This window comes from Danio rerio, chromosome 23 (genome assembly GCF_052040795.2).
Source record: "Danio rerio strain M-AB ecotype USA chromosome 23, GRCz13ab, whole genome shotgun sequence".
NCBI lineage: Eukaryota > Metazoa > Chordata > Actinopteri > Cypriniformes > Danionidae > Danio > Danio rerio.
In genome coordinates this window covers 5,165,001-5,230,000 of record NC_141043.1, presented here as the reverse complement: position 1 = coordinate 5,230,000, position 65,000 = coordinate 5,165,001, and the positions used below count along the sequence as shown (strand labels likewise).

At 35.4% G+C, this 65,000-nt stretch overlaps 1 protein-coding gene and 1 long non-coding RNA gene across 5 annotated transcripts; one reads left to right on the top strand and one right to left on the bottom strand.

The window, feature by feature from the left end:
• The first annotated feature begins 11,312 nt into the window (after positions 1–11,312).
• On the top strand, positions 11,313–12,988 carry LOC147838143 (uncharacterized). The gene is made up of 2 exons (XR_015523114.1): positions 11,313–11,743; positions 11,874–12,988. It is a non-coding gene; the product is annotated as an uncharacterized LOC147838143 (long non-coding RNA).
• A 4,699-nt stretch (positions 12,989–17,687) lies between these two features.
• kcna10a (potassium voltage-gated channel, shaker-related subfamily, member 10a) lies at positions 17,688–50,081 on the bottom strand. Of its 4 annotated transcripts, XM_087306449.1 has the most exons (3): positions 49,826–50,067; positions 23,857–23,978; positions 17,688–20,256 (listed from the first exon to the last, which is right to left on the bottom strand). In XM_087306449.1, exon 3 carries the CDS (start codon positions 20,161–20,163, stop codon positions 18,457–18,459), a length of 1,707 nt encoding a protein of 568 aa, XP_087162575.1. In that variant the 5' UTR covers positions 20,164–20,256; positions 23,857–23,978; positions 49,826–50,067; the 3' UTR covers positions 17,688–18,456. The 4 variants fall into 4 exon arrangements, 3 of the variants coding, with proteins under 3 accessions (XP_087162575.1, XP_087162574.1, XP_087162576.1); XM_087306448.1 differs by lacking the exon at positions 23,857–23,978 and having other exon boundaries at positions 49,826–50,081; XM_087306450.1 differs by lacking the exons at positions 23,857–23,978; positions 49,826–50,067 and adding an exon at positions 31,257–31,327.
• Between the last annotated feature and the right edge of the window lie 14,919 nt (positions 50,082–65,000).

Sequence of the window (65,000 nt, the reverse complement as noted above, 5' to 3'; positions counted from 1 at the left end):
TACACATTGTGTACAAACATTTTGTAAAACGATCATTTGCTGTCTTTATTGAAGTGTGTGATGAGATTAGGGATGCAAAACTAATGACTGACTTCCATAAACATGACAAACAAGGTCATGTTTTATAATAAGCGTGTTCTCTTCAGAAAAGCCCTATCATTTATGATTATGCAATTCACTGTTGATATTTACCTGGCCTAAGGTGTTTTTTTTTTTCAACTTAGATTGCAAGGATTCTCCATCAAACTCATCCAAATCTACAAGAGAACGGATTTAGTCTGTGAACTCTTTTTCAGCAGTTTGTAAATGCCTAAAATGTTCTGCTCTTTGGCTGTGAATGGATGTTCATCTAGGAATAATGCTGGGATAACAAACAATACATTTGTAGACAATCCTTGCCATTATCAGCCATAATGATGCATGTTTGAGGAGATTATTTTACAAAAGGAAAATCCTTACCCCTGCTGACCTTCATGCGTAGACATGTATGTTTCCAGCTGGTTGAAATGGGCCGTGTTAATTCTAGGCATTTTCAAAGATTATAAGGCATTAATATACAAAAATGTAAAAAATAAATAAATCAAAAAAGAGCACATTTTATGTGGAAGAGTTCAGGATTGCAGTGAAAATAAAATGCAAAATGCATGTTGTAATTTTAAATCTTTATACTTTATATGCCAATATAAATCAAACCACTCACACCATCTTTCACACATTTGTCAGCCTTTTTTTAAAGATACAATTATAAAAATAAAATAGTTATTTCAGTAAATAATGTAAATACTTAAAAAATCTATAAATGCTGAAAATTTATATTATAAAATTATATTATATTAAATTATAAATATTATATTATGATATATTATTATATTTATTATATTATATTCATTATATATTGTATTATGTTATATTATATTACATTATATTATATATATTATATATTATATTACATTATATTATATTTATTATATTATATTATGTTATATTATATTAAATTATATTTATTATATTATAATGTTATATTTATATAATATTATATTTATAAAACAGAATATTATATTATATTATTTTATATTATATTACATTACATTACATTACATTACATTACATTACATTACATTACATTACATTACATTATATTATATTATATTATATTATATTATATTATTGGCTGGTACGGTGAGAATGAAGTAACTGCTAAATCTTACAACAACTTTGAAAACTATCTTTTTTTGTGTTGTTAATTTCACGTATTCTCATGCCTGGTTAAGTGCCAGCTGAGATGGTTGGGAGGATTTTTTCCTGACCGGTTAAACTTTGATGAGTTCACTCCATCTTTAACGAGTCTCTTTGATGGAAAGTTCCGTGTATCTGCAGAGTGCATTGAGCTGGTTTGGTTTCCTACAAAGAAACACACTGGTTATTTTTGGCTTACCTATGCCTTACCTTTGAGGAGCACCAGCCAAAACGTTTTTATTTTAATGTAATGTGTGCAGTCAGAATAGTTACATTTATTTAGGTTAATTACCCCTCAAAAGTTTGACATGACTATGATTCAAAGACTGGGTGGATAGATAGATAGATAGATAGATAGATAGATAGATAGATAGATAGATAGATAGATAGATAGATAGATAGATAGATAGATAGATAGATAGATAGATAGATAGATAGATAGATAGATAGATAGATAGATGATATGTAGGTAGACAGACAGACAGACTGACTGACTGACTGACTGACTGACTGACTGACTGATTTTAGTACAGAGTACAGCCAACATATCAATAGATTTTGTAAATAATATTTTAAAATAAATGTTTCCTATTTGAATGTTTCAGAATGGAATTTATTCCTGTGAGCTGAATTTTCAGTATAATCGCTCCAGAGCGCAGAAGTAAACTATTCAGCTAAGCATTATTAAAACACTGGTTAAAGTGTTAAGACAGACTGTTCAGACAGAACAGAAGAGCTAAATTACTTCCAAATGACCTACAGCAAATGTATTCACCATTAATGAATCTTCAACTTTGTCGAAACCTGGATTAAATCACCAAATCTCCCAACGAAATTAAACACATTAATTCCAAGCATTAAGCTCAGACAGAAAGTGTTTCCCTGCTGAGATGAGCACAAGCTGTCATTGGTGCAGGACTACTGGGCACTGCACTAGCTGTGGGACAAAAATAAGGATCGCAGAGAGAGAGAGGGCCTAAAACTAACTGTGCCTAATCGCCACTAGTTTACCCTGCTGGAAATTAAAAAAAAAGAAAAAAGCATGTACGAGCAAACCAGCATCAAAACATACCTTACCAGCATTTGCTGTCTTTTTTTCACCCGGTAGGGGAGACCAGGTATAGCTGAAACACAGGGAAAGTTGTAACACTACCAATTGCACGAATCATAGATAAGATAGAGGTCATGTGACATTTTCAGTTTCCTCAGGTATCCTTAACAATCACACATGGAGATTTTCCAGTCAGTCTAGTAATCTCTCCAGAAACTACAACAAAAAATCAAATTCTGAGGTAAGAAAGTAAAAATAAATAGCAAGGTAATATTTTGTTTAGTACCTCTACCATTGTAGATGATGTTATATCAGGTCAAACTGTAGTTTCTCTAGTAAAGAATGGTGTATCAACCTCATGCTAATTTCAAAGCACCATGCTAATACAGCTAGCTAACCCTGCTGAAAAATCCAGCTTAAACCAGCCTAGGCTGGTTGGCTGGTTTAGCTGGTCGATCAGCCTGGTTTTAGAGGGGTTTTGGCCACTTGGCTGGTCATTTTCCAGCCTGACCAGCTAAGACCAGGCTGGAAATGGTTGGAAACCAGCCTGGAAATGGCCAAAACCCCTCTAAAACCAGGCTGGTCAACCAACTAAAACCAGCCAACCAGCCTAGGCTGGTTTAAGCTGGATTTTTCAGCAGGGAAACAATAGATGACAGTGGCGGGGTAGGTTGAAACATGCGTTTTGAAAGTATACAAACACTTACACGCACACATACATATGAATGTGCACGTGCAGACATGCACACACAAACACACATGTACATGCTCAAACACACAATAAGCGTATACACTGGCAATATTTACATTTATTGTATTGTTGCAGTCATGTATTTACAATTAAACTGTTTTCGTGGCGTATAAATTGTAGTACGCTTAGTGTTTGTGCATTTTGTCTACCTGTTACAACTTACCCCAGTATGTGTTTCAACCTGCCCAGTAGTGGGGTAGCTTGAAACAAATAAACACTTTGTATTTGTCATCATCTCACAAAGTCTGTGATATAGTTTACGAAATTTAAATAGTTTTAGTAGACAAATGTGGATACTTTGACTTAAAGTTTTAGTCATGTAGCTAAAAAAGGGTAGTTTTAGGTGCTAAAGAAAAATGGTGTTACAATCATTCCCGGTCTCCCCTACTTCCAGCACTACTTGTATACCAAAATATCTTAGAAGCATGTTGACAATGTCCTAAGAGATGTTAGCTGTGTGATGACTTATAATAGAACAAGTGGCTGACTAAAATGTTTGTTAAATCATACAAGGAATGTTGTAGCTGATAAAACAACTTAGCATTAGCCTATTATAAAACAACTTAGCATTCGCCTATTATAAAATAACTTAGCATTAGCCTATGCTAAATCACACAAGTAACGAACATCATGCCACTAAAGATAAGTCATGAAGCATTTACAGTACTGCTAAGATGTTCCGTAATAAAGCATGTTAGCAAGTTAGGAAAAAGCTAACAACTTATAAAACATGCAAATACTGTTTTATAGCCAGCAGCAATAATGTATCTCAAGTGTGACAAATCATCTTACAAACATGTTAACAGTAGGATTAAGTATGATACCAATGTGCTAAATCATATTTCTAAATTGATAAATCATGTGTGATAAAAACATGCTCAAGCTAATTTAAAGGTAAACAAAACAACAGTAACAGTACAGCCATGCAGAATTGTATTCTGTAGTTCTGTACACTGCACAGACCTCAATGAGGGCGAGCTTGAGCTCCCACTTCTGCTCCAATAAGCTGTTTTAATACATACACCCACCCCACCCCTAACCTCAACCCCCAGTGACATCACTTGTAGAAGAAGTGCAAGGAAGGAGGAGCTGGAGCTCAAGCTGCCCCTTGCTCAGCTCTGCCCAATTGGCTCTGCAGTGAATACCACTTGGCGCAGACCTATAGCCAGCTTATTGAAAGAGGGTTTTTTTCTTTTCTTTTTGCTGTTATTTGCCTCATTATCTATTCAATTATGAGGTTAAATTACTCATTTTAGTGATATATAAAGCACAATTTTGAGCTTGATGGATAGTGATCATAACCACACTTTTTAATGTACCAAAACCATTTTGCCAAATTTCTTATACTTACCATATTATTTTACGTGTTTATTTACAAATGTGCATTAAATCTGTAAGGTTTATATTACACTTTTATAAATAATGTTGAGATGAGCATTTTTAATTAAAAAAATGAATAAATAAATATGAAAAGATACTTATTTTTAAAATGCAATTTTTTTTTATCATTTAATTTCATTTTCTTGGCTTAGTTTCTTTATTTATCCAGGGTTGCCACAGCGGAATGAACTGCCAACTTATCCAGCACATGTTTTTATGCAGCGGATGCCCCTCTGGCTGCAACCCATCTCTGGGAAACATCCATACACAGTCGTTTACTACAGACAATTTAGCTTACACAACTCACCTGTACCACATGTCTTTGGACTGTTGGGGAAACCAGAGCACCCAGAGGAAACCCACGCGAACGCAGGGAGAACATGCAAACTACACAGAAACACCAACTGACCCAGCCGAGGCTCGAGCGTGCGACCTTCTTGCTGTGAGGCGCCATCGCTACCTACTGCGTCGCTAATTTTATTATCATCTATTATTAAATTATTTTCGGGATCTTTTAAAACCTATTCGGAAATAACAAACTTGCCAGTGCATTCAACTTTCCTCAGAATTTGGCCATTCCCACCCCAATTTAAAATTCAGTCCATGTAAACCAACATAAAATACTTAAAATAGCATAGGGACTTGAAGAAAACTAGCAAACAACTGGCCTGAGATTTACAAAGAGTATACTCCACCATTATGCACGCAGGACATACTGTGTCCTAAATGACTAGAAAGATGGATATAATAAATAATTTCTGGATCTCTGATAAAACATAAATACACGATTGTGTGTACGCTCTTGTCTATTAAAGTGCATTTTTTATATATGCACAAATAAATACACTTGATGTCTAACTAAAAAAATACTTTAACAATTGATAATCAATATGTTTAGTATTATACTACCTGCACAAGCACAAACGTTGAAGCGTTTGTGTGATGCTGTTTCCACGCCACCAGGTGTCAGTAAGAATTAAGACGAACCAAAACGTGTCATTGCAAGATGCTGTACAAAGTGCACCCTTTGTTCTTCAGAAGAATTTCAGTATCAGCATCAGGGCAACATCTGATAATGGTTTACTAGATTTAAATCTCACAAAACTGTACAAACAAACACCAGAAATCAAAAAAGCAATAATTATTTTGAACATTGTAACTATGATTTAACCAATAATGTGAGTTTGACCGAGTTTTGAAAAAAGCTTTTATTTTTTTTTTTAGTGGAATATTTTCTGGCATTATTGGTGCAGAAACTAGAGATTTCACATTTGATAAACAAATTTTTCAGATTCTTAAGATATCCTGTTAGGCAATGCAGTGGCGCAGTAGGTAGTGCTGTCGCCTCACAGCAAGAAAATGAATACAAATGAACTGCAGTCAAAATAAAATATAACATGCTTTACTGGCAATATGCTTTATTTTTGTTTTGAATATCACAAGATTTAAGCAAATATGTGTGACGGAGGCCAGCTAGTAAGTGCTGTGCAGGTAAACCTCACTCCTCTAACCTCTAAAGGTGCTCTAGCAACAGCTGTCAGAAGCTATGGTCTTTAGCCTCCTTTTTAGAGCATCCTACTCCTATGCGGTTGGTCGCTGGTTCGATATCAGCTCAGAGCAGGTTGGGTTGTAGGACCGGTGGTGTTAAATATGCATTTGCAATATTTTGGCACAAACTTCTCTGAGAATCCCAATTGTGACGTGTTTGTTTCTGAAAGTAAACTACAACCGATTTTGTCTGTTAGAAACAGTCCCTTTGTTGATCTTTTTCATATTGAAATGGCAACATTATGCATTAACCCTTGTGTGGTGTTCGTATTTTGGTTACTCAGCCAGTGTTCATGGGTCTGGTTGACCCGCTAGAGTTTTGGCTTTCCAAATTAACACTATCAAACTATTTATGTTAAATTACTCAACAAATGTTTGCTTAATCCCAATTACAAGCCATATGCACAGCAAACATGGTTAATTTTTCCCCTTTACCTTTGTTAGATCATATTGATGAATTAATGTGCTTCTCGTTTTTTTATTAGTATTATTATTATTTTTTTTTTATTAATGTTATGAAAAAATAAAACCCACAGATTTGTTTTTTTCATATTGTTCCCATCATCATCAGAACCCCCTCTCTCTTCCACAATCAATTGCAGAGCCCTCGCAGCAGATAATCTTTTGGCCATCTTGATCAGTTTTGATAAGGAACCACAAGTCTTATTTATGGTACTATGCCCCTAATTCGCAGATGGGACAGGGTATGAGAAAATAAAGCTTGGTTCCCGCAAGATAGAAAGTAAAATGTGAGGGAATGTAAGAGCAGACAGTGAATTTTCAACAATAGCCCCTTTCACACAGTGATACCGGTAAATATCCGGAAAATTTCCGGAACTACTTTACCGGTATATTCAAAAAAACGCTGTTCACACAGGCGAGGACGTTACGGAATTTTTCCGGAAAAGAGCATTCACACATCCATCGCAAAATGCCGGTAAATTCTGACATCATTAACCAGAAATGACCTCTAAACGGCTGCGCTTGCGTTTGTAAACATTTGACTACATTACAAACTCTTCGGATGGATCAGTATTGAGTACAACTCTAATGAAAACATAGGGAAACACTTTCGCATGTCGAGATGTTCATGATATGTGTGTGTGCTGGCGCTATGGGCGCTCACGGGCACACGCAAAGCTTGAAGGTAAACAAACAACGGATTATCATGAACATTTTATCGATAATTATTTACACAGCATTAAGAAGGAACATAGAAACATTATCTGACTAACATCTAGCAGCTAAAGGTGTCTGGAAAAAATATTCAAAGGCTTTTATTCTCATAAACCGCGCGCACGTGAATGCGTCTGACTGTTCTGATTGGCTAAAGCAGGTGTCTCACGTCAGCCCGTTCTAGACGTGCACGCGCTTATTCCGGAAATCTTCCTTCTGCGTTCACACAGCGCAGCATTCCGGCAAATTACCGGTAATGTTACAACTTCTCTTTCCGGAAAATAGCCAGAACGAATTTACCGGTATTTTCAAAAAGGACCTGTTCACACATACAACCTTTCCGGAAAATTGCCGGTAATTTTCCGGAAAGGTCTGTATGTGTGAAAGGGGCTAATGTTGCAACTTTGTGCGGGAACGGGAGGGGAAGAAACAGCAGCACCAGAAAGGAGGAGGACAGAGTGTAGGAACACTTGACTCAAGACTTTTATTAGGCCTGGGTCTAGTGGACCCGAACGCCTTGTATCTAATGTAAATGTGTGGGGGGACGTGAAAATTTGTTCGGATTTATGTTCTTCAAAGAAAATCAGCCTTAATCAATGAATTTCAGGTTGAAAAAAATTATTCATAGTTTATTTTTTCTTTCGAAAAAAAACTGAAAACGGGTCTCACAGACCCGAACACCATATAAGGGTTAAAGAAAGAGTCAAAACACTTTTAAGATTATTATTATCAAAGTTTAGTGCAAATGGTGTCACTCAGTTTGGTCTGTTTACAGTATCGGCTACATAAATACTGCATTGGTCTGCAAATGTTGAACACAGGTGTCGAGTCATTTCCTTAAATGAAGAACACAAACTTCCCACAAACAGTGTGCGCACACACCTAAACCATTGTCACAGTTATCTTTGTAATGCCCGTCTATCATAAGTATACTTATTATAATCCTTCAAGAGCTGCTCTTCATGAATAATAGCAGCAATGCACTGACAGTATGTCTTGTCGCTTCTGTCTCACACCTCTGCGGTTCTCTGACTGAAGCATTATGCCACACTTCATGTGTCCATCAGCACTGCTCTAGTCCTTACTTTGACCAGCTGCCATTGTTGGTTGTCTCTTTAGCACGTGTCAGTGTTTGGGCTAGTGTTACCTATACTTAAGTGATCACTCCTGGGCCCTTTGTCCGATCGCTACCTGAGACAAAGCTATTATGACTGGAGATAAATCAAGTAACAGCGTCACTTTGGAATTATAAGGTTCTATTTGCATTCTGAATGATTTTGAGATATTGAGCTTTAAAGTTTTTGCGTTCCATAGCAGACAGTATGTGTTTAACATTTGTTTTTAAATAAAAAGTTTTAAGATGTAAACAATTTATAAAAAAAAGTTATTTAGTAAGAATATGTCAACAACTTAATTTTGACAAAAATGTCAGGTAGAACCTTATAATTCTAAGTTGACGACTGAGCTGATATTTGTGCAGTTGAGGAGCTGATGCACTGATATTCTTCACAACACTGTTTTCCACTTTAAAAAGTATACCCATGGATTTTGGCCATTAATTTACATCACAATGGCATTTTAGCCAGAAAAATGCAAACTTCTGAACAGGGTAACATTTTAAAAACAAAATATATTTTTTGTCAAATATAGGATTACTTGCAAACATGTCTAGAGCTTAAAATGCTTCTGAAAAAGAATATTCTTTCAATTTCTGCAGAATTTTGTTCACCCTAAAATGGCTTATTTGAAATAGCCAATCTTATAGACGAATTACCAACCTACGTCACACATGACGTCATACGGATCCCCGGTTGCAAAAAGAGACCGGTGGCAATAGCAAACATGTTGTGTTGTGCGGTAGGATGCCAAATTCCAAAAATAGAAAACTTTACTTTTACTGTACACCACACTGCTTTAATGCCAACTGCAGACGTCTTTAGCTGAATGAAGTGACGACCTAATTAGAAATGCTGGCAGTTCTCATATTATATCATAAGTTCACGCTATGCTGAATCATACACATTACTCGTTTTTGATTGCAGCAATGATTTCAGCAAAAACCGTTACAAGTTGTGAATTAAACTGCAAATACTAAATGCTAAGAATGAAATGTGAAAGTGTAAGATATTAGGGTAAAGTTAGTTTTATATTCACACATTCATTCAGTGACAACTTGTGACATGCACACTCCCTTTATTGTTTACCACGACACTTTGAATATTCGGTCTGCAATAATCTGCAACTGTGACTAGAAAACAGCATTAACACTGTTTATTTGACTGTGAACAATGTAATACTTTGATAGTCATAGTCACTATTTATTTTACTTTTATGAAATTATATTATTAAGGAGAAAGTCAGAATGTGCGAATATATAACTAACCCTACCTCTATGTGTAAGTTCACATACCCTGCCGAACAGGTGTAGTTCGCTGTCAATGCAGTTTTTAGCACTACGCAGTGTTGAATCTGGTAATCATGAAACATTCTTTCTTGGTCATGACCACACAGAACAAAATTGTTGGCATGCAAAGACATAGGCGTTTAACTTCTCTCTTGTAAAATCACTTGGAGCTTCAATGAGATTGTATATTTGGGGCTCGATGCTTCCTTTCATCTTATCCAATATCCATTGGGAGGGTGCTATCGCAAATGGACCTGTCAGACGAACGCCGCTCACTTTAACATTAATTTTGCAAATAACTGTGCTTATCACTGAGTGACGAGTTGATATAATACACTGAAAGCATTATGTAAATAATTTATATATATATATATATATATATATATATATATATATATATATATATATATATATATATATATATATATATATATATATATATATATATATATATATATGCAATCAATATATCTTATTTCTAATACAACAACAAACTCTGTAACGCAGGGGTTCCCAAACTTTTCAGGCCGCGACCCCCAAAATGACAATGCCAGTGACTAGTGACCCCCAATATCCCCTGAGGTGGTTATAAATACAGAAACCTTGCATGCAATGGCACACACACACCAATGGACCCAAGTCTATTCTTCTTTTAATTTTTTTTTTTTTATGTATGAGAGCTGTAAATGGGCCACAAAGTTTAACCAGGTGTTTTGAAATCTGCTGCATCTGACGCTATTGCTGTGTCTTTAATACAATGCAATTACCCCAGGGGTTGCAATCCAATAGAAGTAGTAACTATAAGCTACTATAGTATATATAGTATAGTATATATAGTATATATATATGGTATAAACGACTATTTTTTTCTCTTCAGAGGTTATGGATAAAATATGGTAATTCTTATGGTTTAATAAAAATAAATAGATTTTTGGAAACCACCAGGCGACACCCCTTCATTGTCCCGCGACCCCTCGGGGGGTCCCGACCCCCACTTTGAGAACCATTGCTGTAACGCATCGGATGTCATTCACTCACTGTAAATGTTAGCGCTCCCAGTTTTATTCTGCCACCTCCCTGCGTGCGCATCCTGAATGTTAACAAACATCGTAATTCGTCTGTATTTTGCATTGTTTTGAGTAACACACATTTGTAGTGGTGTACAAAATTAATTGTGAAAACTGACCACATAGTTTCTATGTACAAGCAGCATTTCATGTCCTATAGTTATGTTTCAAAGTTAAGCTCTAGCTATCTGCAAAAGGAAATTAACAATGTTTTTTATTAATAGTAAAATTATAGTAACCATAAATAATAATAATTATATATATATATATATATATATATATATATATATATATATATATATATATATATATATATATATATATATATATATATATATATATATATATAAAAAACAGTCTGTGGTTATAAAAATTGAGGTCAAGGCAGCAAAAATAATATATATATATATATATATATATATATATATATATATATATATATATATATATATATATATATATATATATATATATATATATATATATATATATATATATATATATATATATATATATATATTTTGCTGCCTTGACCTCAATTTTTATAACCACAGATTTAATCAAATACCATAGTGAAAGTTTGATTAGATTTGCAAAACCATAGCTAAAAGAAAATAATGTGAATTCACTTGTTCACTGAAAAAAAAAATTATTCAAAGATGATTTCTTGGATTTACTAAAAAAAATTTTTTTTTTTTCCGTTAGGTGGTTGTGAACAATTTATTTGAGCTGAATTTAAACAAACTAATTAAGTTAAACATTATTAAATTTAATTTGTTTGTTTAAATTCAACACAAATACACTGTTTGCAACAGTTCTGCATGCAACACTTTTTTCAGTGTTGGTGTATATGCTTAGCAATACATTTCTCTAATTTATTTATTAATTCCCTTGCTAACAAGCTAGGTCTGAATGCTCAATGCATTTCCTGAGCTAAATGTTACATCACAGTTTATATAGTTTAAATGACATTGCTCATATTTCAGGAAAGAGACAATTTTCAGTCATATGCACTCATTAAAAAATAACTGCTGTTTATTCAAACTAATGGTTTAAAATGAGCTGAAACTACCCAATTTTCTGATTTCTTAGGCCAGTTTATTTGATTTATGTTCCGTCCACTTAAATTTGTAAACCATTGAGTTAACTTAAGGACATGAAGGAACTGTGTTGGTCCAACTACCTGGTTAGGGGTTTCCAGCATGCTTTGCGTGGGATTTAAATAGGAAAAAAAAATGTTGACAATAAAAGCAATCTTAGGTGTTTAAAATTAATAGAAAGACTTGTTTGAGTTTAATCTTCACTTTAGTTTGAAGAATTAGAAGATTTTTATGTAATGTTTTAAGAATACCACCTATGTTTAAGTTGTTGGCAGCTTAATTAGCAAAAATGCAGTTTGTTGCTTTGCTCAGTGAGCAATAACTGTCCTAAAATTAGTTCTGAGATCAGTCACTATGAAATATGCTTAAAATGGCTCATTTAGATCATTTACAGTAGTATTTATAAAAAAAAAAATAATAATACTTTTGTGTTTTTGTTTTTATTTTTTATGTGGGAGGATGTAGTAGGTGATTTCAGATGCAGCCAATGCAACAATTTGATGAAAGCATGATCTGTCTCTATTGAAAAAGAAAAAGAGAAGCTGCTCAGGTTACAGTGAAAGCCAACCCTGTTATTACCGGTAATGAGGGCATCTTATATAACACAATGTAAGTGAATAAAGCATAGGGGTTTGCAGAGAGGTGGGAGACCTCACAGACCTGACCGCCGGATAACTTTCTGGCACGCTTTATGATGAGACTATCCAGGCGATATGTGAGCATAGGTTACAGAGGAAAAGGCTCTTATAAAAATAGAAAAAAAAAGTTATTTATTGAACATAAAATAAACTGCTGTTTGAATTTATATTTAGCAATTATGACTTTTTACCTGAGAAATGAGATGTTACAAATCATAATTGATGTAAATTCACAATTGGGATTAAAAAAATAGATGTTGTTTTTAATTTTTTGCTTAAAATTGTGTACTTTTTAATTAAAATCCTTACTAATTTGTCACGTTGGCTGTTTCTCAATTCTAAGAATGCAGCTGTGGCTGGACTATCATAGTTTGATGCATCATTTGGGAAAAGAACGAAGTAGTGACGAGTGTTTCCCAGAACCACTAGTTTCTCTATCGCAGATCCATCGCTTGAACCACGTTAGATATAGCGTAAAACACCCATAATGACACTCTAAACTGGGTGGAGTAACTACTTCTATAGAGAAAAACCCCATCGTTTCTTTGTGCAAATTATATTGTTTTACACAGACATGCATTTAAAATAAAATCCAATATTAGATTTGGTAAAAACATGGACTCACTTTCCATGTTAATTTAGTAAGATTTTATTACATTTATTTATTACACATTTATTAAGTAAGATATTGTTTATTTATTAGTAATTTTTTTTTTTAAGTCTACTTTTACAATTTGACACATGCAAACCACAGCAAAAAGTTGTAACCAACAGGCCCATGTCATAAGCATACTTAATAAATAATCTATAAGTTAAAAGAAAATAACGTATGCTTTGTTTTTTTGTTTTCACAATTTCGCTTTTAAATAATAGCTCACCTATAACTTTCGTCATGAGGCTGTGTTCAAAATGATATTAATGTTTTGCAAAAAATTATGAAAAAATGGCAGAAAAGTTGTGATGAAGAAAAAAATGGAAGGCATTTATATAGTATTAAACAGAAGGTTGGGGTAGGGAGGGCTATTGAAAGAAATCGAAAAGAAGAAATTATCATAACTGGGATGAGGATTGGACATTGTAGATTAAACAAGTACTTGCATGTAGGTTAACACATATCTGGAAGATTCGAATATTGTAATATTATTGAATCTGTGGAACATGTGGTGCTTGAGTGTAAAAAGTATGACAATGAAAAAATAAAGTTAAAAGAAAAATTAAGAAAATAAGGTTTCAAGGATACACCCATGATATACTAGGAAAAATATCAAGAGGCATTAAGTTACAGTTATTATATTTCTTAAAGGTCACGGGTTTAGCAGATTGGATATAGAATGTAATTTGTATAGTTATGGTATGAAAAAATAAAAAAATAAATGGGTGGTGAGGGGAATGCAAAATAATAGGGTACAGCAGTCTGATCTCATGAGGAAACGTAAGTATTTTACGTTTTGTCAGTTTAGTGGCGAATTCGTACAACTGAACTGGTACGAATTCGCCACTAAACCAAAGAGCTTAGAATGAGCAAGAGGCGACACTCTAGTGTAATTTGGGAAACAGCCACTAGAGGGCGCGGCGGCCATTTTGGAATGAAATCTCATATTAAATATCAAATTAAAAGTCTGTTAAATAAACTATTAAAAGTGCTAATGATTGTGATAGTAAGTGTTGTATTGTTGTCTTTCAGGTTGTATCTCAGCTTTAATGCACTTTTTAAATAAATAAATAAAAAACAAAGCAGCTGCTTGCCATTGCGACAGCAATAAGATCCAATGGGCGGCCGATCGCTTTCACTCCAATATGGCGGAATCCGGGGCTGTTGCTGGGCGGTGCTGTTGCAATGGAACGTTCTATTGAGTGTCGCTTCTTGGTCATTCTAAGCTCTTTGACTAAACTGACAAAATGTATGATTTTAAAAAGGAGGCGTGGCACCTAACCTAACCCCACCCCTAACCCCAACCATCATTGGGGCATGAGCAAATCATACTAAATTGTACGAATTAGGTCGTACAAATTCATACGAATTAGAAACTAAATCAAAAAGTTACGAATTGCCGTAAGATTGCATTGGGTACAGTAATTACCTCTGTCTAAATCCAGTCCAATCTAGTTCCTTGTCTGGCCTGAACGTCATTACTGAAAGACCCTGTACTCCTATGTGGGTGTGTTCCAGTGCTTGTAGTAAGTGTTAGTGTAAATAAATGCGTGTTTTGATAATTCCTGCGATCTGTGCCTTTGTGAGAGAGCATGTCGTAACAACACAAGTGTAAAGTTAGGGGTTTTATTGATGGTCCATTTGAGTATTAGTAGACTGTCTGCTTAATATCTGTTGATACTGCTACTTCAACAGACATTTAACTGACTATAAGAAACTATGTGCATGTACATGTCAACTTGCTCTAACCCCAACCCCAGCCTAACGGTCTACTTATAATCAATTAGCAACAGCTCATAACTCATATATTGTTCTGATAAGTAATAATAATTAACTTCAATTGTAATTCTAACTAACTTTAAATTATATATATATATATATATATATATATATATATATATATATATATATATATATATATATATATATATATATATATATATATATATATAAATCACTTGCAAAAATAAATATTACCAAATATTATGAACTTTCAGATGTGAGAAGCAAAGACAAAATTTATAATTGTGTATCTTACAGTTTTCTGATTTCATAAATTTACAAACTGTCAAATGCCTCACAATTTTCAATAAGACAAACTTTCAGTTCTGAGAGGGGAAAAAATGTCAGAAAAGTGGCTAATTTGTCAGGAAATGTGCAAGTTTAAAAAAGAGGTGCGCTCCTAAAAAGAACCATCATTTGAGAAGGAGCAAATCATACTAAAGTTTCATGTCAAGCACTCAGCAAGTACATCATGTATCATTTTAATTCATACAGTACACCGTAATTACCACATTGAATGGCTTTATGTAGTCACTTATTTACAGTCATGAATGAACAACCATCTATGATCAGTTGTCAGGCTAAGCACGTGATATTCAAGTTCCCGGAGTTTCATTTCATTTCATTCAAGTTCTAAAGTTTTTTCAAACGTACAGTTCATTCTCTAGCACAAATATCACAACGATCAGGAAATCTGAAAAGAATAGAGGCAGAATGTGCAAATAAATGTCAGATTAATGACAGTTTCCTGCTTCGTTTTCTTCCTGCACCCATTAATACAACAATAGCACACTACTTCATAACACTTATTCAAACTAAAATAACTCTAAGTATAAAATAGCAGCAGTTATTAACACCATACAGTAAACACAAAGAAAATGTATGTATTTTCTCCAGTAGGTCTTGGGGAACAGCTCACCAAGATGCTCATATATGAAAAAAAAATTATATATATATATATATATATATATATATATATATATATATATATATATATATATATATATGATTTAATGAGACCTTGGCTCATAAGTCCTTGATTCCCCCCTCAAAATATTTTATATATTTTCACTTATTTACTAAGTAATATATAGTCCTTTGGTGAATGTTATTTCTTTTTTTATCCCCAAAGAACACAGTATGACAACTGTTCAATCTGAGAAAATAAGTCTTGATACAGTAGGTATGTTGCTTTCAACTCAAGACAACATTAACAGGAGGAAATTAATCCCACTCAACATAAAACCTGTATGACAGCCTCACATTTGAGTGGAAGGCACTGATATGCTCGTGGAAATGGACTGTGAGTGGAAAACTCTAAACACATTTTGTCTCATCATTGGCTGAGCTTCCTCTAAAGTGCCACAAGAAACTATATACTTCCTTTCAGAATGATGTAAAATGATGTACTTATAAAATACACAATCTCATTTGGAATTACATTACAACATACACACATAGAGGCAATAATATGACAATGATTTAGAAGAAAAATATTAAAGGCACCTTTTTGGAGGTTACCCAAAATGGTAATTTGCTGGTAGAAGCATTAAGCCACCAAAATGCACTTACTCATTTCATTTCAGAGTGATCCGGTAATTTATAATTAAAACAGTGGATTAGATATAGTTTTAAGAGATTATGCAATGGTTTAGGTTGAATTATAATTTAATAATAGGATTATGCAACACAGATGAAAATCCATCTAGTTTCTGTACCGTACATATTCAGAGAAACTGTTATATCTTTTAAATCATTGAAATTGAGTAACATTAGCATAAATTTTCTAAGATTAAAAAAAAACCTAGCGAACACTGAAACATAAATAATAAGCAATTACTGAATAAATCTCATAAAAACCTGCCTGGGTCATATTTCACAACAAAATCAATATAGAAATTAGTTGCCTTATTTTAATAAGAAATTGTTGCAAGGCAGAAACACTCATTGCTAATATATAGACTTCTGTCATAATGCTGCTCTGGGGTGCGTTTCCGAAAACCATCATTAGCCAACTAAGGTTGCAAGTTCCATGGTTACGAACATAGTTCATCGATTTGATGTTTCCCAAGTCCATCATTCCAACAAATATTCGCATACCTGCCAACACTCCCATTTTTCCCGGGTGTCTCCCCTATTTCAGACCCATGTCCCGCCCATCTCTTGTATTGTTCTGTCTCCCGGAAAACTCCCGGAAAACACCCCCGCCCCCTCTCAGCTTTTTGGTCCAGTCCCCATGCACATGAACCCAACGCGCAACCATCTTCATACCCACTCTTCACATCGTACGCACCGGAACTCCAGGAATACCCCGCCTCCCCCCTCAGCTTTTTGGTCCAGTCCCCATGCACATAAACCCAACGCGCAACCATCTTCATACCCAAATTCGTACGCACCCATAACCCCCACCCCCGCACTCTTCACTTTGCACGCACTCCACACCACCTACCTCCACCCCCCCAGCTCTGCACTTCGCGCACCCCCCCCTCCCCTCCCCCTTTTTTTTTTACTTCACAAGCACCCCTGGATACAATCTCCCAGATTTTATGATCGGAATGTTGGCAGGTATGTATTCGTAAACTGTGTTGGAAACTTGTACGTTTCCAACTGCACTTCTAGAGCTGTAGTTAGAAGTATATGTTCAATCCCCAGTTATCCCCCCGATGTCCTATTCAGTTAGAATGTTCCAACATTTAAACTTGGATGACTGAATGTTAAAAAAACATTAAAGTAATTTCTCTTAATTCTAATTTGCTTTCAAACTATTTTTACAGTTCAGTTTCAGGTAATAATAATAATAACAATCATAATAAATTGATAGAAATATTAATTATTGTCATTATTACTATTATTATTATTATTATTATCGAGTAGGATTTTTATTGTCTTAATAAATAGCCTCCTGTAAATTACAACTATTAGCTTAACAATTTATATGATTTATATATTAGATTAGAGTTTTAGCTAAGTGGATTTTATGTTTTCTAACTTGGTAAAAACATAGGACCAAATCTTGGTAAAAAAAAAACAGACTCTATATGTGCCATTAAAATTAATATGTAAAACAAGTGCATGTTTATCAAAACTAAAATTGGATTTGGCGTGTGCCTTTAAAACAATATAATTTGCACAAAAAAAGTATGGGGTTTTTCTCTAAAGAAGTTATTACTCCATCCTGTTTAGAGCATCATTATAGACGTTTTATGTTACAACTAATGTGATTCACTTGATAGATCTGCGACAAAGCAACTACGGTTTTGTAAAACACTTATCACTACTTTGCCAAACGATGCATGGTACTATGATAGTTCAGCCACGAGTTATGTGGCTGTTTGGGAAACGCACCCCTGGGCAGTCTAATAAAAAAATAAAACACACAACATAATAAAGCCACTTTGGTATTTCCCTGTTTTGTATAAATACATTAAAAATAAAACAGAAATCGAGAGTGTATGACATAATTAACATGGTCACAGAGCACATACACTCACTAGATAATAATGCTTATTTCTCTAGATCTCGTTTGGGATAATACAAATGCATAAGTCAGCAAAATATATAACACTGAACTAGTGGTTTTAGGGTGAAATATCATGATTTTTGATTGAAATATGACCTAGACCAGTTTGATGAGAATTGCCCTCAAGAAACATGTATGCTAAATGTGAGTTTTAACACTTTTTTTCAGTCTGCCAGTTCCCGTTTACCTTGTTCAAAGAGGAACTACTTCCATGTTTTGTATTGTTCCCTGACTTTAAAGCTTTTTCAGTTGACTCAGCTATGGGCTGCTTCTCCTCCTGCTCGGTCTCTCTATGGTAAAAATAGTTAAAATTGGAGACTATCACAGGCACTGGTAGGGCAATGGTCAAAACACCTGCAATGGCACAAAGAGTGCCCACAATCTTACCACCTAATGTAATAGGACACATGTCTCCATAACCCACAGTGGTCATGGTCACTACAGCCCACCAGAATCCATCAGGAATACTAACAAACTGAGTGTTGGGATCGTCCACCTCTGCGAAATAGATGGCGCTGGAAAAGAGGATGACACCAATGAAGAGAAAGAAGATGAGCAGCCCCAGTTCCCTCATGCTGGCCTTGAGTGTCTGGCCAAGAATCTGTAGCCCCTTGGAGTGTCTGGAAAGCTTAAAGATCCTAAAGACTCGCACCAGCCTGATGATTCGCAGGATGGCCAGGGACATGTTCTGCCCCGTGTTGGACTTGTTGGTGGTGGTCACAATCTCGGTTATTAAAGTGACGAAATAGGGAACGATGGAGACAATGTCAATCATGTTCATGATGTTGTTGAAAAACTCCCGCTTGCTGGGACAAACCAGGAAACGCACTGAGAGCTCAAAGAAGAACCAGATGATGCAGGCCGTCTCAATGATAAAGAAGGGGTCGGAGAAGGTGCTGCTGATGGTTTTTGGAGTGGAGCTTGGGAGAGGAGATCCAGAGTGATAAGTCTCATTGAAGGACAAAACTGCTGTAGGAAAAATCTCCAGGTCTTCTCGAAATTCCGGGAGAGTCTCCATGCAGAAGATGATGATGGAGATGACAATGACAAATATGGAAACTAGAGCAACTCCTCGGGCTGCATTTGAGCTCTCGGGATATTCGAACAGCAGCCAGAACTGCCTGTGGAACTCATTGGACGGCAAAGGGATCTCTACATCTTTGATGAAGCCTTCCTCTTCTCGAAACTGGTCCATTGCATCTTGTCCCAACTCGTAGAAAATGATCTCATCTGCAAAAACATCTAAAGGTACATTCGCAGGCCTTCGGATCTTACCCCCAGATTGATAGTAGTAAAGGATCCCATCGAAGCTTGGGCGATTGCGGTCAAAGAAGTACTCATTTCTCATAGGGTCAAAATAGCCCATTCTTTTCATAGGGTCACCCAGGAGAGTGTCCGGGAACTGGTCAAGGGTCCTCAGCCGGGTTTCAAAGCGAAGACCAGCAATGTTAATGATGACCTTCTGATCACCATCATCAAGAGCTCGCTTGTCAACAAACAAGTCCTCGTAGCAATCTTTGGTCAGTCTACTGAAGATCGATTCACTTTGGGTTCCTTCACTGTTCACAAGTAACTTCCAGTTGGAAATAAGACTCGCACAGCTGGCACGTCCTCCCCTTGCGTGAGAGGTGAGGACGGGTGATTGTGGTATATCCAAATTTTGTGGTGTCTTAAACGGCGACACTTTTGCAGAGTTGCAGTATGTGGTGCCAGGCCCAAAATCTGGCATTTCTACAGTTAAAGTTGTCATTTCGTTGGGATAGTCCGGGTCATTGAAGTTGTCCACACCAATGTCTGTACCCTCCATAGTCTCAAAGTCAACTAGCGCCACCTCTATCCTTCCAGCCTGGACCGTCATGTGGCCCCAGATGTCACACAACCTCCAAATTCAGCCTTCACCAGCACAAAATCACTGGTCAACACGCTGGGGAATAATCCAAGGTGGTGGAACCTGCAACCCAGAGAAGAACAGTTAGAGGATGTTATTGCCTAATGAAACCAGACTAGAGCAGTGAATGCCGTTTTGAGTGGCACATCGTTTTTTTTTTTTTTTTTTTGGTTGCTGTGTCTGAGTGTAACATTGAGGAGAGCAGCTGGTGAAGGTGACATATTTTGGGAGGTGTCAACATCACAACACTTCCAAAAATGTCAACCATCACTGTGTTATTTTTACTTTCCCTGTGATTTTTTTTTTACTGTGCAAATGTGAGAGTGAGGGCACATTTAGCATTCCATGGAGGAAGCAAAAAGCATTAAACATTTTTCAGACTATCATGTTTTACTTCTTTACACTAAATAAATAGTATCAATATTATGTTTTTTTTTTTCAGTATTATTAATGTATAATTGTATAATAGGTCCTTGATCTCCGCTGTGGCAACTTTAGATGTAAAAATCATATGAGGACATTTAAGTACTTTGAATTAAAATATTATATAAGAAATGATATAGGAAAAAAAACTATCACAAATTAGAAAAATCACTTGTAGTTCAATACCCAGGTTTGTTCAGTAATTTACATTACAATACAGAAAATACACTTTAATACTGACATTTCTTGTGGTAGATTGCAATGTGGGTAGATTTTAGCTGTGGCGGGTTAGACAGCCACCTCCACTAGCCACTTTGGCTGGTTGAAAATTATTTTGAAATTGTAGTTTTCTTAAAAGCGGGGTAAGCAGCATGACTGACAAATATAACTTTGTTGGTGTGGGCAAAAGAAAGCCAGTTGAATACTGAATTAGAGGATATTCACTCACACCAACAGCTGAGGGGATGCTCGCGACTGATTAAAACACTTGCGTTCTCCTGTTTCCTTGCTTGAAACAACCGTAAGGAAACACAACTGATGTAATCGGTTCTCTTTCAAATATACTTGACCAGGGTTTTTTAAAGTCTAAGACAGTGGGCCTCCCTTTTGACACAACTTATTCATTGGCTCCCCCCTCCTCCCAAACACGCACACACACACACACACACACACACACACACACACACACACACACACACATATATATATATATATATATATATATATATATATATATATATATATATACACACAGTATATATAAAGACACAGACAGATGTCAGACTGTTAACTCACTTTTATCATCATTTGCATGAAAGTGCAATTATTTACAGAGTAATAAGTATTTTAATATAACGTTTTTAAAACTAGGATGATGGTTCAATATGAATAGAACAGATCCAAGAACTGTCCATCCCAGTCAAAACAGTCGAAGTTTAGCGGGTCTCATGCTGTCATTAGCCAAAATATCTTGACAAACCACATATAAAGGTCGTGGTTCATCAGCTGGTCCTGTCCACGTAAATCCTAAACTCAAATACTGATCATCATATCGTCGTCTTTTGGGTTTAGGCCCTGAACTTGAAGGCTTTGAATCGGGGGGTCTCAGAAACCGATCCATTGTATTAGCAGGTATATACCAGTATTGGCGGGCTTGCCAAACAGAAGTGAATTCACAGCTATGGCCTTCTGGGTAAAAAAGGTTTTCTTATTTTTTTACGTATTATTTTTTTTAGCCTTGTTTAATTAAAACGTTTAAATATAATAAAAAATACAAATAATAATTTAACTTAATAATTATATTTGTATTATATAATATTTTTTCCCGCACCTCCCCTGACATGCTCTGGCGCCCCCCAGGGGAGACGCGCCTCACACTTTGAAAACCCCTGGACTAGACAAAGTTATGTTCATTCACCCACAGTCTTGCTGCTTTCAGGAGCTCCACATTGGTCTTTTTGTAAGCAGCACCGGTTGCTTTCGCTTTAACCCTTATTTAAACAGGATTTAGGATATTAACTTCCCATGTATTTGTAGTTAACTGGTGTCAACTGTTTTTTTAAAGAAATGTTTAGGTAAATTAAAAGTATAGTATACAGCTATATTTTGGCTTTTTTTGACACATTTTTGGCTAAGAATTTTTTTTATTTTTTTTAGTGTGGTTATAGAGATAAATTTGGTAAATCATTTGAGCTCTGAAAAGTCATGTGAAATAATAACTAATCGTAATACAACACTATGAAACCATGACCCATGTGCTCATGCTCACTGAGCAAGCTCTTACACAACATACACAAACAGTCAAATAAATGAGGAGGCATGTGGACATTCCACAAAATCTAAATCAAGTCATTTTAGCATGTCAAAGTCATATTTATGCATATAAAATGTATTTTCCCAATAACAAAATTGTGGCTAGTATTGTTATATCTCCATTAAATGGAAATTGGGAAAAAAAAAATAACCAGGAGGGCTAATAATTGACTTAAACTGTGTGTGTGTGTGTGTGTGTGTGTGTGTGTGTGTGTGTGTGTGTGTGTGTGTGTGTATGTATATGTGTATATATATATATATATATATATATATATATATATATATATATATATATGTGTATATGTATATATATATATATATATATATATATATATATATATATATATATATATATATATATGTATATATGTATATATGTGTATGTGTATATATGTATATGTATATATATATATATATATATATATATATATATATATATGTATATATGTATATATGTGTATGTATATATGTATATATGTGTATGTATATATATATATATATATATATATATATATATATATATATATATATATATATATATATATATATATATATAGTCTTTTTATGCACAGTATTTGAATAACAATTAATTATGCTCTATTTTATGGTGTGTCTGTCACAATGTACAATGCAATGTATATTTAAACACCAATGAATTTTAATGAACAACGTGTACATTCCATAGGGCTAGGGTTAGGTTTGGTTTAGGTTTAGTTGCATGTAAGTATACATAATTCACTTTCATCTCTACAGTAAGTACATGTAACAATGTAAGTACCTGTGACAAATCTTTACGTATCTAAGGTAAAATAAAAATAGACAAATATGTACAAAAACACAATAGCTGAGGCATGTTACATTAATGACGATTTGACATAAAATGTGCATGAAAATGAACCACTGCAGAGAATCTCTATGTCCTAAAAAAATGGCTGTAGCATCTTAAGTAAGATGTAAGTCACATTATTATATGGATTTCTGGAATGCTTACGTGTCTGATGTTGCTACCTGTTAGAAAGTCCTAGTCTGAGCGTGCAGCTGGCGCTTCACCCAACCCAACAGCAAGTGGCACTGTCTGAGATAATGATAAGTCTGGCAGGTCTGAGCGTGCAGGTCTGAGCCTGCAGCTGGGTCTCCGGGCCTGCAGCTTCACCTTACTCATTTGTTTTTTTTTTGCAGTTTTTTTTTTTGCAGTTTTTGTGAATCCACCAAAGGTCGCTGTGTGCACTTTTTCAGATCTCAAATTTCGGCATTCACGTCTGCTGTTCTTGCGTAAATTCACCAGAGGCCACTGTCGACTCACTGACTAACCGATTACCCCCACCACCCTCCCTAAACTCTATGGTGTTTTCAAAAGCAACAATTGCCACATTCTCACCCTAGTATTTACTTGTTTATTTAATTTTTTGCCTTTTGTTTTTGATTTACCTGCTTTCTGGAACCGTTCTTTGCCAAACTCGAACCCCGTCGTCGTCCACTGACATACATGGCGAGCTACTGAGCAAACTGGCAACAGTAGAAAAGCTGTCCACACAGAGGTAAGCGGTCAGCTGGTAGCGTGAAAGGAAACAGAAACCATTGTAGCATTTGTTTTAAAGACGAAATTCAGCCATACATAGCTCTGGCTACATCATTTGCACTCTCCAGAAATGTATACATTTTCACAATGAGCCTGTGTTGAATTTATACCTTACTTAAAAACATTCTTAATTTTAATGATTGCAAAGCTACTCTGTATTCCCCGTTCCTCCTGCTGTTCCAAACTCAAGAATGTTGCATCTGAGCAGATGTTTGGACCGCTTCCCTGCACTTCTTAATGTGACACAGACGATTCTGTTTCTTTGCTGACACACCTCTGACATGACAGTCGGCCGGACATCACCTCAGCTAAAGCGCAACCCCTGTCAAACACTTGACACCAGAGTCCTGGCCTGCACGAACAGGAGAGCCGCTGAAAGAGAAGTCGAGAGATAGTAGCAGAGAGAATGAAGCAGAGAGAGAAAGAGAAACTGCAGGCCCGGTAAAGGCCAAGACTGTGGGGAAAACAATCGCCCCTCATCTAATTCACTTACTATTCCACTGACCTGCATTGAGTTCAGAGGAAATGCTGCAGTGCTTCAGCCAAACTGCTCTACAAGTCATTAGTAAAAGAGCCAGCATTTGCCTCTGCTTTTAAACCTGATAACCTCAACTTAAATTTTGGTAACGCATTACAATAACTTCAAGAGTTGATGCGTAGAGTTCAGAAACGTTTGTTTTTAGTGACATCAGTGGTCATTCTATGAACTACAACCAGGAACTTACGTGTTCACTCTCATGCTGTGTTCACACCAGACGCGGAACGAGTAGATAAATCGCGCTATTCGCACGTAAATAGCCGTGTGAACATTTGAGTTTACTCGCTTCATTCGCGCGTCAAACCCCGCTTCATTCGCGTGTCAAATTCACTTCAGAACAGACGCCAATTCGCGTGATGGGCAGGGCTTCTGTCTGCCCGAAGACTCTAGCTTCATAGCTAAAGGGCAAACATGGATTTTATGAAGAAAATAACCATGTTTATGTGCTTTATGAAGACTGAAAAACAGCGTCGATACGTTTAGGGTCGTGTCTGAGTCCACTACATCCTTTCAGAGGTGCATCCAGCTCTGTGAGCTCATAAACTCCTCCAGAAACTTAACCTGGATGACGGAGGCTTTCAGCGGTGCTTCTGACTGAGCCAAGCTGAGTTTGATGAACTGTTGTCAACAGGTTCTACATCACAATCACGCCTTCACAAGAGGCAGCTTCTGATTAGTTAACGCGGCGCAAATGTACGCTGAAGTTCAGATTTTCGAATTCGAGAGATTTTGCGCGAAACGCTCGTTAAGCACGTCAAACGCGCAAAACGCTCAATTCTTAATTCAAGCAATTTGCTTCATTCGCGCGTATCGCGTCGCAGGATGTCTATTCGCGCATTTGCATTGACTTAACATGTAAATCACTCGCGCTTGACGCGCGTTCCGCGTCTGGTGTGAACGCAGCATCAGGCACACACAATATAAAGAAGACTGAGATTCAGTTACCTGATATAATGGCTGAAAATACCGTTGAATCAATATATACCGATTACAAACATCCAGACACCGTCCACTTTACTAGAAGCAACGTTTAGATCGATATGTAAGTGAGTGTTACTCACTTTCAGTAAAAAAATAAGCACAAATGAACAGAGATGTATAAAGTACTAGAGACCCAAGCTGCATCCTAAATGGCACATGTACTTATGCAATTACACACTCAACAAGATAGTATGTATATATATATATATATATATATATATATATATATATATATATATATATATATATATATATATATATATATATATATATACACACATAGGCCCGGATTGGCTAATCGGGAGAACCGGGAGAATTCTCGGTGGGCCGGTCCGTTTTTTTGGCCGCGAGGGCCGGTGCTCCTAGCTGCTTGCACTCTCAGCAGTTGCACTTTTTTTATTTATTTGTTTATTTGACCATAACCTTGCTCTTTTTAATCGTTATTTTGCCGCAGCTCCGCTCTTTTTATTTATTTTATCGCAACCGCGTGAGCTAAATGCAGCCCGCAGGATATTGATGATAATCATTAACCTACGGGCTGCACCCCATTCCACCCCAAACAGCGGCACCTTAGTGAATATTAATTAAAATTAATGAATATTACACCTGCTCAATGAAAATCAGATGATTTACTACATTAATAAATCTTAACTTTTAATGTTAACATAACTTGATCAGAAATCTAAAATGGGGAGAAAAAAAAAGAGTAGGGTAAAAAAAGAGTAGACATCAATAGGAGCAGATAACATTGCAATGCTTAACAGTGCCATCGTGGTCTAGTGATTAGCACGTTACGCATAGACGCAGCCGACCCGAGTTCCAACCTCACCATGGTAAAATATGTGTTTTTTCAGTGTTAAGACATAAAATACTGTTTGGGTTACTTATGTAGGAATACATTTTGTGTGTGTGTGTGTGTGTGTGTGTGTGTGTGTGTGACGTATGTTACAAAGGACTGGATATCTATAAAGATTTAATGTTCTCAAATTTATGAAAAACATTTGAAGTTCTAAAGCAGCTGTGTCCTTGAAAAAGACGTGTTAGTGTCATTTGAAACTGAATTGGAAATGACGTTATTTTAATATTGTCAGTCTTCGACTGACGTGGGCCGGTCTAAAGCTTGAAACCCCAGAGCTAAAAAAAAGAGTCCCACTCCGGCCCTGTATATATATATATGTAGTGTCGTCCCAAATGGCACACTAATGTATTTTTACTAAGCGGAAATTCAAACCGTTTCCCTGATGATGTTTGACGGTCGCCAAATCAGTGAAATAAACGACCAAATAATCAAATAAAACCTGCCGTGAGTAGATCCGCATTCAACATCGGGAGGCGCTGTGATCATTTTCGTAGGAGAATTTTGCTTTCTGAATCCAAAATAAATAAAGTTATCCAACATGTGCGACCAATAGCTCCGCCCCTTCTGCTACGTGAGCAAACCTGCGGTCGTTGAGTGCATGAAGGGTCCATCATTACCATCATCATTATTATCATTTTAATAATAAATTATATTTAAATTTGTCCTAAAGCCTTCTTCTATCGGTTATTTTCTTAATTTATGATGGCATACTGCCAAAAATGGGACAAATGAGCTCATATATGAGCCAAATTCTGGACTTTGTCTGTAGGGGAGTGGGTCTTTCGAACCACCAAAACAACCCCTGTATATGGGCCTGATATTCAATATGTCACTTGCATTCCTTTTGTAACTGTGAAAATTGTTCTTCTACTTATAGTGTTGTTCTGGGTGGTTCATTCTGCTGTGGCGACCCCTAATAAATTACCCAGCAGGCACACAAGATCGTTAATATTATGCTAGATTTAGTTCATCATGTCAGGTGATTAAAATTCACTGTAGCCAGCGTCTACGGACAAAGATACTTTGATGTCCAAAAGCAATATTTGGTTGATTTTAGGGTGTGTTGGAAAGTGACCAAAACCCAACATCTGATAGATGTCATAGTGGTAACGTCCACACAACTTCAAGGTGTAACATGATTAGACATTGATATTTGGTTGATTTTATGTTGTACATTGGACCAAACAAAATCCAACGTCCCCATGACGTTGTGGTATGTTGAAGTACGTTGGGGGACAATGTCAATATGACGTCATGTTGATGTCCTGTGCCTGAAGGGTAGGGCCTAAGCCGAAGGAGAATGGATGAATGAATGAATGAATGAATGAATGAACGAATGAATGAATGGACGAACGAATGAACGAACGAATGAATGAATTGTGTCTTTCAAAATGTGTCTTTTTTGCCTGATGGACAATAAAATGGGAATAAAACAGGTGCCAACTTCTTCAGTTTCAGTCTTCAGTTTAGTCTAAAAGCCAGAATTCAGAGATCTTTTATCCAATTTTTCATCCAATATTGCATCACTGTTTACCTATTTTCACTTGGAAATTCACTTTAAACTTTCATTTATTTAAACCCAGTTCAAAGATTAGTTAGCAGAGAGCTTTACTACAACTACTACTACTACTACTTCTAGTACTACTACTGCTACTTCTAATAAAAGATTCAAGAATATTCATTTGTACACTAATAAAATAAATGTATTTTATGCATGCACATGTGTCAGTGATTTCGATCTGTGGTATATTATTAAGCTAAATGTCAAGCGGGAGTGTGATTTAGAGGCACAGACAGATGTTTAATTAAAGACGCCAAAAATGAGTCATCCTGCTCAACTGCCACTGACCAGAAAACAGAGAACATGTGCGTCACGGAGACATTAAGAGAGAAAGAGAGAGAGAGAGAGAGAGAGAGAGAGAGACTGTCATTATGCAAGGAAACAAATTACAACATGTGTGAATGTGGGAAAAAACAGCAACGTACAGGAACAAACAAAGCACACAAATTAAATAAAGATGAATAAAAATAAAAACAAAGACGTAAAAAGAGGAAATGCTAGTGAGATAAGTGACTACTGTTTCATTTAATGTGAACGTTATGAAATAAATTAAAGATGTTATATTCTGTAATTTGAATATTAGTCTATATACACTTTAGTCATATATATGAGTCATTTTTTTATATTTCCCAAACAATGTTTTAAAGAGCAAGGAAATTTTCACAGTATGTGTGATAATATTTTTTTCTGCTGGATAAAGTCTTATTTGTCTTATTTCAGCTAGAATAAAATCTGTTTTTAATTAAAAAACAAAAATTTAAAATTTAAGGTCAAAATTATTAGCCCCCTTAAGCTATTTTTTCAACCCACATTAATAAAGAGACTAAGCCGAAAAGAAAATTATAGTTATATACTGTTGAAGTTAATTATTGAATTAAGTGAATTATTAGCCGCCCTGAATTTTTAGCCCCGTTAATTTTTTTCCCAATTTCTGTTTAACGAAGAGATAAAATTTTTTCAACACATTTCTAAACATAATAGTTTTAATAACTCACTTTTTATCTTTGCCATGATGACAGTAAATAATATTGTAGTAGATATTTTTCAAGACACTTCTATACAGCTTAAAGTGACATTTAAAGGCTTAACTAGGTTAATTAGGTTAACTAGGCAGGTTAGGGTAATTAGGAAAGTTATTCTATAACGATGGTTTGTTCTGTAGACTATTGAAAACAAATATGGCTTAAAGGGGCTAATAATTTTGACCTTAAAATGGTGTTTAAAAAATTAAAAACTGCTTTTATTCTAGCCGAAATAAAACAAATAAGACTTTCTCCAGAAGAAAAAAATATTATCAGACATGCTGTGAAAAATTCCGTGCTCTGTTGAACATTATTTGAGAAATACATATAAAAAAAAATAATAATAATTCAAAGGGGGGCTAATAATTCTGACTTCAACTGTATACTATAAAACCCAACAGTCAATTTTATCAAATGTATAAAGTTATATATAGTTAAAATGTAGTTAGCTCAAAATTTACTGAAAGTTAATTCTACTCATTTAAAAAGATTTAAAAAGCAAAAATACGTAAAAAGCATTAAATACCTCATCACCAACTTAAATGGAGTAAGTTCACAGTACTCAACTGGATTAGTTTAACTCAAATGGTTTGTAGCAATGGGTTTCCTCAAAGGGTTTGAGTTGCCTTAACTTATTGAGCTTTACAGTACTTAGTTGATTTCTCTCAGAGAGAGTTCTCTTCATGTGTTGGGTTTTACTGTGCTCAAATTGCTTCAACTCAAATAGATTAAATTCACAGTACTCATTAGGATTAGGATTTGAACTTAAATAGTTTGTTGCAATCGGTTTCCCCAAATGCTTTGAGTTACCTTAACTTTTTGGAGTTTGCAGTGTACATATTGAGCAACAGGTATTTATTATATGTAAATTGTACACAGATATACATAAAAAAAGTCACAAAGTACTTTGCATTTTCTTTTTTATATAAATGATAGATAAATCAATATGAAATAATTAATACGTTTAATAGAGTTTTATATCTATTGTGATTAGTTGACAATTAAGAAATTTTGGGGAGCAAAAATGTAGTTTTATTTTAAACAGGAACTGTTTTACAAATTCCACAAATCGTAAGAAACTGCAAGTAACACATTGGATTAAACTTTAAACTTTAAACTGGAAATAACTACACAATATTGGTTTTAATGTACAACTTAAGAAATTTATAAGGACTAAAAACACAATTTTTAAAGCAGCAGAACATGATGATTTTTTGTTTTCTACAGAAATGTACAATAAAAAAATTAATAAATATAAAAATAATATAAAAATATTTTTATGCAAATGCTCATTTCAAACCTATAATAATAATAATTATTATTTTTATTATTATTATTATTATTATTATTATTATTATTATAAAACTAATAATAATAATAATAATAATAATAATAATAATAATAATAATAATGAACAGTTTTGGTTCTGTTTTATTTTATATTCTAAAATGAAGTAACAAACAAGTATTTTATTTTGTTTATAACCATGTAAAGGTACAATTCACAATACTCAAAATCAAAATGTTTATGATTATTTACTCTCCTTCATCTAGTTTTCTTGTTACTGAACACAAAAAATATTTTTTGAAAAATGCTGGTTGCTCGCACCAAATGACTTTGAATAAAACACTATGGAAGTCAGTATGTGCCAACAAGCAGCATTATTGAAACTAATTGGTAACACTTTATTTTGATGGTCCCTATTGTACATTTTGTTGACTAAAAGTTGCAGTGCAACTACATGCCAATTACTTCTCATTAGAGTATTAGTAGACTGTCTGCTTAATATCTGTTGATACTGCTCCATCACCAGACATTTAACTGACTATAAGAAACTTTGCAAGTACATGTCAACTTACACCCACCCCAACCTGTCTAATGAGAATTAGTTGGCATGTAGATGCAATGTAACGTAAATTCAACAAAATGTGTAAAAATAAATTGATACCAATATGTTATTTTGTGTTCAACAGAAGTTTTCAAGGTTTAGAACAAGTGAAGGGAGATTAAATGAAGACAGAATTTTCTTTTTGTTGGTGAAATATAATAATAATTATATTAAAAAAATGCATTCAAGCCACTAAATAAATCTAAAAATTAACTGTCAATCTACAATTCAAAACTTACAACAGCACTTATTTCACTCACAAACTGAAATTATTCCAAGCAGACCTCTCCTAATGAGCATTCACGACATTCCTGCCAGAAAACACGCAGCAGGATGCCTGAGCAGATGTTGCCTAATACTCATCAGCCCCACACACGCATCCACACATACACAGGCCTACCTCTCATGAGAGAGGGTCTCCTACCAGCTGCTGTTTCTGCCTGTTGCTTGTTCTACATTTGGGTTCAGAGTGGCTTAATCTCTTAAAGTCAGCATTGGGTAACCTTATGCTGGAGAGAAACTAGAGATGACACTACGCAAACAGCTACGCACACACATGCAGACACACAAACACAAACTCACAGAGGCATTCGTTTGCACATAAATAAACACACACACTTGCGCAAAGAAACACACCCATACTGTACACACGATCACAAATGCAAGACACGGACGCATTTGTCATCACAAACCACACAATCAGATTTTTAGGATGAAGAGATCCACAAAGCAGTGCTGTAACCAATCTCTTCTCAACGTCTCACCTTTTCACCTTAAGCATGAAGAGACGTCTGAGCGCCATGTAAAACAGCTGTTAACTGTCATACGATAGATTTTATGCTCATCACTACTTGTTAGACACGCCTGACCGGTTACATATTGGCTCTGACCAGTCAACTGGTGCTTTACCTCATGCAGCATCAATATCCAGGAGAGCGCTCCATTACATACCACATCAATCTACAGTCTGCTTATTTACAGATCAGTCTAGCTCGATGGCTAGACATCCGTCCTCCACACTCACAGATCAACTCCATCATCTGCAGACAGCTGATGGTCAGTGACAGAGAAAAACTGTCTGACCATTTTTTATTATCGGGTCATAAGAGTTTATAGCCTGCAATACCTTACAGCAATTTTTATTCGGTTGTGCAGATGATGAATGTGTTATTGGCTTAATTGATGATATAAGGTAAACGGCTAAATTATTAGCCCACTTGTGAAGTTTACATTTGTGCACATGCCTAGCGAGATAGCATACTAATGTGGGCCACTTTAGGCAGTTATGCGGCACTGGTGGTATTCCTTTAGCCCAGACAAAATGAATGTGAGCCTGAAGTGGCCCACCTGTACAATGGCAAAGGGGGGCCAAAGATTCAACTTCATATTTGGGCCATTTAAGGTAAAGATTTGGCACTTATGGCAAAATGTAATCTGCATGTGAGCCTAATAAAGAGAAAGAACCAAATCTCCTACCACAGCTATGCTGATGACACTCAGATCTACCTAGCCTTACTGCCTAACGACTACAGCCCCATTGACACCCTCTGCCAATGCATTGATGAAATTAACAATTGGATGTGCCAAAATTTTCTTCAGTTAAACAAAGAGAAAACTGAAGTCATTGCGTTTGGGAACAGAGATGAGGTTCTCAAGGTAAATGCGTACATTGGCACTAAAAGTCAAACAACAGAAAATAAGGTCAAGAATATTGGTGTGACTCTGGAGTCAGATCTGAGTTTTAATAGTCATCTCAAAGCAGTTAGTAAATCAGCATACTATCATCTCAAAAACATAGCAAGAATCAGATGCTTTGTTTCCAGTGAAGACATAGAGAAACTTGTTCATGCTTTTATCAGCAGCAGGGTGGATTACTGTAACGGACTCCTCACTGGCCTTCCCAAAAAGGCAGTCAGACAGTTGCAGCTCATCCAGAACGCTGCAGCCAGAATTCTGACCAGAACCAGGAAATCACAACACATCACACCTATTTTGCACTGTTATTGATCTGCTGTTATAATCAACTTATGTTGACAGAGAAGTTAGTAATAAACATTTGTACAGAAGTATTTATGTGTACAAAGCATCGTACAGCTTTACTGTAGACATTTTCTTAAGCGAAAAGGCTGTCGACTGAAACTTTCTGTCATACACGCCCACCAAAAGGGTACCTTTGGTAGTGGAAACGCAAGCCTGATAAAGGTGACCCGTACCGACCCGAAACATACCGTACTGTACCAGTCAGTGGAAATGAGCCAGGGCCGGAGTGGGACTCCTTTTTAGCCCTGGAGTTTCAAGCATTAGACCGGCCCACCTCAGTTCACAACCGACTATATTAAAATAAGGTCATTTCCAATTCAGTTTCTAATTACACTATCACGTCTTTTTCAAGAAAACAGCTGCTTCAGAACTTCAAATGTTCAACAACCTTAAAGTTTTATATGTCTTAACAATAAAAATTAAAAAGAATGAAAAAAAAAAGGATCGAACACGTCGAAACGTAGTGTGCTGACCACTGGACCATAAAGGGGCTGTTACGCTTGTGTGGCCGGAATGATACTTGCATCATCATTACCCTGCAGGCTGCATTTTGCTCATGGGGCTGCGAGACAATATATACGAAGAGCGGAGCTGCAGCAAAATAATGAATAAAAAGAGTGAGGATATGGTCAAATAAATAAATAAATGAAAAAACGTGCAACTGCTAAGAGTGCAACAGCTAGAAACACCGGTCCTGGCGGCCAAAAAACGGACCAGCCAACCGGGAACTCCCCCAATCCTCCCGATTAGCCAATCCGGGCCTGAAACGAGCCAATACATTGAATGAATTCATTAGCATTTAAAGCCACAGGCTACAAAACAGCTACTCAAACACCAACATTGGTATATTCTGGAGGTTATAATAAATTGTCTGCTGGCTATTTTGAGCTGAAACTTTACAGACATATTCTGGAGATGCCAAAGTCCTATCTTACATTTTGTAAAAGAAGTAAAATATGTGCCTTTTAAAAATTGGGTAAAAAAACAAGGTAAATGAAACCCAGATAGTGTTGAAAAATGTAGAACATGCATGAACTTTGTATGTTTAACAATGATTTCCACACTTGAGTTGCCAGGGTGAGAAACAAATCTAAACATTTTAATGTCTGGCTTACAAAATGATAAAAAAAGGAGGCGTTTCCATTTTTCTGACAAGATATTCAGCTTTTAAAACATGAATTTAATGTCTTGGGGAACGCGACTATATTTTGCAGACATTACTAAACCTAAGTAGGGCAAACAAAATATGCTTGGTGCTTACCCACCTCAGTTCACGACTGACTATATTAAAATAAGGTCATTTCCAATTCAGTTTCTAATTACACTATCAAGTCTTTTTCAAGAAAACAGCTGCTTCAGAACTTCAAATGTTCAACAATCTAAAGTTTTATATGTCTTAACAATAAAAATTAAAAAGAATGAAAAAAAAAATTACTCAGGTGAGGATCGAACACGTCAAAACGTAGTGTGCTGACCACTGGACCACAAAGGCGCTGTTACGCTTGTGTGGCCGGAATGATACTTGCATCATCATTACCCTGCAGGCTGCATTTTGCTCATGGGGCTGCGAGACAATAAATAAGAAGAGCGGAGCTGCAGCAAAATAATGAATAAAAAGAGTGAGGCTATGGTCAAATAAATAAATAAATGAAAAAAAGTGTGACTGCTGAGAGTGCAACAGCTAGAAACCCCGGTCCTCGCAGCCAAAAAACGGACCGGCCCACCGGGAACTCTCCCAGTCCTCCCGATTGGCCAATCCGTGCCTGAAACGAGCCAACACATTGAATGAATTCATTAGCATTTAAAGCCACAGGCTGCAAAACAGCTACAACAGCTACTCAAACACCAACATTGGTATATTCTGGAGGTTATAATAAATTGTCTGCTGGCTATTTTGAGCTGAAACTTTACAGACATATTCTGGAGATGCCAAAGTCCTATCTTACAATTTGTAAAAGGAGTAAAATATGTGTCTTTTAAAAATTTGGGTAAAAAACACAAGGTAAATGAAACCCAGATAGTGTTGAAAAATGTAGAACATGCATGAACTTTGTATGTTTAACAATGATTTCCACACTTGAGTTGCCAGGGTGAGAAACGAATCTAAACATTTTAATGTCTGGCTTAGAAAATGCTAAAAAAAAGGAGGCGTTTTCCATTTTTCTGACAAGATATTTAGCTTTTAAAACATGAATTTAATGTCTTGGGGAACGCGACTATATTTTGCAGACATTACTAAACCTAAGTAGGGCAAACAAAATATGCTTGGTGCTTACCCACCAAGCATATTTTGCTTGGCAACCCCTGATCCACAGCAGGTGATTTCGGGCTGGCTCAGGAATTGGGATGTTTCTATTAAGAGGATTACTGTGGCTGCGGCAGATCAGTGATATAAGCTGAGGATCACCTCGCTCAACTGAACATTAGCGCAACACGCCGGCAGGCTCAATTATTATGGGCACAACTCCAAAACATCAATCTATCATTAGGATCCAAATGTTTCCTCAAAATAGATAACCTGTGACTGCCTGAAAAGAACAACTAATAGCAGCATGTTTGTAATGTATGTTTCTGAAGATAAAAGCAGCTATAGGGCACATTTTAATAGGAAGTGTCCCCCATTGACCAGAGAGGACTGAAGGACAAGCCCACGTCAGCACATTATATGTCAGTTTATATGAAAATAATCCTAAAGCACTCTTTAACCCTCTTTTACTGGAACTGAGCAGCGACAAAATGTGATTCCCTCATGCTTCAAATTAGACTGAGAGTCCATGGTCTTTATTAATGTGAAAGCTGAAAGTTGTAAGACTTTGATGATTGTTTATTAATTGATATTAATTACAACAAAAGCAAATGACTGCAAAAATTTTGAATTGCACAGGCCATGGATGAATAGAAGAACTCAATTTATGTAATATATAATACAGATATAGGAAAGATATGCACAAGAAACTGATAGACAGACAACCCAGATAGCAAACGAAGGTGGGCCACATTAGGCAGTTATGCCTCACTGGTGGTATTCCTTTGGCCCAGACTAAATTAATGTGAGCCTGAAGTGGCCCACGTGTACAATGGCAAAAGGGGGCCAAAGATTTAAATTCATATATAGGCCATTTAAGGTAAAGATTTGGCAGTAATCTGAATGTGAGTCCAATGTGGCCCATGTGGAAAATGATAAATTTGGCCCAAATGATGGAGGACAAATGTGGGCCACAGTTGGCAAAATAATGGCATTGTCATTTAAGGGTAATCTGGGTCTAAAACTGAAGTGGCTCACATGTGTAGGTGCAAATGTGGCCCAGTTATCTTAAAACATATGTGGGCCACTTTTGGCAAATATTTGGCACAGGTAGTTCTGGCTATTGTAACTGTGAGCCTAATTTGGCCCAGAGAAAATATGGCATATGTGGCCCAGTTATTTTAAAACATTTGTGGGCCACTTTTGTCAAATATTCGGCACGATAAACTCTGGCTAATGCAGCCATTAGCCTATAGTGGTCCAGAGAAGATATGGAAAATGTGGCCCAGTTATCCTAAAACATATGTGGGCCACTTTTGGCAAATATCCAGCACAGTAGGCTATGGCTAATGTGTATTTGAGCCTATAGTGGGCCAGAAAAGATATGGCAAATGGGGCCCAGTTATCCTAAAACAAATGTGGGCCACTTTTGGGAAATATTTGTCACAGTTAGCTCTGGCTAATGTGGCCGTGCGCCAAAAGCGGCTAAGAGGAGATATGGCAAATGTGTTCCAGTTATCTTAAGGCATATGTGGACCACATAGACTAAAGTCACCATCATGGAGAAAATTGTTTGCTTTAGTTGGGCTCATAGCCCTGAACCTCTTAATATAAATTTAATTTTGGGCTGCTGCCACTTTTAAGAACTTTGCTTAAAAAGTTTGTTCATTACAGCAAACAAAATGAAGTGAGGCACAACCTGTGATAAAATAATATAATTCACTGATGTTTACCAATGTTTAATCCATTATTAGAAGTAATAGGCCAGATCTGGGCCAGAATAAAATCAAACTGTGACCCATAATAGGGTCAGTTCTGGTTCATTTGGTTGAATTCTGAAAAATACAAGGTATTTCTGGCCCAAATCTGACAAACGGGTGAACTGCCCTATAGCCATCGATACATTCAGTGTGTGGTCCAGATGTAAGTGTCTGGTGTGGGCCGGATCTGGGCCTGAATAAAAGCAAACTGTGGCCCAGAATAGGGTCAGTTCTGGTTTATTTAGTTGAATGCTGGCTGATATGTGATACTGCTATGGCTTAATTGTGGCCCAGATCTGGCAAACAGGAGTGGACTGTCCAAGTGCCATCATTCCATGCGGTATATGGGCCACATGTAAGTGTCTGGTGTGAGCCACATTAATTTTGCTAGCTAAACAGATAGATTGATATAGGGTTGAATATCATGAATTTCTCTGCATGTAAATCTCCTTTCAGTATTAGTTTTACATGAGCCTCTCAGACTCGATGCTTGTGTTGTTGTTGTAGTTGCACACTGTAAAAGATTTATATTTCCACCTTTACTTAAATCATAGCCTGAATTTTGTGTTATTGCAAATATGAGTCATAAATATATGAATATCTGATTATCACAAGGAATGCAGCTATTTAGTTTATATAACAGTTTTTCTTTCGTCATTTTAAATTTTCCCTTTTTAGTCCATGGGAATCTACTTCAGCTACTGGGCAAGAACCCATTCTATTTTTACATCCTGAAGAATGCAACTGTCACTGAGACATTTTGTTTACTGAATTTCAGTGTTAATATTAATATCAAACATCAAAACATTAATATTTGTGATTTATCTAAAGTTATATGAAACATTATCCAAAATTTGCATGTACATTTCAAGCATTTCCTTATGTACATTATGCATTATTTACAGTAAACTTAAATATTAATGTAAAATGCTTAAATACAACAGGGAAGATTTGATTCTGTGAATTTTTTACATCTTTCAGCCCTTTGGTTGACTTGGCAAGACTGATAAAAGCTCTAAACCACAAAGTTGGCACATGACAAAGTGTGAACACCACCCAGATTTTGTACTTTTATTTCGTAGTTCAGATTCCAGAAGTTATATATATTTAAACATGTGTATATAAACATTATTATTATATTTAATATTATTTATTAATTAATTTTATTTTCAACTTAGTCCCTTTATTAATCAGGGGTCATCACAGCGTAATGACCCGCCAACTTATCCAGCATATGTTTTACCCCACAGATGCCCTTCAGAGCCGCAATCTAACACCCATACACTCCCGCATTCACACACATACACCACGGACAATTTAGCTTATAATGACCTACAGTGCATGTCTTTATACTGTGGGGGAAACCGGAGCACCCATAAGAAACCCATGCGAACACAAGGACAACATGCAAATGCCACACAGAAATGCCATCTGACCCAGCCAGGCTTGAATCAGTGACCTTCTTGCTGTGAGGTGATCGTACTACCCACTGCGCCATCGTGACGCACCATTATTATATATTAAATATTAATTATTATAAATTATAAATGTATATGTACATTTTTTACTCTTTTCCCATGTGTATACAACCTATAGGTTACTACTAAGAAAATATCAGCACTCGGTACATCAACTTTGCTTAAGAAGACCCGATCTAATCCTGTTTATTTGAAATATGCCTGCTCCCGAGCAGGTTTGAGCTACCAGAACTGTTGCTATGACAACAACTCTTAGATGGGTTTTGAAGATCGAAACGATCCTGAATCGTGTTAAATCGTTGATAACAAAATCCAGCTAACTGAGTAATCCACGTACAAAGAACAGACCCCAAGATCACAAAGATAATCTAATGACTACATTTCTGTATCATTAGATGTTAGCAGAATGGAACATAACCACAATTAACTTAATTATATAAAAGAAAGTTTCCAAATGTAGAGAAATAGTAACAGAAAATGTTATAAATATTAAAATAATAATATTAAGATTCTACAGCTTTATGATGAAAGATTTTGAAAGCAAGTTTAAAACTAAACTATCTGGTTGTCAGTGTTACTTTGGTTCTCCCCACGGGAAACATTTATTAATATTGACTTTAGGATACAAACACATACTATTTTAAGGTACCAACCCAGCTTTACAATTTGTACATGATAATAGCATGATAAAAAATTATTTTTGTTTGTTTGTTTGCTTTTTAAAGGAATAATAATTTATTCAGCCACACGTTTTGACAGCTAATATGACGGTGATTTGATGCATTCTAGAAGTTGCAGACACCTTTACTGATAACAAAATGCTTTTTTGATGCAAAATAATTTTTAATTTGCAGATTAAGAGACTTGAATAGGCCTCGACATCTATAATAAAGAAAATTACTCTGATTTAAAAAGGTACTAAGCTGAAGAAAAATGTATGAATGTTGTCTGGTCATTGAAATATTTTAATTATATGTTGTTCATAAAAATGAACCAAGGCCAATTAGTCTTAGGGCTCTATTTTGACGGTCCATGCGCAAAGTGCAAAGCGCAGGGCGCAAACGCATTCAGGGCGTGTCAGGATCCACTTTAGCTAATATGAGGACGGAAAAATCCGCTTTGCGCCGTGGCGCATGGTCTAAAAGGGTTAAGTTTATTTTCTTAATGAGTTATGGGTGTGTTTTGAGAATAAACCAATCAGAGTTTAATTTCCAATTCCCTTCAGAGTCAGTTGCGTCACACCATGGTGCATTTGCTATTTACATGACGTAAAGTAAGTGTGAGTGGAAAAACTGAGCATTTTACTAGCAAGTAAACAGTTAAACAGAGCATCTACAGCGAGAATGAGAGATAAATTATTAACTTTCACTTTCGCTCTCATGGATAGGGAAACGTCGTACGCACAGACAACAATTATTCTATAAATAATTAATTTAGTTTGTTAGGTGCAAATATTTGTTTCAAAACTATTTCTAAATTCAGTTCTAATTTCCAGCAAACGAATAAATGAACAGTAATAACGAAGTGTGCTCAAAAACCTGAGATATATCCTAATACACATGTTATGCCCCATATGGTTTAAAATCTAAGCTTGTTTTTAATAAAACAAATATAAATTCGCATATAATAAATAATACTGCTAATAATAATAACATTATACAAAAGCAAATTGTCACGAATAAACTGAAAAAGCCACCCAAGATGAAGAAGGCATGAAAGTATGGTTTTTATATTTATGTAGGCTAGAAAATAATATGTTTTGTAATATTTTAATCCTTTATATTTATATCCTATATATATTTTTATTATATCCAATATATATCATCAATACTTAAATTATTTTTCATATGTAAAGATATTTGCGTATTGCTCTTGTGTGTATTAAGCAGTGTGTAAGCAAGACGCACAACTAACGCGCTCTGCACAGGACAATAGACCAGCTTTGTTCTGGTCTATTGAAAAATCTGTTATAGTTTCTCAAAATAGCAACGCGCCAGTTATACACCTCAACACACCTCCCTTTTTAGACCAGAACGCCAATGGGCGCACATATGAGCGCAAATGCATTTGCTATTTAAACAGAGTGGCCCAAAACTTCAAAACGACTCTTGCACCAAGCTGAAACTAGCAAACAACTATTGCGTCACGCCTTGAGCCACACTGCGCCAGGTGTATAATAGGGCCCTTATACTGAAAAACTAATGACTTCATTATTGTCAATTAGTATTAATTATATTTGGATAAAGAACAAAAATGGGTCCCACGAACCTGAACACCACAGGGGTTAGGATTTTATAGATATCAAGACTAGAAACAGAAACTAAGAAAAACCTTTTTTGCAGTTATTCGTTCTGGTTTTCTTGACTTTGTTGTGCTCTGGGCTACAAAAATCAGTCCCTGGTGCCTTGTCATTTGACTCTGTCGCACAGCTGTGATTGACAGAGCTTAGAGCCGCGTGAGCGTCTGGTGTCTGTGAGCCCCGCGAGTGCTGGTGGAATCTCGACGGCAGCTGTTTTGGCCCGATTTAGTCACTGAATCACATCTGCAAACAAGCCCAACAAACCATTAGATAAGAGCTGAGCACACAGATGTCACTTCTCTACCACTTCAAGCTGTGTGAGCAAGGTCCTATGGACAAGGTCAGAAAATTACCAGAGTGTTGTTAAATCTATTGTAATCTACTGTAGTCATTTATTATATATTTTATAACAAATTATGTTCATTTAATTTTCAATTTTTAGTCTTGTTTCCTTGTACATCATAATGAAGGGTTTTACTGAAAAAATAATTATAAGGGAGTGCAAATTGGCACTACCAGCTGGCACAGCTGTAAAAACTAAATGTTTGCATGCCAACATGAGCTCAATCTTTTACCGAAACTGTACAAAATCACAGAGTCATATAACTGAACACTTCTATCAATAAGTTATTACAAACTATATTTTTTTGTTAATTCAGTTCAGTTCATCTTTATTTCTATAGCACATTTTACATTGTAGATCGTGTTAAAGCAACTTAACATAGTCAAAGAAAAAAAAAAGAAAATTATAAGACTAAGTTAATCATGTTTCTAGCCTATTTTTTAAAGTTATGCAATATGTTTAAGTGAGTTTACTGTAAATTTAAATTACTCAAAGATAATTTAATTTTACTTCAGAAAAATAAAGCAGCCATGTGATCTTTTTTTTTTTTTTTTTTTTTACAATGAAGTAAAAGTTAGATCAACTTGCCTTTTTTAATAAAGTATTCTAAATTATATAGTTGTGCCTTTAATGGGTACTTCAAAACTTTTTTTTTTGTTGTTGTTTACTTTTGCTTGCACTTTTTAAAAGCATCCTTTGTTATAATCAACATTTAGCTTTAAAATCTTGTATTAAATGTACATTATTATATACATTTCAATTTAAATCATTGATTTAAAAGTGTTTGTCCTTTTATTATTTATATATTATTTTATTATTATTTGGTGATTAACAGACTAAAGAACATGTAAAGAACTCAATTATAAATTTCGAACTATATATGATTTTTGTAACATTTATTATATTTATAATATTTTTTTTAAAAATACAAGAAAAAAAAACGGTTCTGCAAATTGAGATTACAAATATATTAAAAACGAATGAAAAGTTAAATGTAATGTAGGTAAATTTCACAGCAATAAAAACAAAACAAATATGTTAATTTAAGTGTAAGCAGCATGCAATTAACTGTGTATTCTATCGTTTGTCAAAACCAAAACCTTAAATGAAATCCTTTTGAATACCACACAAATGATATCAAGTTATCTTTAAAAATTTAGGAGCATTTTGTCTAGAAACTATTAACTTAAGCTCCCATATATTTGACTGTTTCCAACTTCTGAATCTGAGCTACATATGTGTGTTACATTTGTGTTACTGTGTGTGTCATTTTTTGTAATTTCAGTAATAAAAAAAAATGTTGTGTCCATCCCTACATTCGGTACAACTCTGTTACTTTTGAGAAGCCATATAAAGGCATACCAGTCTTTAAAGCACGGATAGGAAAAGCATGTGACTTGCTCCTAGTGATGTCTCTCTCTCTGGACTCTGTAAGGCATGACATTCTTCTTCTCTCATTAATTTGTCTAAAATGTTTAGGATAAACCAATAATTGTTTGTCAACTGTTAATGTGTAACTTTTTGAAAACTATAACATGATGAAACAAATTCAAATATATAATGCTTACAGCCTTTTCACTCTTGTGTATTACTCCGCCTACATTAAATGTCACTTCAAGCTGTATAGAAGTGTCTTGAAAAATATCAAATAAAATATTATTTACAGTCATCATGGCAAAAATAAAATAAATTAGTTGTTAGAAATGAGTTATTATAACTATTATGGTTAGAAATGTGTTTAAAAAAAATCTTCTCTTCGTTAAACAGAAATCCAGGAAAAAATAGACGGGGGTAATAATTTAGGGGACTAATAATTCTGACTTCAACTGTATATCAGGAATGTATGCATTTTGTGTTGGCCACTCTTTGTATAACCCTGAGTTACTTTTCCGTAGACGATCTGTTTCTAAAGAGTGTCTTGTTTTCTTTACTGCAGACTAGTTCAGTTAAAAGAAAGAAAGAAGAAATGCCCGCATGTGTTTAGTGTTTTTCCTTATCGCAAACACAACAGTACTGTGCGATTGAGTTGCTTTGGCAATTTCGGGGTTATTTATTGTGATCTCCCGATTGCATCAGAGAAATACTGGTAAATCTCTGTAGACAGATTTCATGCTGCTCAGCCTTATAATCCTAAAATGTCAGTAAAATCACCTGTTTTGTTATCACTTTAGATATTACTCAAGGTAATCATATATGTTAAGGGTTCAAAAACTATTTAAAAACAAAGAACAATATGTACCAGAAGCAAACATTCCTTATTATATTTAAACATTCTTGCATTGTTTTTAGTGTCCACTAAGAACACATTAAAAAGCATAGCAAATTAAATTAAATTTACTAAAGTGATGTAATATACACAGATACAAAGATTAAATGTAATTCCAATTTACAATGGTAAAGACAACAGAAGTTACAACTGCCATTGCAAACTATGTTGGGACGATATAAAATATCACGTTATTTGGATAAAGTGACCTGTGAAGGTCATAAAATCATTAGCTAAGGCGTTTGCAGGGCCATCCTTCCAAAACATCCACTAAAAATATCCTGCCCCTGCTGCGCACCCATCTGTGCTCTGCTTAACAAGGGCATTAGAGTCTCTGCTGGTCACAGCAGCTCGACAACGCCTACGACTGACCCAAACGTAAACTCTTCACTTAGAGCAGGAGCCAACAACATCCTCCCTTTATCATGCCAAACATTACAAATTTGGGCGATAAGTATTGGGCAGCATGGTGGCGCAGTGGGTAGCACAACGCCTCACAGCAAGAAGGTCGCTGAATTCGAGCCTCAGCTGGGGCAATTGGCATTTTTGTGTTCTTCCCGTGTTGGTGTTGGTTTCTTCCGAGGGCTTCAAAGATGAAGTCCAAAGATGTGGAACAGGTGAAGTGGGTAAGCTAAATTGGTCGTAGTGTTTCCCAGTGCTGGGTTGCAGCTGGAAGGGCATCCGCTGTGTAAAATATATGCTGGATAAGTTGGTGGTTGATTCCGCTGTGGCGACCCCTGATTGATAAAGGGACTAAGCAAAAAAGAAAATGAATGCAGTATTTCCTTTAGGATTTTTTCCAGCTGTGGCGGCAGGCCTTTTTTTTTTACACATATCTACATGTGACGTTTTTTCAATGACAAATGTCGTGAACACATTATTAGAAGTCAAGATCGCATTTATGTAATAGCCTACAGCATGCGGATCTTTTTGCTTGCGCGCCGATTTCCTCTGCTCGTGCACAAAACTTCTTGCACACCCCTCAAATATAAACCGCTTCAAGAGCGCGCAGATCTTAGGCGCTCTCGAATAAATGCTGCTGATTTAGTGGGTTTATGTAACGAGTATATCTCCAGCATTTATTAGATTTGCTAGGAATATTTATGAAGGTCTCCCTAATAAACCTACAGAGCCATATTAATGCGTCCTGAAGTAAAGTGAAATGGCTATATGTCGTGTTTGCTGGCCTCACGCACCTGTCAGTCAGCTAGTCGGTCAGCACTTAATCTTAAAGGGTCACGAAACACCAAAACTCATGTTTTGAGCTGTTGACAGTTGTATATGTGTCCTACACTGCTAAAAACACTTTTAGGACACCTATATTTCACTAAAAAGTGTAAATTGGTTGTTTTTGCTTTATTTCAAGTAAATTCGTACTTCCGGTTTGAAACTAATTTTTGAAGCTGCGTCACGACCATGACATAATATCGTGTATTCCAGCGTGCAGACTGGGCGTCTGTACCAGAGTGAGTCTTATTACGTCTTACAGTGTGCTGCATTAATGCATGAGTAAAGCTTGGTTCAAACCAATCAGCGCGCTCTATTGTGCAACTTCATTAATATTTATTACTTTCACCGTGTTTACACGACATAGACGCCACTTTGTGTTGGCAAAACAAGCGTGAAGTGTTGCTTTTATTGTTTGCTGCAGTTAAGTTTTGTTTTCATTTTCTCTCTGTGAGAGCTCAGACTCGTGTGGATTACAGTGTACGCGACGCTCGACAACAATAACTTATGTGTCTAAGGAGGATTATTGTTTACCTGAGAGCTGTTCTCATCTGCAAACGCTGAGATCTGGATTCGCTTGTAGTCTCCTCTAAATAAAGACGCGGCTCTAGTTGCTGTGGATTGTCCTGTCTCTACAGATTTGGTAAGTGAGCATCCAGCGCTCTTTGTTTATTCAGTTTGTTCGTATCGAACTAAGTTAACTATTGCACCGAGTACAAACATGTTAGCACCACAACCAAACTTTAACCTCGTGTAGGATTTTCACCGCATTTATTAAAAATAAGATGTTTTAATGTTTTGAATAACACACTAACTTTTCTGAATAACACACGCGGCTTTCTGACACTACCTGCCGTGTGCATCTAAGTTTCCGGGAAGTGCGGAGGTTTTTTTTCTCTCATTCACCGTGCGGTATCAAACATTGCATGAAAAATACACGCTTAGAGCAGCTCCTCGAATCAAATATCTCGTTTGTCACGAGGGGCATGAATGAATTCCCTAAATGAAAGAGCCAAACTGCAGTTAAAGTCCACCATTTAATAATTTGGCAAATAATTCGACTACAGATGTCCATGTAGGTTAAACACCATCACTTTCTACTGTGTGTGTGTGTGTGTGTGTGTGTATTTTGACTCTGAAACTCGCGCGAGCCCAAATAGACACTCCCACACCCTCCCACTTTAGTTCCTCCGACACTCCCCCCTAAACAGAGCTGGACACGCCCACTTTTCTGACTTTTTCCAAAGTAGAGGTGTGAAAACACCTTGCTGAAACGAGGGGGTTTCATGGCCCTTTAAAGGGTATAACAAATGACGCACAGCACTACTACGGTTACAAAAAAGATTGCACTGTTATAATTCACTTACCCTTTAATACGTTTTGGTGCGATTATTACCCGCTATTAAAAATAAGATGTTTTAATGTTTTGAATGAGAAGCTGTCATGTAGCCGTGGCGGGATGAATTTTGGCGTGGCGCACCCCTATGGAAAAATGAACGTAGCGGAAACCATGGAATGAATGGAAATAAGTATTGAATGTGTCGCTATTTTTCTCAGAAAATAGATTTCTAAATGTGTCATTGACTCGAAATTTTTCACGAATGTTGGTAACAACCAAAGACATCCATAGATGCAAAGAAATCGAATCTAATTAGTTAACAAAATAAGTTATGTGCATACAAGGTAAAAGTATTGAACGCATGAGGAATGGGAGGTGTAGAAAGGCAGTGAAAGCCCAGACAACAGTTATACTGAGAGTTTATGCAGTTTTACATTGGTTATGTACTCATAAATCAAAAGTATTAAAAATCATTTTTTATTAAAAGTTTTCTGTGATGGTTGGTTGTAGAGGTAATGTGACAGAATATACAGTTTGTCATTCATTACTTTATGTAAGTGCTGTTATCAAGCATTTTTGCATAATCGCATATTTATTTTACATATTTGTTTCATATTTCATTCTTTAGTGATTTAAGGTCCTAATATTTTGTGTTAATTTAGCTGAAGTGTATTTATAAATGTAAATGTGTTGAAAGGTATAAATGTATTATTATTTCATATGTTGTACTTTAAGATATTTATTATGAAAACATGTCACTTTGAGGAAATGACTTGTAATTTGAGTGACTTGTTTATGGATCCCCGGATAGACTGACGATGAACATGTCAATGCTGTATAAAGTTACATGTGTTTAAGAAGCTTAAAGTTGCTGCTGTCATAAGTAAAAAGGACAGTGAAGAAGACTTTATTAATCCAAGGACCCTCTTTTCATGACAAGCGACCAACGAGGTATTTGTTTTGCTTAATAATGTATTAGATAATCGTAGTTTGTATAATTTCTTAAACGTTTGTACTGTGTTCATTTACTAATACAGTTCTCACGATGTCATGACAACAGGCGCAAAGCACATTATGGACGACCTTAAATAAACGCCCGTTCTGGAGAAACAACCTGTGTCTGTGTTGTTGTGAAGAGAGTTACACTTTATTTTCCTTTGGCATAGTCCCTTTGTTCACCTATAGCCATGAGCTTTGTGTCATGACCGAAAGGACAAGATCTTACAAATGGCCGAAATGAGTTTCCTTCGAAGGGTGGCAGGGCGCACTCTTATGGATAGGGTGAGGAACTCTAATACTCAGGAGGAGCTCGGAGTAGAGCCGCTGCTCCTTCACATCGAGAGAAGTCAGCTAAGGTGGCTTGGGCATCTGTTTCGGATGCCTCCTGGACGCCTACCTTGGGAGGTGTTCCAGGCATGTCCCACCGGAAGGAGGCCTCGGGGAAGACGCAGGACACGCTGGAGGAACTATGTCTCCCGGCTGGCCTGGGAACGCCTCAGGATCCCCCCTGAGTAGCTGGAGGAAGTGTCTGGGGAGAGGGAAGTCTGGGGTTCTCTCCTAAGACTGCTGCCACCGCGATCCGGCTCCGGAGAAACAGCAGAATATGAATGAATGAATAGTCCCTTTGTTCATCAGGGGCCGCCACAGAGAAATGAACCGCCAACTTATCCAGCATATGTTTTACACAGCGGATAGCCTTTCAGCCGCAAGCCATCACTGGGAAACACCCACACACACATACACTATTGCAAATTTAAATTATTTAATTTACCTATAACACATGTCTATACACTGTGGGGGAAACCGGAGCACCCGGAGGAATCCCACAGCAACACGGGCAGAACATGCAAACTCCACACAGAAATACAAAGTGGCCTAGCCGATGCTCAAACCTTCTTTCTGTGAGGCTACAGTGCTAACCACTGAGCCACTGCACTGCATACAGTTGGTATAAAAGTATAATTTTGTTTATGGAGATTCTGATATAAGCTATCAAAAAACAATGAGTGTGCATAACAATTACTGTAAAATGTTAAGTTCATTCTTTAATATTTCCCTGTTGTTGTTTTTATTTGCATCATTCACAGTGCCTAATGAGATTGACATATTTTATTTTTATTTTTTTTATTCATTCATTCTTATTCTTTTCGGCTTAGTGCCTTTATTAATCAGAGGTCACCACAGGGGAATGAACCGCCAAATTATCTAGCATATGTTTTACGCAGCGGATGCCCTTCCAGCTTCAAACCATCACTGGGAGGCACCAATACACTCTCTTTCCCACACATACACTATGGACAATTTAAATTATTCAATTCACCTATAGCACATGTCTTTGGACTTGTGAGGGAAACCGGAGCACCTGGAGGAAAACCCACGAGGAGAACTCCAGAAATGCCAACTGATCCAGCCGCGGCTCAAATCATCGACCTTCTATCTGTGAGGTGACAGCGCTACCCACTGTGTCACCCCTTTTTAAATACATTTTTTTCCCATATTTTATTATCTCTTTTTTTTCATTTCTGTACTAACCCAAGTGTGTCAGTGAAGTTAGTTTTGAGAAAACTTTTGGGCTAGCCTATATTTGTTCACAGAAGATTGCCAGAAGATTGTTCACAGAAGACCTTGATTGTCAGGGGAGCGCAGGGCACAAAGTAACGCGGGGTTAATTGTAGCACAGAGTTTTAAGGTATTTGCTCAGGATTAACCATGGCATGCTTCCGAGGTTTTCACCACAATGTCCGCAGACGTCTTCCTGCCAAGTATTGAAAAAGTTCAGGGAAATTTGCATGAGAAACACAGGAGAAACCATTTTTGTAGCATAACAGTATTATACTCTATAGTTTTTCATTTAAAAATAATCCGTGAAAGTATGTATAAAATCTAATATTATTATGATTACTATCTTCTTGACTAAAAGATGACACCATTTTAAAAGTTGTAAGAAACACACAGTGACTGCTAGCAAGTTTTGAGGAAAACATGACACAGAGGGGTTAGTTAAAACAGGGTGTTACAATTAAGCCACACACTGTTGGACACCAATTAAACTAACATATATATATATATATATATATATATATATATATATATATATATATATATATATATATATATATATATATATATATTTTTTTTTTTTTTTTTTTTTTTTTTTTTTGTGTAATGTTGGGATCTTTTTAAATAAAAATGTTTTTAAATAAAAATATATATTTTTTTAATAGAATAAAAATGTTTTATTGCTAATAATGCAAATAAATGCATTGTATAATAATGGATAAATGGATAATAATGCAAAAGATTCAAATGTGTTCATCCAATAAACAAATAACTAAATAAACACAGCTACTGTGCTTTGTAGAATAAAAAATAAATGAGCCAATTACTGAGGAAATGTAGCTACTATTTAAAGCAAACAGAAATTAAATTAACTGTGTGGAATCTGCCTTTTTAAAGCATGTGTTACAACTAACCCTGTCTGTAACAACTTGCCCCGCAGGTGGGGTAAATAGTAACATTTTTACTCCTGGCACTTTGGGCAATGCTGCACAGAAATCATAGATCCGGCAATCATAATTGCATTGCTCATTTGTAGGAGAGACTTGTGTGTTATTGGTAAAAAAAAATTGGTTTGTCTAACCCCATTACTTTGTTTATTATTTGATCAAAACCGAAAAGTGCTAACTTGTGCCCCGCTTACTCCCCTATTCAGACACCTAAAACACAAACTAACAAATTAAACATGATTTTGAACAAAGATAGTATTTGTGGTAACGCTGTGGTTTAAAACAAAAAACACTTTTAAAGCAAAAAACACTTCTGACAAACGTTTACATTAATAAAAACTCCATTAAAAAGAAAAAAATATCTTCACACATTTCTCCGACAAACCATTCTCACTTAACTCTTACTTCCAGACAAAGTCTGTCTTGAATGTTAAAGGGTTTGCTCAGGTGTAAATGTCGTCATTACCTGTGTACCGTATGTGATGAGCAGCGACGTGCCCAAAAGCGCGCGCCTGTGCAACAGCTGTCGATGACGCGCAGAGGAGCTCAGAGGCGTGTGAACAGTGCGCGACGTTTCACCAAGACAATATGGAGAAAGTCTTGAAAAACGAGGAGCCGGCGTCTCGAGTGGTCACTGGACTTCAAAGCGTTCCAGCTGTTGGTGAAGTGTGTGTACATCTTATCTCCAGGCAGAACATCAGCGTGTGTGAGTTTGATCTGTCAGCGGATCTGATGTGGGCTGGACAAAGCAACTGCTAACAGATGTGCCGCTGTCCAATAACGAAACATTTTAATCCCACGATAATAATGATACTAATAATAATATCAATCAATAAATAAATAAATAAATAAATAAATAAATAAGTAAAATTAATAATAATAATAATAATAATAATAGTAATAATAATAAATTATTATTATTATTATTATTATTATTATTATTATTATTATTATTATTATATAAATACATACATAATCACAATTCTTTAAGAATAATTTTTGAGATTGCATTTAGTTTAGTACATAATTTACTTTTAAATACTTTACTTTTTACGTTTTAAATTAGCCTATTACTATTATCATAATTATGGTATTTAATAATAATAATAATAATAGTTACTATTATTATTATTATTATTAGTAGTAGTAGTAGTAGTAGTAGTAGTAGTAGTAGTAGTAGTAGTATTTAAATACATAAATACATGCATGAGAATAACACAATTCTTTAAGAAGTATTTTTTGAGATTGCATTTAGTTTAATACATAATTTACTTTTAAATACAATTACGTTTTATATTATACAAAAGGAGTATATTGTCATTATTATTATCATCATAATTATTATTATTATATGCATAATTGTATGACATTACATAAGATATATTGCTTTTGCAGCATTTGTCGCCATAAATGCTGTATACCTTCATTCTTACTTTTAACAATGAATGCAAATTAGCATTCATGTGCGTGACAAGTCGTTATTGATTTACTTCATTCATAGTAAAGTAGAGGAAGGTAAAACGAATCAAACAAACTCTCAAGGGTGATGATTTACCCTATTCTTGATTTTCATTAGACTCGAGCACTGCTCTGTAACTGTGTAACTCGCGCCTCCCGCCGGACATTGAGAGACATTGCAGTTAAAAACAGGGATGTCATTAATCTGGCGACAAAATCTTGCATTGACGTATTCAGAAATGACCCAGAGCAGCACATAAAGACTGGGCAACATATGAATAATACTTAATGAACTCATGTTAAGATTAAATTTTGGTTTGGAACCGTACTTTACAAAAGAGAATCAATAAGTCTGAAGTGAAAATCCATTTGTAGCTCATAGTCAATTAGAGCAATGGACAGGTGTGTGTGTGTGTGCGTGTAGGTGATTTACTTACCTAGTTTTATTCTAAATAACAAATAAATGTCAATATTTTGTATTATTATTTATTATTATTTCATTTCATATGTTTTAATAGATTTATATATATATATATATAATTTATAAAAATTACTAGCTTTCTATTATATATATTTTTCATATTATTCAACCTCCAACCTCCTAAAACACCCAGAGTTTTAAACTTCAACAATGAAAATAACATTTTAAAATATTATTCATCTGTTATCTATTAATATATCTTAATTAGGCACCAGTGAAATAGGTTAAATATGTTATAGTTTTTAATGTGAGACTGGTTGCTGGTTTGAGCCTCGGCTGGGTCAGTTGGCATTTCTGTGTGGAGTTTGCATGTTCTCCCTGTGTTGGCATGGGTTTCCTCCAGGTGCTCCGGTTTCCCCCACAGTCCAATGACATGCGCCATAGGTGAATTGGGTAAGCTAGATTGTCTGTAGTGTATGTGTGTGAATGAGTGTTTATAGGTGTTTCCCAGTGATGGGTTGCAGCTGGAAGGGCATCTGCTGCGTAAAACATATGCTGGATAAGTTGGCGGTTCATTCCGCTGTGGCAACCCCTGATTAATAAAATTAATGAATGAATAATATGAGACTATTGTCTATTATCAATATTAATTTTTATTCTGAAGCCACCATATATATATATATATATATATATATATATATATATATATATATATATATATATATATATATATATATATATATATATATATATATATATATATAGTATCTGCTTTTTGCTGGCTGTATGTGGGAATATGTATGTGCCAATCAGATTCGAGAACCAGACAGAACTGTTGTGTGTGTGTATATATATATATATATATATATATATATATATATATATATATATATATATATATATATATATATATATATATATATATACATACCACAGTTCTGTCTGGTTCTCGAATCTGATTGGCACATACATATTCCCACATACAGCCAGCAAAAAGCAGACACTACAGATCTAAAGTATAAAAGATGCTTGCTCAACTGTTTAACTGTCAGCTTGTGATTTGAATCCAACGCGAAAGAAAGTGGTTCCTCATACAAAAGGGTTTTAGAGACTCTCCATGTTTGATTTTGTTTTTATATACACAATTATGCCATCAAACTGTTGTATAAATGCAATATCACACTCATAGCTATGCGATATGGATGTATATCGGCACTGGTGGGGGCACTAAGGCACGCCTTCCACCAGTGCCGATATACAGCTATATTGCACTGCTACTTGTGTGATATTGCTCATTCATATATATATATATATATATATATATATATATATATATATATATATATATATATATATATATATATATATATATATATATATATATATATATATATTTTTTTTTTTTTTTTTTTTTTTTTTTTTTGGGCAAAAAAATGGATGGATGGAGGGATGGATGGATAGATAGATAGATGGACGGACTTACAGATAATACAGATAATGTTTACATTAAAATATTTAAATAATTTGTAAAGAGTAAAAATACTACGACTGCTTTTATTATTATTATTTTAATTATGTAGTAGTAGTATGACTATGCATGGTCTAAAATATAACATTGTTGACTTAATATTATAATTATGCATGTATCTATTCATGCATATTCCAAAAGAAAGAAAGAAAACATTTAAGAAATATAGAATTAATCCTAATATTCTGACCAGCGCTCTGCTGGTGGCTTCAGAGGAGGCCTGCTGAACTATCACTCAGCATCACTGATCTTTATAAACACAGAACTGCAGCTCATCTCAAAAGGCGGAGGTCTCCATTTACAGTGGAAGACAGAGAAGATGACGGTACTTCATGTAAGTCATTTCATGTATTCTCATCTCATCCCAGCAGACAGGAGGGGTCTTAAAATATCCTCCCCCCATGAATATTTTACAGCAGCTCCACAGACTCGCTCTCTCTTTTCTCTCTTATTCTTCTCTTCTTCACCAGTTGTCAGCATTTAGTGATTAAAAAGATCAAATAAAAATGACAGAAAAAGCACACAACTTTATACACATTTTAATGAATTGACACTCTTCACGAGTGTTTGTCTGAGAGAGGATGTTAATATTGTACCTGTCTTCTCAATGCAGACTCCTCCATTCGTTCACAAACACAATAGAGCAACACAACCCATTACAGTATGTCAAATCCCATCCATTAAGAGGTGTGTGTTTTTTCTCTTGGCCCAGAACTCATCTCTCTCCTCTTTGAGCTGTTAGATGCATATTAGAGCTGGAGTGGGTGATGTTGTGCTGAGTGACCATTAGCGTTCAATGACTATTTTGTTCCAGCGGTTTTCATTGGTGCTATAGCACTCTTTACCTTGATCTGCAAACTTGTGTTCAACCAAAGTTTCCTTTGTAAAAACATTCACCATGTTACTATTCAAAAGTTTGGTGTAAGATAAAAAATAAATAAACTAATATATGTAACTATTTTTATAGTATATTTGAGTATTAATAATAATAATTAATAATAATAATAATTACTTACACTTATATAGCGCTTTTCTGGGCACTCAAAGCACTTTACACAATGGGGGGATCTCCTCATCCACCACCACACCAGCTGATTGGTGGAGAGGAGACAGTGATGAAGCCAATTGAATATGGGGATGGTTCAGAGGCCATGATGGACAGAGGCCCTACTCTTTTCAAAGGACATCCTGGGATTTTTAACGACCACAGAGAGTCAGGACCTCGGTTTAACGTCTCATCCGAAAGACAGCGCTCACTGAGCAGTATAGCGTCCCCGTCACTATACTGGGGCATTAGGACCCACTCAGACTGCAGGTTGGGCGCCCCCTGCTGGCCTCACTAACACCACTTCCGGCAGCAACCTAGCTTTTCCATGTGGTCTCTTATCCAGATACTGACCGGGCACAGCCCTGCTTAGCTTCAGTGGGCGACCATGTGAGAGTTGCAGAGAGCTAGCTGCCGGCTAATTGGTATTGGTAGACTGTCTGCTTAATATCTGTTGATACTGCTCCTTTAACAGACATTTAAGTGACTATAAGAAAGTAGTTTAAGTACAAGTCAACTTAAACTAATCCCAACACAACAGACTACAATCTAAGGCCCGTTTACACTTGTGCGTTTTCGTTTTAAAACAGCGTTTTAGATCAAAAACGATCTGCGTCAACACTAGCGTTTCACCAAGCGTTTCTGAACATATCTCCGTCCACACTACGCCACCAAAAACGTATATCACGTGACCATTCGCGCACTCTGGACATGCGCATTCTAGTATAAACAGGAATCATGTGTCTTGCTAGGCATTTGGTTATTGTTAGTCAACAAACGCCGGTTGAACAATGAACGCGATGGCTAAGAAAGCAATAGAGGTATTTTTGTGGACAGACGACGAGGTCGAGTTGTTACTAAACGTAACAAATGAATAACAGCACAATGGCACCAAAAACAGACAATAGTGCAAACAACGCTCCCATTTCTGTGTCCATGTTATTGTTTACAGTGAAGGCTGGTCTGCTGTCTTCCGGTAGCGCTAAAGCCATGTGTTATAGTCATGTGATAGGGGCTTGATGAATAAGGGAAGGATACGCGATTACACAAAAGCCCCAATCAGGTAGCGAATCTCAGCAGCCACGCCTCCGATTTCAGATGTCTCAGTTTTCCCCATCCACACTGAGACAGAGCAGCAGCGTTTAAGTAGGAAAATGGCCTCTTCAGCGTTTCCAAAATGCTCCATTTTTGGTGCTCGAAAACTCCGGTGTAGTGTGGACGGATGGCATAACCATAGCAAAACTTATCCGTTTTCAAACTAAAACGCACTAGTGTAAACGGGGCCTAAGTATCAGGCCATGTCCACACTAATGTTTTCATTTGAAACGCATATTTTTGTCTCAGTTTTGCCCTTCCGTCCACACTGAGACACGTTTTTAGGAAACAAAAACGTATCTTTTTGAAAACGCTCTCCAAAGTGGATCAATTTAAAAACTCTGTTTTCATGTCTCGAGTCTTTTGAAAACATTAACGCATTTTTTGTCTTGTGACACAGTCATGTTACTAATTCGTTTCCTTTAATTTCGTTGTAATTATGAGTTTAGTGATGTCGTCCTTACTGTGAGGGTCAGCAGCGTCATCAGCAGGATACTGTTCTTTAAAGTGGTCCAGTATATCGGCGTATTTGTTTTGGCACGTCTCCCAGTTTATATTTTCACTCTCTTTTGCAATTTTGTATTCATGTGTTACTCGAAGCAGCAACTCTACTTCATTGTCAGTCCATTTAAAAAACAATAAACTTTTCCTTGACATTTTGCCGCAACCTTTCAAAGAGCCCTGCTGAAAAATTCAGCTTAAACCAGCCTAGGCTGGTTGACTGGTTTTAGCTGGTTGACCAGCCTGGTTTTAGAAGAGTTTTGGCCACTTCCAGGCTGGTTTCCAGCCATTTCCAGCCTGGTTTTAGCTGGTCTGGCTGGAAAATGACCAGCTAAATCCAGCTAAATCCAGCTTGACCAGCCTGGTTTAAGTTGGACATAGCTGGTTTTGGCTGGGCTCCCATCCTGGCTAGGCTGGTCAAGCTGGTTTTAGCTGGTCATCTCCCAGCCTGACCAGCTAAGACCAGGCTGGAAATGGCTGGAAACCAGCCTGGATGTGGCCAAAACCCCTCTAAAACCAGCCTGGTCGACCAGCTAAAACCAGCCAACCAGCCTAAGCTGTTTTTTTCAGTAGGGAGCCGTAAAGAAAATAAACGTTAGGCGGAAATGACGCGTGCCAAAGCGTCTTACGTTTCACGCATGCGCAGTACAGGGTAAAAGCATTTGTAGTCATTTCAGTGTGGAGGACAAAGTTTTGGAAAACGAATAGAAACGGCAGTGTGGACGTGAAGCGTTTTTAGAGGAAAACGCCGGATCAAATTTATCCGGATTAGTGTAGACATGGCCTGAGTCATCTCGGCTGGAGGACTGGCTCTATTATATCCTTCGCCAGGAGGAAAAGAAAGAAACTTTGAATTCACCATTAAAAATTCCGTTAAATATTCATGAAACAGGTTTCTAAATATATATTGCTAAATATAGCTCAGGAAATATCACTCCTTTCTAATGGTTGGTCATTTGTTGTAGTTAAACAAATGGAACATTAATAAAAATGAGAACTCCTTACTCTTAAATTTCAGAAAAAAAGGCATCTCAATATAAATGAAAGACTCACTGACAGGTTAATATGAAAACAATGCAATTAATGTCAACTTAATAGACTGTGCTTTTTTCCCATTTAGCATCTGACCTATCTTTTACTGTTCTCCTCTAGATGTGAAAGGGGAGTAAAGGGCACATCCTTCATCAATTACCATCGACCCACAGCTCCATCGATCCACTGTGGTCTCTGCACTTCCTCACGAAATGTAGAATAACTTTGAGCTACTGCATTATGGTCTGTGATATCTGATCGCTTAAGGTTACACTCAGGTTTTGTGTCTCCAGAGCTGCATATCCAAACATGTGGAGACAGTAAAGACAGCAGCAGACATCATTTTCATGGGGTTGATGTCAATGTTTATTTGGGACATTGAGGTAATATTTATTGAAAAAAAAAAAGATATAGGGCCCTATGTATCATACACCCAGCGCAATAAGGTACAAGACATGTAGGGCACAATATTTAGCTATTTTCAGACCAGCGCAACAGTAATTTTCTCAAAATGTGACTCAATGGTGCTCTATTTTAATGATCTAGGCGCAAACGCATTAAGGGCATGTCAGAATCTACTTTTCAGAATTTTTAGGATGGAAAAAATCGCTCTGCACTGTGGCGCATGGTCTAATGCTGCGTTCACACCAGACGCATTTGAGTTTACTCGCTTTATTCGCGCGTCAAACCCCGCTTCATTCGCGCATCAAATTCACTTCAGAACAAACGTGGATTCGCTTGATCGGCAGGGCTTCTGTCTGCCCGGTGACTCTAGCTTCATAGCTAAATGGCTAACATGGATTTTATTTAGAAAATAACCTTATGTGCTTTAAGAAGGCTGAAAAACAGTGTTGATATGTTTAGGGCCGTGTCTGAGTCCACTAGATCATTTTAGAGGTGCATCCAGCTCAGTGAGTACATCAACTCCTCCAGAAACTTATCCTGGATGATGGAGGCTTTCAGCAGTGCTTCTGACTGAGCCGAGACTAGTTTGATAAACTGTTGTCGGTGTCGACTGGAGGATTTCCCCCGGAACTCCAACAACAGGTGTACGTCACAATCACGCCCCCACAAGAGCAAGCTCCTGATTGGTTAACGGGACGCGAATGTCCGCTGAAGTTCAGACTTTATAACTCAAGCAATTCTCGCGAATTAATTCGCGCTGCGCTATTCGCACATATCGCGCCATTCGCGCATATCGCGTCATTCGCGCAGAGCGCGTCATTCATGCCGCATCATTCGCGCATATCGCATCATTCGCGCATATCGCATCATTCACGCATATCGCGTCATTCGTGCTGCGTCATTCGCGCATATCGCATCATTCGTGCCGCATCATTTACGCGTATCGCGCTGCAGGATGTCTATTCTTGCGTTTGCATTGACTTTACATGTAAATCACTTGCGCCTGACGCACGTTCCGCGTCTGGTGTGAACGCAGCATTACAGGGTTAAGCTTATTTTAATGAGTTATGGGTGTGTTTTGACAATAAACCAGAGTCTCATCTCCCACTCCCTTTAAGAGTCAGTTGCGTCACTCCATGGCGCATTTTCTGTTTGCTCTTCACTAGCGAGAAAACAGTTAAACAGAGCATCTGCAGCATGAGAATGGGCTTCCTCATTCTTTACTTTCACTCTCTTTCGTGGATAAGGAAACAGGTTGTAGGTCTATACACAGACATCTATTAGCCTATACATAATTAATATTGTTTATTAAGCGCTAAGATTTGTTTCAAAATTATTTCTAATTTCAGTTCTAATTTCCAGCAAACGAATAAATAAACAATAATAATGAAATGTGGTAAAAAAAACTGAGTTACATCCTATAATACACATGCTATGCCCTATATGGATATATAGACTATGCAGCGCCACTGATTCAACCCAAGACCAGCGACGAGATGATCCCAAGGTTTCCATAACCCTGGACCAGGCCGTATCCTGAGCAGCTGCTGTGGTGGTCATGGAGGAGTGGAGAGCATGAGACTAAATTGTCCATAGTGTATGAGTGTGAATGAGTGTGTGTGGTTGTTTCTCAGTGATGGGTTGCAGCTGAGTCCACTAAGCCAAAAAGAGAATGAATGAATAGTTAATTCATTTTCTTGTCTGCTTAGTCCCTTTATTGATCTGGGATCGCCACAGCGGAATGAACCACCAACTTATCCAGCAAGTTTTTACACAGAGGATGCCCTTCCAGCTGCAACCCATCTATGGAAATATCCACAAACACACACACTCATACACTACAGACAATTTAGTCTACCCAATTCACCTTTACCGCATGTTTTTGGACTGTGGGGGAAACCAGAGCACCCGGAGCAAACCCACACGAACGGAGGGAGAACAAGCAAACTCCACACAGAAACGCCAACTGAGCCGAGGTTCGAAACAGCGACCTTCTTGCTGTGAGGCGAACATGCTACCCACTGCGCCGCCTGAATGAATAATATAATATAATATAATATAATATAATATAATATAATATAATATAATATAATATAATATAATATAATATAATATAATATAATATAATCTCAAAATAAAGATTCTGTCAGTGTTTACTCATGCACCTTTAATAGCTGTTTGAGTTTCTTTATTTTGTTGAACACAACAGCAGATATTGGTAACATTCATTCATTTTCTTTTCGGCTTAGTCCCTTTATTATTCTGGGGTCACCACAGCGGAATGAACCGGCCAAACTTATCCAGTATATGTTTTAGCCGTTATTCATCCATGAACTCATGTGACTCATGTTGTAGTTAAAGTTCATGATTAGTGCATTAACTCATCATTAGTTCATAATAAAGTAGTTCAGTTTACATATTAACACATCATTATTCATGTACTGTTATCGTAAAGTGTTACCGTGATATTTTGAGGAAAGCTGGAAACATGTAACCATTTTTTCCCTACAACAGAATAACTTATTCATAACTTATTAGGTGTTCAACAGAAGAAAGAAACTCATAACGGTTTTATAACCTAAAATAAATAGGGAGTCAATTTTCATTTTTGGTTCAACTGTCCCTTGAACACTCCTCGTCTACTCCCATACAGACTCCAGAGCACAGCAGCAGACTGCTGATAGTGGAGCAGATGAGAAACACGAGCTGCTGAAGGTGAGATCTGCAAATGTTTGCTCTCCCACCGCTTTTTCATCACCCCATAAGGAGAGGATTATAAATAGATGACTTTGCTGTCTTATTGCAAACCAGAGTGCATTTTGCTTCACAATACAATGCACTTGAACTGATCATTGTGCTCGATACAACAGACAGATATTAGTCTTCAGGAAAGAAAAGAGACTGCTGGTTTTTTAAGGCAACTCTATAAAAACATTTTAGGCAACAACTGCAAACAATATAATATAATATAATATAATATAATATAATATAATATAATATAATATAATATAATATAATATAATATAATATAATAATATAATATAATATAATATAATATACTAATATAATATACTAATATAATATAATATAATATAATATAATATAATATAATAATATAATATAATATAATAATATAATATAATAATATAATATAATATAATATAATAATATAATATAATATAATATAATATAATATAATATATTATAATATAATAATATAATATAATATAATAATATAATATAATATAATATAATATAATATAATATAATAATATAATATAATATAATATACTAATATAATATAATATAATATAATAATATAATAATATAATATAATATAATATAATATAATATAATATAATAATATAATATAATATAATATAATATAATATAATATAATATAATATAATAATATAATATAATAATATAATATAATAATATAATATAATATAATATAATATAATATAATAATATAATATAATAATATAATATAATAATAATATAATATAATATAATATAATATAATATAATATAATAATATAATATAATAATATAATATAATATAATATAATATAATATAATATAATATAATATAATATAATATAATATAATAATATAATATAAAATAATATAATATAATATAATATAATAATATAATATAATATAATATAATATAATATAATATAATATAATAATATAATATAATATAATAATATAATAATATAATATAATATAATATAATATAATATAATATAATATAATATAATATAATGACTATATCAGTTATCCAAATCACACTTATAAACCTTTTTTTTTTACAATTAAAAAATAAACAGGTATCAAGTTAATTCAATGGTCCCTTTAACGCATTTTGTTGAATTTTAATGCCAACTAATTCTGATTAGATTATAAGTAGATTGTTAATTTAGGTTTAGGGTTAATTTTAGTTGACTTGTACTTGCAAAGTTTCTTATAGTGAGTTAAATGTCTGTTGAAGGAGCAGTATCAACAGATATAAGCAGACAGTCTACTAATACTCAAATGGACCATCCGTTTATTTTATATATTACAGTTGTTTTGTATATGAGGAATTTCTATGTAATTTACAAACACTAAATAAGCAAGGTTAGCTGTTTTGCCATATTACGCTGAAATGTAATTAATGGATAAAAAGCCTCCAAATGAAATGATTTTTTGGATACATATGCAAATACAGATGCCAAATTCAGAGTAAAGTTATAGAAAGGTGTACTATCAAAATAAACGTTAACAGTTACTCATTCATTACTGGCATGTTATTCAAAGTTTATATGTCTCATAAATAAATAAATTAATTAATATTGACCTTTCATAGCCGTTTGATTGAACGCTTAAAACTCGACTGATCAACTTTTCTTATATACATATAAACAGTTGAAGTCAGAATTATTAGCCCCTCTTTAAGTTTTTTTTTTTCTTTTTTAAATATTTCCCAAATTATGTTTAACAGAGCAATGAAATTTTCACAGTGTGTCTGATAATATTTTTTCTTCTGGAGAAAGTCTTATTTGTTTTATTTTGGCTAGAATAAAAGCAGTTTTAAATTTTTTTATGAACCATTTTAAGGTCAAAATTATTAGCCCCTTTAAGCTACATTTTTTCGATAGTCTACAGAATAAACCATCATTATACAATAACTTGCCTGATTACCCTAACCTGCCTAGTTAACCTAATAAAGCCTTTAAATGTCACTTCTGTATAGAAGTGTCTTGAAAAATATCTAGTAAAATATTATTAACTGTCATCATGGCAAAGATAAAAATTGCTCCATTAAACAAAAATTGGGGAAAAAATAATCAGGGGCTAATAATTCTGACTTTAACTGTATATATATATATATATATATATATATATATATATATATATATATATATATATATATATATATATATATATATATATATATATATATATATACACGTGTGTGTGTGTGTGTGTGTGTGTGTGTGTGTGTGTATATTCAAGACATTTCTAAACATAATAGTCTTAATAACTCATTTCTAATCACTGATTTATTTTATCTTTGCCATAAAACAGCACATTATATTTTACTAGATATTTTTTAAGACACTTCTATACAGCTTAAAGTGAAATTTAAAGGCTAAACTAGGTTAATTAGGTTAACTAAGCAGGTTAGGGTAATTAGGTAAGTAAATAAGTATAAGTATTGTTTGTTCTGTAGACAATCGGCAAAAGAAAAACAGCTTAAACGGGCTAATAATTTTGAAAAAAAAAACTGCTTTTATTCTAGCCAAAATAAAACAAATAAGACTTTCTCCAGAAGAAAAAAATATTATCAGACATACTGTGAAAATACTGTGAAAACCTTGCTCTGTTAGGCATCATTTGGGAAATACTAAAAGCTAATAATTCTGACTTCATCTGTATACAGTTATCCATATACATATATAATATAATATAATATAATATAATATAATATAATATAATATAATATAATATAATATAATATAATATAATATAATATTACAATCAATTTGGCAATAACAAAAATACCATCAACAAAATCCCCATACCACAACTGAAGCAGAAACACGCAGACACAATGAGGAGTCATAATATAAGCTTATCATGATTTATAATATACTCATCTTCATAATCATTATTGATAGATCTCTTTACAGTTATAATCTTTTGGAAGGAAAAGATACATCTATTGTTCTGTTTTCCAAGATGTCTTTGAGTTTTAGCATGAGCGTCCAGCGATCCTTGTAAAGTGCATGACATTTATCACATCCAGAGAAAAGTCTTGAGTCCTCCATCTCTCGTCTTGCTGTATTACTGTTCAGTTATTAAAGATTTTTGTTTTCCATTATCCTAGAAAAAAAGGCTATGTACAAGAAATGAAAGGAAGGTCAGGCCTGCTTGATGATAGTGTGGGACAATGTCACATTTACACAGACACATGCAGACCCATATCAGACATGTTTCATACACAACATCTGCTTCTCCGAGCATACATTCGGGCTTTTACCAGGCCTTGTTAACGCAGCAGCACACATTTGACTTTTCAACATGTTCTTGAACAGAAAAGCACATTCAAAAGCCGCCAGAAATACATTTTTAACAGGTTTCAGTCCAATTCAGTCAGCACAATTTAGCAAACAATCTTGAAGTAAATTAAAGCAACATTTTATTTTTTAAAAGTTACATGAAATAAATGTATTCTACTTCATGACAGCTTTAGAATATGTATGATATATCCTTCTAGACATTTTGTTATTCGCTTTGGATCATTTTGACTGTGATAATGCAAACAGCAGATTATTATTATTATTTTTTTAATATTGCACTAGGTACAAGAATAATAAATAAATAAATAAATACATTTATATATACATATTTTTCCAGTGCAGTTTTGCTGTTAATAATTTTCCATGTGAGGGTGCACAAGCAAACAAACAAACAAACAAACAAACAAATAAATAAGCAAGGTTAGCTGTTATATGTTTTGCCATATTATGCGGTACTGTAATAATAAAAACCTCCATATGCTGTAAAGAAATGTTATGTAAAGTAAAGTGTAAAAAAAATCCGTAATTTTACGGTTTATTCAACGCAATCGCACGGCAATTCATAAGTTTTTGATTTAGTGACTAATTCATATGAATTTGTACGATCTAATTTGTACTATTGACAGAAGTACGATTTGCTCATCACCCAGTGACGGTTGGCGTTAGGGGTGGGGTTGGGTGCCACGCCTCCTTTTTAAAATCGTACATTTCTGTACGACTGAACCACTAAACTGTAGCCACTAAACTGCCGAAACGTAAAATACTTATGTTTCCTCGTGAGATCAGGCTGGTTTATTTCCATAACGGCCGTTAAATTACAGAAATGTGCTGTAAAATAAAAGAGGTTGAATTACAAAAATGTACCAGAAATTTTAATTCAAGTAAACTGTAATTTAACATGCGTTATTTTACAGTCAATTTCAGTATAACTTAACAAACGTTATTTTAAAAATTTTTCGGCACCCCCAGCTGCCGGAAATAAACCGTAAAATTACAGATTTTTTTACAGTGTACATATTACAATATTATATAATATGCCGTAGTTTAGACTTAAGCAGGTCGCACACCAGAAGCGCCGCTCGGCGGCGCGCCGCGCAGCGCCACGCAGCGCCATGTATTTTAGAATTCTAAACACAGGTTTCTATCAGGATACACACACCGGCGCCGCAAGTCGGCGGCTGTCGGCGGCGCCCGGCGACGGCTCAGGACGCAGTTCATTTTTCAGCCGCGCCACAGAGCGCCATCTGATTAGTTTCATGTTAAATATCATTCGAATGTGCGCGTCTGGTGTGCGATACTTTAAACTGTCATGTACGCGCCGTGTCGCGGCGCCGAGCGGCGCTTCTGGTGTGCGACCTGCTTTAGTCAGCCAATTTCAGAGTAATGTTTTAGAAAGCTGTACTATCAAAATAAATGTTAACATTTACTAGTTCACGACAGGCATCTTAGTCAAAGTTTATATGTCTCATAAATAAATAAATAAATAAATAAATAATAATAATAATAAATATTGACCTTTCGAGTTAATCTTTACTGTCTCTTATAATTAGACTTTTTGATGTGTCTGTGTCTTACGTGTTAGGGAATCAAACAGGAACATTTTAATTGTATTCGAATTATCCAAACATCCCATCATTATACATGTAAACTGTAGCTGCAGTCTTTTTTGTTGTCATTTCAGCTCACATCATAAATATTACCTTCCTATGCATTATGCAGACCTAATGCAGAGCACGTGGTACCGTTGAAGTCAGAATTATTTAACGGAGAGAAGATTTTTTCGACACATTTTTGAACATAATAACTCATTTCTAATAACATTGATGGTTTGTTCTGCAGACAATTGAAAAAATAAAATTATATATATATATATATATATATATATATATATATATATATATATATATATATATATATATATATATATATATAGCTTAAAGGGGGTAATAATTATTACCCTAAAATGTTTATTTTAAAAAATTAAAAACTGTTTTTATTCTAGCCAAAATAAAAAAAGACTTTCTCCAGAAGAAAAACTATTATCAGACATAATGTTAAAATGTTACAGTACCACATACCTTGCTC

Excerpts from the sequence above, each read along its gene's own strand:
- kcna10a (XM_087306448.1), bottom strand. The coding sequence starts at position 20,163 with ATGACGGTCCAGGCTGGAAGGATAGAGGTGGCGCTAGTTGACTTTGAG.